General features: G+C 45.7%; 1 protein-coding gene across 4 annotated transcripts; it reads right to left on the bottom strand.

Moving 5' to 3' along the window:
• Nucleotides 1-30,259: 30,259 nt before the first annotated feature.
• Nucleotides 30,260-70,041, bottom strand: LOC120981084 (solute carrier family 66 member 2-like). Of its 4 annotated transcripts, XM_040410569.1 has the most exons (6): nt 51,475-51,686; nt 40,660-40,878; nt 39,596-39,729; nt 36,581-36,797; nt 30,681-30,902; nt 30,260-30,640 (listed from the first exon to the last, which is right to left on the bottom strand). In XM_040410569.1, the coding sequence occupies exons 2-5, from the start codon at nt 40,851-40,853 to the stop codon at nt 30,728-30,730; spliced, it is 720 nt and encodes a 239-aa protein (XP_040266503.1). In that variant the 5' UTR covers nt 40,854-40,878; nt 51,475-51,686; the 3' UTR covers nt 30,260-30,640; nt 30,681-30,727. The 4 variants fall into 4 exon arrangements, with proteins under 4 accessions (XP_040266503.1, XP_040266504.1, XP_040266506.1 ...); XM_040410570.1 differs by lacking the exons at nt 30,260-30,640; nt 51,475-51,686 and adding an exon at nt 69,916-70,041 and having other exon boundaries at nt 30,728-30,902; XM_040410572.1 differs by lacking the exons at nt 30,260-30,640; nt 51,475-51,686 and adding an exon at nt 46,935-46,947 and having other exon boundaries at nt 30,728-30,902.
• Between the last annotated feature and the right edge of the window lie 2,048 nt (nt 70,042-72,089).

The following is a 72,089-nucleotide window of genomic DNA, read 5'->3' as shown; positions in this document are numbered from 1 at the left end:
GACAGGCCGTACATGTGGTAAATCCCAGTGACAGGCCGTACATGTGGTAAATCCCAGTGACAGGCCGTACATGTGGTAAATCCCAGTGACAGGCCGTACATGTGGTAAATCCCAGTGACAGGCCGTACATGTGGTAAATCCCAGTGACAGGCCGTACATGTGGTAAATCCCAGTAACAGGCCGTACATGTGGTAAATCCCAGTATCAGGCCGTACATGTGGTAAATCCCAGTAACAGGCCGTACATGTGGTAAATCCCAGTAACAGGCCGTACATGTGGTAAATCCCAGTAACAGGCCGTACATGTGGTAAATCCCAGTAACAGGCCGTACATGTGGTAAATCCCAGTGACAGGCCGTACATGTGGTAAATCCCAGTGACAGGCCGTACATGTGGTAAATCCCAGTGACAGGCCGTACATGTGGTAAATCCCAGTGACAGGCCGTACATGTGGTAAATCCCAGTGACAGGCCGTACATGTGGTAAATCCCAGTGACAGGCCGTACATGTGGTAAATCCCAGTGACAGGCCGTACATGTGGTAAATCCCAGTGACAGGCCGTACATGTGGTAAATCCCAGTGACAGGCCGTACATGTGGTAAATCCCAGTGACAGGCCGTACATGTGGTAAATCCCAGTGACAGGCCGTACATGTGGTAAATCCCAGTAACAGGCCGTACATGTGGTAAATCCCAGTGACAGGCCGTACAATGTGGTAAATCTAGGGTGGCCAGACGTCCGGTTTTAGGCCGGACAGTCCGGTTTTCAGGCTCCCTGTCCTCCGTCCGGCGCAGTGCCTGGACGGACACAGGGATGTCCTCCTTTTCAGTAGCTCACGTCTCAGACAGCAGCACTGTGCTGTCTGAGCGTGAGCTGCAGCAACTGACCGAGGCTTCTCTCACCCCCAGTCAGTCACTAGAGCCGCAGATATGACTCCCTGTGGCTGACTGAGGGGGAGAGAAGCACCCCGGGCTGCCCCGCTCACCTTCCAATGACAAAGTTCTTCCCACTCCTCCCCCGTGTTTTTCCAGCCGATTGTGGGGGCGTGGCTTCACGGATACGGGGGCGTGGCTTCATGCCGTTTGGAGGTGTGGTTTTGATCATTGTGGGTGTGGTTTGGGGCGTTGTGGGTGTGGTTTGGGTCAGTCCGGCTTTCTAGGGTGAAGCCAGTGGCCACCCTAGGTAAATCCCAGTAACAGGCCGTACATGTGGTAAATCCCAGTGACAGGCCGTACATGTGGTAAATCCCAGTAACAGGCTGTACATGTGGTAAATCCCAGTAACAGGCTGTACATGTGGTAAATCCCAGTAACAGGCTGTACATGTGGTAAATCCCAGTAACAGGCTGTACATGTGGTAAATCCCAGTAACAGGCCGTACATGTGGTAAATCCCAGTAACAGGCCGTACATGTGGTAAATCCCAGTAACAGGCCGTACATGTGGTAAATCCCAGTAACAGGCTGTACATGTGGTAAATCCCAGTGACAGGCCGTACATGTGGTAAATCCCAGTAACAGGCCGTACATGTGGTAAATCCCAGTAACAGGCTGTACATGTGGTTATGTCTCAGGCTATAGTAGGAGGTTGTGTACTCACAGGTATTTAGTCCTGAATCTGGTCCTTGTTCTCCAGCTTGTTAATGGTGAGGCTGCCGGAAGCTAATAGATCCTTCACCTTAAATCGAAAGGTCCTTAAAGCCTGGAAAAATGGCTGTTGTCCTTTGTGTCTCTATCTACTTCTTCTCACTTGAACTGACTTACACTAGACACAGCGAGCAGCTGCACTCTCACTCCTTCAACTCCACTACTAGACCTGAACTGAGGTATATAGACTGTGGTGCTATCCCCATCTAGTGGTGGAATGTGTGTAGTGCACCTGACAGCCTGGTAACAGGGATTCTACACAAGAATGAAATACAGCATGATACAACATATGACATAACAAGCTTTTGCAGTGCTCACGTACACTAGTGGGACGCTGCACTTCCACCTCCCGTGCAGTCTCTTTCTCCTCCCGTGCAGTCTCTGACACGGTCTCTTCCTCCTGTGCAGTCTCTGGTCGCAGTCTCTTCCTCCCGTGCAGTCTCTGGTCGCAGTCTCTTCCTCCCGTGCAGTCTCTGGTCGCAGTCTCTTCCTCCCGTGCAGTCTCTGGTCCCTGTCTCTTCCTCCTGTGCAGTCTCTGGTCCCTGTCTCTTCCTCCCATGCAGTCTCTTTCTCCTCCCGTGCAGTCTCTGGTCGCGGTCTCTTCCTCCCGTGCAGTCTCTGGTTGCGGTCTCTTCCTCCCGTGCAGTCTCTGGTAGCGGTCTCTTCCTCCCGTGCAGTCTCTGGTCGCGGTCTCTTCCTCCCGTGCAGTCTCTGGTCACGGTCTCTTCCTCCCGTGCAGTCTCTTGTCGCGGTCTCTTCCTCCCGTGCAGTCTCTGGTCGCGGTCTCTTCCTCCCGTGCAGTCTCTGGTCCCGGTCTCTTCCTCCCGTGCAGTCTCTGGTCTTTGTCTCTTCCTCCCGTGCAGTCTCTGGTCGCGGTCTCTTCCTCCCTTGCAGTCTCTGGTCGCGGTCTCTTCCTCCCTTGCAGTCTCTGGTCGCGGTCTCTTCCTCCCTTGCAGTCTCTGGCCCCTGTCTCTTCCTCCCGTGCAGTCTCTGGTCGCGGTCTCTTCCTCCCGTGCAGTCTCTGGTCACGGTCTCTTCCTCCCTTGCAGTCTCTGGTCGCGGTCTCTTCCTCCCTTGCAGTCTCTGGCCCCTGTCTCTTCCTCCCGTGCAGTCTCTGGTCGCGGTCTCTTCCTCCCGTGCAGTCTCTGGTCGCGGTCTCTTCCTCCCGTGCAGTCTCTGGTCGCGGTCTCTTCCTCCCGTGCAGTCTCTGGTCGCGGTCTCTTCCTCCCGTGCAGTCTCTGGTCGCTGTCTCTTCCTCCCGTGCAGTCTCTGGTCGCGGTCTCTTCCTCCCGTGCAGTCTCTGGTCCCTGTCTCTTCCTCCCGTGCAGTCTCTGGCCCCTGTCTCTCCCTCCCGTGCAGTCTCTGGCCCCTGTCTCTTCCTCCCGTGCAGTCTCTGGCCCCTGTCTCTTCCTCCCGTGCAGTCTCTGGTCGCGGTCTCTTCCTCCCATGCAGTCTCTGGCCCCTGTTGCTTCCTCCCGTGCAATCTCTGGTCCCTGTCTCTTCCTCCCGTGCAGTCTCTGGTCGCGGTCTCTTCCTCCCATGCAGTCTCTGGCCCCTGTCTCTTCCTCCCGTGCAGTCTCTGGTCGCGGTCTCTTCCTCCCATGCAGTCTCTGGTCCCTGTCTCTTCCTCCCGTGCAGTCTCTGGTCGCGGTCTCTTCCTCCCATGCAGTCTCTGGTCGCGGTCTCTTCCTCCCGTGCAGTCTCTGGTCGCGGTCTCTTCCTCCCGTGCAGTCTCTGGTCGCGGTCTCTTCCTCCCGTGCAGTCTCTGGTCGCGGTCTCTTCCTCCCATGCAGTCTCTGGTCCCTGTCTCTTCCTCCCGTGCAGTCTCTGGTCGCGGTCTCTTCCTCCCATGCAGTCTCTGGTCCCTGTCTCTTCCTCCCGTGCAGTCTCTGGTCGCGGTCTCTTCCTCCCGTGCAGTCTCTGGCCCCTGTCTCTTCCTCCCGTGCTGTCTCTGGTCGCGGTCTCTTCCTCCCGTGCAGTCTCTGGTCGCGGTCTCTTCCTCCCGTGCAGTCTCTGGCCCCTGTCTCTTCCTCCCATGCAGTCTCTGGTCGCGGTCTCTTCCTCCCATGCAGTCTCTGGTCGCGGTCTCTTCCTCCCGTGCAGTCTCTGGTCCCTGTCTCTTCCTCCCGTGCAGTCTCTGGTCGCGGTCTCTTCCTCCCATGCAGTCTCTGGCCCCTGTCTCTTCCTCCCATGCAGTCTCTGGTCGAGGTCTCTTCCTCCCGTGCAGTCTCTGGTCGCGGTCTCTTCCTCCCGTGCAGTCTCTGGTCGCGGTCTCTTCCTCCCATGCAGTCTCTGGCCCCTGTCTCTTCCTCCCATGCAGTCTCTGGTCGCGGTCTCTTCCTCCCATGCAGTCTCTGGTCGCGGTCTCTTCCTCCCGTGCAGTCTCTGGTCGCGGTCTCTTCCTCCCGTGCAGTCTCTGGTCGCGGTCTCTTCCTCCCGTGCAGTCTCTGGTCGCGGTCTCTTCCTCCCGTGCAGTCTCTGGTCGCGGTCTCTTCCTCCCATGCAGTCTCTGGTCCCTGTCTCTTCCTCCCATGCAGTCTCTGGTCGCGGTCTCTTCCTCCCATGCAGTCTCTGGTCGCGGTCTCTTCCTCCCGTGCAGTCTCTGGTCGCGGTCTCTTCCTCCCGTGCAGTCTCTGGTCGCGGTCTCTTCCTCCCGTGCAGTCTCTGGTCGCGGTCTCTTCCTCCCATGCAGTCTCTGGTCCCTGTCTCTTCCTCCCGTGCAGTCTCTGGTCGCGGTCTCTTCCCTCCCTCCGTCCCTCTCTAGGACTGCCGGGCAGTGGACGGTGATGTCAGGACGCAGCCGACGTCCATTGAGGAGAAGCGAGATCCCACTGGATTACAGGTGGAGCAGGTTTATTGTGCACCCGGGACATACAGGGGCCACACGCTGGGGCCCACGGATTCCGCCACATGAGTCCCCGGCGCTGATATCTGATTCATCCCTCATTAATATGAAGATTTCTTTTTATAGAATTTGGCAGGAAGGAGGAAAAAACAATTATTCATCAGACGCTGAAATCTGGAATCGCTTCATCGCAAAGAACGAACAGATCCTGAGACGAGCGGCCAAAAAGAAGCGGCGGGGAGAACGGGGGCTGCCACTGATCCGGGGTCTGACGGACCAGTGCTCGCTGTTATCTGGCTGCACGCGCTCTCTGTATATTCGGAGGAGCGCGGCCGCGCAGGAGTTACGTTTCCTTTGTGCTTTCCCAGAGGAAGTGACAAGAAAACAATATCCAGAATCATCACGTCTTACATCATCCCCACCGCATACACAAACTATCACCCCCATCATCCCTGACCCCAGGAGCTCACAATCTAATTTCTCCATCTCCCATGCACATATCGGGGTGTTCCTTGTGACATGTGAGTGGCTAGACCAGGATGAGAATGTTTCTATTCACTGGCAGCAAGCACGTCTATAAGTACTCATGCACACAACCATATGTATTTTGCAGTTTACAAAACACGGATCCGCAAAAAATACGGAACAGACGGTCCCTAATAGAACAGTCCTATCCTTGTCCGTTATGTGGACAATAATAAGACATGTTCCGTTTTCTTTGCAGAATGGACATACTGAAACGGAATGCAAACAAATGGAACGGACACGGAAAGAAAATACGTTTGTGTGCATGAGCCCTAAGGATACCTGCACACAGGGGATCCACGCAAACTGCATACTTGTTGTTTTTGGTTTGGACGTGATCCGTTTTTTGCTGCGAATTTGATGCGGTTTTGCTGCAGATCTCTTCCTGACGCTAGCCTTCGGAAGATGCACAGCTCTTCCATATAATAGCGGGCACTGGCCCTTTAAGACTGATCTCGGTGTACTCCATCCTGACTGAGAACAGAGGCTGAAGACCAGCCCGAGGGCAATAATGACAGGCGCTGCCCCAGCCACCCGGCCCGCAGCGCCCCCTCCAGGCACAGCTGTCAGCGAGAGAAGAAGATGCCTCCGGTGCTTCACACGTGACAGGAATAAATAATCTGCTTAGATACGAAACGAACACAGGACGGACGCGAGAAACCGAAGAGACGCCGACCGTCATCACCCATGTATCTAATCCAGTCCTGTGTGATACAGTCTGCTGAGCTGTGTATCTAATCCAGTCCTGTGTGATACAGTCTGCTGAGCTGTGTATCTAATCCTATCCTGTGTGATACTATCTGCTGAGCTGTGTATCTAATCCTATCCTGTGTGATACAGTCTGCTGAGCTGTGTATCTAATCCTGTCCTGTGTGATACTGTCTGCTGAGCTGTGTATCTAATCCTCTCCTGTGTGATACTGTCTGCTGAGCTGTGTATCTAATCCTATCCTGTGTGATACTGTCTGCTGAGCTGTGTATCTAATCCTGTCCTGTGTGATACTGTCTGCTGAGCTGTGTATCTAATCCTGTCCTGTGTGATACTGTCTGCTGAGCTGTGTATCTAATCCTATCCTGTGTGATACTGTCTGCTGAGCTGTGTATCTAATCCTACCCTGTGTGATAATGTCTGCTGAGCTATGTATCTAAGCCTATACTGTGTGATACCGTCTGCTGAGCTGTGTATCTAACCCTGTCCTGTGTGATACTGTCTGCTGAGCTGTGTATCTAATCCTACCCTGTGTGAAACTGTCTGCTGAGCTATGTATCTAAGCCTATCCTGTGTGATACTGTCTGCTGAGCTGTGTATCTAATCCTATCCTGTGTGATACTGTCTGCTGAGCCGTGTATCTAATCCTATCCTGTGTGATACTGTCTGCTGAGCTTTGTATCTAAGCCTATCCTGTGTGATACTGTCTGCTGAGCTGTGTATCTAAGCCTATCCTGTGTGATACTGTCTGCTGAGCTATGTATCTAATCCTATATGATACTGTCTGCTGATCTGTGTATCTAATCCTATCCTGTGTGATACTGTCTGCTGAGCTGTGTATCTAAGCCTATCCTGTGTGATACTGTCTGCTGAGCTATGTATCTAAGCCTGTCCTGTGTGATACTAACTGCTGAGCTGTGTATCTAATCCTCTCCTGTGTGATACTGTCTGCTGAGCTGTGTATCTAAGCCTATCCTGTGTGATACTGTCTCCTGAGCTGTGTATCTAAGCCTATCCTGTGTGATACAGTCTGCTGAGCTGTGTATCTAATCCTATCCTGTGTGATACTGTCTGCTGAGCTGTGTATCTAATCCTACCCTGTGTGATACTGTCTGCTGAGCTGTGGTATCTAATCCTGTGTGATACTGTCTGCTGAGCTAAGTATCTAATTCTATCCTGTGTGATACTGTCTGCTGAGCTGTGTATCTAAGCCTATCCTGTGTGATACTGCCTGCTGAGCTGTGTATCTAATCCTATCCTGTGTGATACTGTCTGCTGAGCTGTGTATGTAATCCTATCCTGTGTGATACTGCCTGCTGAGCTGTGTATCTAATCCTCTCCTGTGTGATACTGCCTGCTGAGCTGTGTATCTAATCCTATCCTGTGTAATACTGTCTGCTGAGCTGTGTATCTAATCCTCTCCTGTGTGATACTGTCTGCTGAGCTGTGTATCTAATCCTATCCTGTGTGATACTGTCTGCTGTGTATCTAATCCTATCCTGTGTGATACTGTCTGCTGAGCTGTGTATCTAATCCTATCCTGTGTGATACTGTCTGCTGTGTATCTAATCCTATCCTGTGTGATACTGTCTGCTGAGCTGTGTATCTAATCCTATCCTGTGTGATACTGTCTGCTGAGCTGTGTATCTAATCCTCTCCTGTGTGATACTGCCTGCTGAGCTGTGTATCTAATCCTATCCTGTGTGATACTGTCTGCTGAGCTGTGTATCTAATCCTATCCTGTGTGATACTGTCTGCTGAGCTGTGTATCTAATCCTATCCTGTGTGATACTGTCTGCTGAGCTGTGTATCTAATCCTATCCTGTGTGATACTGTCTGCTGAGCTGTGTATCTAATCCTGTCCTGTGTGATACTGTCTGCTGAGCTGTGTATCTAATCCTGTCCTGTGTGATACTGTCTGCTGAGCTGTGTATCTAATCCTATCCTGTGTGATACAGTCTGCTGAGCTATGTATCTAAGCCTATCCTGTGTGATACTGTCTGCTGAGCTGTGTATCTAATCCTGTCCTGTGTGATACTGTCTGCTGAGCTGTGTATCTAATCCTATCCTGTGTGATACTGTCTGCTGAGCTGTGTATCTAATCCTATCCTGTGTGATACTGCCTGCTGAGCTGTGTATCTAATCCTGTCCTGTGTGATACTGTCTGCTGAGCTATGTATCTAAGCCTATCCTGTGTGATACTGTCTGCTGAGCTGTGTATCTAATCCTGTCCTGTGTGATACTGTCTGCTGAGCTGTGTATCTAATCCTCTCCTGTGTGATACTGTCTGCTGAGCTGTGTATCTAATCCTATCCTGTGTGATACTGTCTGCTGAGCTGTGTATCTAATCCTATCCTGTGTGATACTGTCTGCTGAGCTGTGTATCTAAGCCTATCCTGTGTGATACTGCCTGCTGAGCTGTGTATCTAATCCTATCCTGTGTGATACTGTCTGCTGAGCTGTGTATCTAAGCCTATCCTGTGTGATACTGCCTGCTGAGCTGTGTATCTAATCCTGTCCTGTGTGATACTGTCTGCTGAGCTGTGTATCTAATCCTATCCTGTGTGATACTGTCTGCTGAGCTGTGTATCTAATCCTATCCTGTGTGATACTGTCTGCTGAGCTGTGTATCTAATCCTATCCTGTGTGATACTGTCTGCTGAGCTGTGTATCTAATCCTCTCCTGTGTGATACTGCCTGCTGAGCTGTGTATCTAATCCTATCCTGTGTGATACTGTCTGCTGAGCTGTGTATCTAATCCTATCCTGTGTGATACTGTCTGCTGAGCTGTGTATCTAATCCTATCCTGTGTGATACTGTCTGCTGAGCTGTGTATCTAATCCTATCCTGTGTGATACTGTCTGCTGAGCTGTGTATCTAATCCTGTCCTGTGTGATACTGTCTGCTGAGCTGTGTATCTAATCCTGTCCTGTGTGATACTGTCTGCTGAGCTGTGTATCTAATCCTATCCTGTGTGATACAGTCTGCTGAGCTATGTATCTAAGCCTATCCTGTGTGATACTGTCTGCTGAGCTGTGTATCTAATCCTGTCCTGTGTGATACTGTCTGCTGAGCTGTGTATCTAATCCTATCCTGTGTGATACTGTCTGCTGAGCTGTGTATCTAATCCTATCCTGTGTGATACTGCCTGCTGAGCTGTGTATCTAATCCTGTCCTGTGTGATACTGTCTGCTGAGCTGTGTATCTAAGCCTATCCTGTGTGATACTGTCTGCTAAGCTGTGTATCTAATCCTGTCCTGTGTGATACTGTCTGCTGAGCTGTGTATCTAATCCTCTCCTGTGTGATACTGTCTGCTGAGCTGTGTATCTAATCCTATCCTATGTGATACTGCCTGCTGAGCTGTGTATCTAATCCTATCCTGTGTGATACTGTCTTCTGAGCTGTGTATCTAAGCCTATCCTGTGTGATACTGCCTGCTGAGCTGTGTATCTAATCCTGTCCTGTGTGATACTGTCTGCTGAGCTGTGTATCTAAGCCTATCCTGTGTGATACTGTCTGCTGAGCTGTGTATCTAATCCTGTCCTGTGTGATACTGTCTGCTGAGCTGTGTATCTAATCCTGTCCTGTGTGATACTGTCTGCTGAGCTGTGTATCTAATCCTATCCTGTGTGATACTGTCTGCTGAGCTGTGTATCTAATCCTATCCTGTGTGATACTGTCTGCTGAGCTGTGTATCTAATCCTGTCCTGTGTGATACTGTCTGCTGAGCTGTGTATCTAATCCTATCCTGTGTGATACTGTCTGCTGAGCTGTGTATCTAATCCTCTCCTGTGTGATACCGTCTGCTGAGCTGTGTATCTAATCCTATCCTGTGTGATACTGTCTGCTGAGCTGTGTATCTAATCCTCTCCTGTGTGATACTGTCTGCTGAGCTGTGTATCTAATCCTGTCCTGTGTGATACTGTCTGCTGAGCTGTGTATCTAAGCCTATCCTGTGTGATACTGTCTGCTGAGCTGTGTATCTAATCCTATCCTGTGTGATACTGTCTGCTGAGCTGTGTATCTAATCCTATCCTGTGTGATACTGTCTGCTGAGCTGTGTATCTAATCCTATCCTGTGTGATACTGTCTGCTGAGCTGTGTATCTAATCCTCTCCTGTGTGATACTGTCTGCTGAGCTGTGTATCTAATCCTGTCCTGTGTGATACTGTCTGCTGAGCTGTGTATCTAATCCTATCCTGTGTGATACTGCCTGCTGAGCTGTGTATCTAATCCTATCCTGTGTGATACTGCCTGCTGAGCTGTGTATCTAATCCTGTCCTGTGTGATACAGTCTGCAGAGCTGTGTATCTAATCCTACCCTGTGTGATACTGTCTGCTGAGCTGTGTATCTAATCTTATCCTGTGTGATACTGTCTGCTGAGCGGTGTATCTAATCCTGTCCTGTGCGATACTGTCTGCTGAGCTATGTATCTAATCCTATCCTGTGTGATACTGCCTGCTGAGCTGTGTATCTAATCCTACCCTGTGTGATACAGTCTGCAGAGCTGTGTATCTAATCCTATCCTGTGTGATAATGTCTGCTGAGCTGTGTATCTAATCCTATCCTGTGTGATACTGTCTGCTGAGCGGTGTATCTAATCCTATCCTGTGTGATACAGTCTGCTGAGCTGTGTATCTCATCCTATCCTGTGTGATACTGTCTGCTGAGCTGTGTATCTAATCCTATCCTGTGCAATACTGTCTGCTGTGTATCTAATCCTACCGTGTGTGATACTGTCTGCTGAGCTGTGTATCTAATCCTATCCCGTGTGATACTGTCCGCTGAGCTGTGTATCTAATCCTACCCTGTGTGATACAGTCTGCTGAGCTGTGTATCTAATCCTACCCTGTGTGATACTGTCTGCTGAGCTGTGTATCTAATCCTGTCCTGTGTGATACTGTCTGCTGAGCTGTGTATCTAATCCTATCCTGTGTGATACTGTCTGCTGAGCTGTGTATCTAATCCTACCCTGTGTGATACAGTCTGCTGAGCTGTGTATCTAATCCTACCCTGTGTGATACTGTCTGCTGAGCTGTGTATCTAATCCTACCCTGTGTGATACAGTCTGCTGAGCTGTGTATCTAATCCTACCCTGTGTGATACTGTCTGCTGAGCTGTGTATCTAATCCTATCCTGTGTGATACTGTCTGCTGAGCGGTGTATCTAATCCTACCCTGTGTGATACTGTCTGCTGAGCTGTGTATCTAATCCTATCCCGTGTGATACTGTCCGCTGAGCTGTGTATCTAATCCTACCCTGTGTGATACAGTCTGCTGAGCTGTGTATCTAATCCTACCCTGTGTGATACTGTCTGCTGAGCTGTGTATCTAATCCTGTCCTGTGTGATACTGTCTGCTGAGCTGTGTATCTAATCCTATCCTGTGTGATACTGTCTGCTGAGCTGTGTATCTAATCCTATCCTGTGTGATACTGCCTGCTGAGCTGTGTATCTAATCCTACCCTGTGTGATACTGTCTGCTGAGCTGTGTATCTAATCCTGTCCTGTGTGATACTGTCTGCTGAGCTGTGTATCTAATCCTATCCTGTGTGATACTGCTTGCTGGCGCTCTCCTAATGTTGTAAATCATCCCCTGAATTAGGCCTCATTCACACAAGACGCAGGCAGCGCTCCGCGTGGTGTCCATATCCGTACATCCGTTCTGCGGCTCTGCAAAAAAACAATAGAACATGTCGTATTCTTCTCCGTATCACAAACAAGGATAGGACTCGTCCATTGAAGGATAGACCTTCCCTTCCGCTCACTCCCAGTGTACGTGTTTTGCAGATCCACGTTTTGCGGACCACAAACCACGGTTCTGCCGAGCGAGGCTTTATTGTGATCTCTCTCTCATGATTCTTTGCGCCATTTTATTAACCTCACAAGTTATAAAGGATCAGCCCGTGACCTTGCGACCACATCAAGCCCTCAGCTCATTGGTCAGACTGGATCATGTGATCAGTGTCGGTGAGGTTGAGGGTCTGATTACAGAAGCAGTAATAGTGTCCGGACAAATCCTTCACTTTATGTTCTTTACCAATGGTGGCTTAACAGAGTAAGAGGACTGCAGGTAAGTGCACCCTCATATACGGAGCAGGTAACGAATGCAGTCACACCATGACGCAGCAGAACCGCCATCTCACAGCGCAGTGCTCACCAGGTGACATTCAATAAATTAGGCCCATTGGGGCTCATTTAGGATTCTGCTTTTTCTCTTTTTATCCCCAGGAGTCGTGTAATAAACTGCAGAATGTAATAAAGTAACGTATTCTACAATCTGTGGTGATCTATCACCGAGCCGCAGGTGATGGCGGCCATTGTTGTAGGAAGACGGAAGTACTGAGACAGAAATAACTGCAAAACAAAATAGCTGCAGATATCCGGCCTGATACCGATTCTGGGGCAGATCAGAGAAGAACAGAGTGATAATACACCAAAAGATAATACTGCCTCTAAGTAAAAGAATATAACTACTATAATACTGCTCCTATGTACAAGAATATAACTACTATAATACTGCTCCTATGTACAAGAATATAACTACTATAATACTGCTCCTATGTGCAAGAATATAACTACTATAATACTGCTCCTATGTACAAGAATATAACTACTATAATACTGCTTCTATGTACAAGAATATAACTACTATAATACTGCCTCCTATGTACAAGAATATGACTGCTATAATACTGCTCCTATGTACAAGAATATAACTACTATAATACTGCTCCTATGTACAAGAATATAACTACTATAAGACTGCTCCTATGTACAAGAATATAACTACTATAATACTGCCTCCTATATACAAGACTATAACTACTATAATACTGCTCCTATGTACAAGAATATAACTACTATAATACTGCTCCTATGTACAAGAATATAACTACTATAAGACTGCTCCTATGTACAAGAATATAACTACTATAATACTGCTCCTATGTACAAGAATATAACTACTATAATACTGCTCCTATGTACAAGAATATAACTACTATAAGACTGCTCCTATGTACAAGAATATAACTACTATAATACTGCTCCTATGTACAAGAATATAACTACTATAATACTGCTCCTATGTACAAGAATATAACTACTATAATACTGCTCCTATGTAAAAGAATATAACTACTATAATACTGCCTTCTATGTACAAGAATATAACTACTATAATACTGCTCCTATGTACAAGAATATAACTACTATAATACTGCCTCCTATGTACAAGAATATAACTACTATAATACTGCTCCTATGTACAAGAATATAACTACTATAATATAACTACTATAATACTGCTCCTATGTACAAGAATATATCTACTATAATACTGCTCCTATGTACAGGGATATAACTACTATAATACTGCTCCTATGTACAAGAATATAACTACTATAATACTGTCTCCTATATACAAGACTATAACTACTATAATACTGCTCCTATGTACAATAATATAACTACTATAATACTGCTCCTATGTACAATAATAAAACTACTATAATACTGCTCCTATGTACAATAATATAACTACTATAATACTGCTCCTATGTACAAGAATATAACTACTATAATACTGCCTTCTATGTACAAGAATATAACTACTATAATACTGCCTCCTATGTACAAGAATATAACTACTATATTACTGCCTTCTATGTACAAGAATATAACTACTATAATACTGCTCCTATGTACAAGAATATAATTACTATAATACTGCTCCTATGTAAAAGAATATAACTACTATAATACTGCCTTCTATGTACAAGAATATAACTACTATAATACTGCTCCTATGTACAAGAATATAACTACTATAATACTGCCTCCTATGTACAAGAATATAACTACTATAATACTGCTCCTATGTACAAGAATATAACTACTATAATACTGCTCCTATGTACAGGGATATAACTACTATAATACTGCTCCTATGTACAAGAATATAACTACTATAATACTGCCTTCTATGTACAAGAATATAACTACTATAATACTGCCTCCTATGTACAAGAATATAACTACTATAATACTGCCTCCTATGTACAAGAATATAACTACTATAACACTGCCTTCTATGTACAAGAATATAACTACTATAATACTGCTCCTATGTACAAGAATATAACTACTATAATACTGCCTTCTATGTACAAGAATATAACTACTATAATACTGCCTCCTATGTACAAGAATATAACTACTATAATACTGCTCCTATGTACAGGAATATAACTGCTATAATACTGCTCCTATGTATAAGAATATAGCTACTATAATACTGCCTCCTATGTACAAGAATATAACTACTATAATACTGCTCCTATGTACAAGAATATAACTACTATAATACTGCTCCTGTGTACAAGAATATAACTACTATAATACTGCTCCTATGTACAAGAATATAACTACTATAATACTGCTCCTGTGTACAAGAATATAACTACTATAATACTGCTCCTGTGTACAAGAATATAACTACTATAATACTGCCTCCTATGTACAAGAATATAACTACTATAATACTGCCTCCTATGTACAAGAATATAACTACTATAATACTGCTCCTATGTACAGGAATATAACTACTATAATACTGCTCCTCTGTACAAGAATATAACTACTATAATACTGCTCCTCTGTACAAGAATATAACTACTATAATACTGCTCCTCTGTACAGGAATATAACTACTATAATACTGCCTCCTATGTACAAGAATATAACTACTATAATACTGCTCCTGTGGACAAGAATATAACTACTATAATACTGCTCCTGTGGACAAGAATATAACTACTATAATACTGCTCCTGTGGACAAGAATATAACTACTATAATACTGCTCCTATGTACAAGAATATAACTACTATAATCTAACTACTATAATACTGCTCCTATGTACAAGAATATATCTACTATAATACTGCTCCTATGTACAGGGATATAACTACTATAATACTGCTCCTATGTACAAGAATATAACTACTATAATACTGTCTCCTATATACAAGACTATAACTACTATAATACTGCTCCTATGTACAATACTATAACTACTATAATACTGCTCCTATGTACAATAATAAAACTACTATAATACTGCTCCTATGTACAATAATATAACTACTATAATACTGCTCCTATGTACAAGAATATAACTACTATAATACTGCCTTCTATGTACAAGAATATAACTACTATAATACTGCCTCCTATGTACAAGAATATAACTACTATATTACTGCCTTCTATGTACAAGAATATAACTACTATAATACTGCTCCTATGTACAAGAATATAATTACTATAATACTGCTCCTATGTAAAAGAATATAACTACTATAATACTGCCTTCTATGTACAAGAATATAACTACTATAATACTGCTCCTATGTACAAGAATATAACTACTATAATACTGCCTCCTATGTACAAGAATATAACTACTATAATACTGCTCCTATGTACAAGAATATAACTACTATAATATAACTACTATAATACTGCTCCTATGTACAAGAATATATCTACTATAATACTGCTCCTATGTACAGGGATATAACTACTATAATACTGCTCCTATGTACAAGAATATAACTACTATAATACTGTCTCCTATATACAAGACTATAACTACTATAATACTGCTCCTATGTACAATAATATAACTACTATAATACTGCTCCTATGTACAATAATAAAACTACTATAATACTGCTCCTATGTACAATAATATAACTACTATAATACTGCTCCTATGTACAAGAATATAACTACTATAATACTGCCTTCTATGTACAAGAATATAACTACTATAATACTGCCTCCTATGTACAAGAATATAACTACTATAATACTGCCTCCTATGTACAAGAATATAACTACTATAACACTGCCTTCTATGTACAAGAATATAACTACTATAATACTGCTCCTATGTACAAGAATATAACTACTATAATACTGCCTTCTATGTACAAGAATATAACTACTATAATACTGCCTCCTATGTACAAGAATATAACTACTATAATACTGCTCCTATGTACAGGAATATAACTGCTATAATACTGCTCCTATGTATAAGAATATAACTACTATAATACTGCCTCCTATGTACAAGAATATAACTACTATAATACTGCTCCTATGTACAAGAATATAACTACTATAATACTGCCTCCTATGTACAAGAATATAACTACTATAATACTGCTCCTATGTACAAGAATATAACTACTATAATATAACTACTATAATACTGCTCCTATGTACAAGAATATATCTACTATAATACTGCTCCTATGTACAGGGATATAACTACTATAATACTGCTCCTATGTACAAGAATATAACTACTATAATACTGTCTCCTATATACAAGACTATAACTACTATAATACTGCTCCTATGTACAATAATATAACTACTATAATACTGCTCCTATGTACAATAATAAAACTACTATAATACTGCTCCTATGTACAATAATATAACTACTATAATACTGCTCCTATGTACAAGAATATAACTACTATAATACTGCCTTCTATGTACAAGAATATAACTACTATAATACTGCCTCCTATGTACAAGAATATAACTACTATAATACTGCCTCCTATGTACAAGAATATAACTACTATAACACTGCCTTCTATGTACAAGAATATAACTACTATAATACTGCTCCTATGTACAAGAATATAACTACTATAATACTGCCTTCTATGTACAAGAATATAACTACTATAATACTGCCTCCTATGTACAAGAATATAACTACTATAACACTGCCTTCTATGTACAAGAATATAACTACTATAATACTGCTCCTATGTACAAGAATATAACTACTATAATACTGCCTTCTATGTACAAGAATATAACTACTATAATACTGCCTCCTATGTACAAGAATATAACTACTATAATACTGCTCCTATGTACAGGAATATAACTGCTATAATACTGCTCCTATGTATAAGAATATAACTACTATAATACTGCCTCCTATGTACAAGAATATAACTACTATAATACTGCTCCTATGTACAAGAATATAACTACTATAATACTTCTCCTATGTACAAGAATATAACTACTATAATACTGCTCCTGTGTACAAGAATATAACTACTATAATACTGCTCCTGTGTACAAGAATATAACTACTATAATACTGCCTCCTATGTACAAGAATATAACTACTATAATACTGCCTCCTATGTACAAGAATATAACTACTATAATACTGCTCCTATGTACAGGAATATAACTACTATAATACTGCTCCTCTGTACAAGAATATAACTACTATAATACTGCTCCTCTGTACAAGAATATAACTACTATAATACTGCTCCTCTGTACAGGAATATAACTACTATAATACTGCCTCCTATGTACAAGAATATAACTACTATAATACTGCTCCTGTGGACAAGAATATAACTACTATAATACTGCTTCTATGTACAAGGATATAACTACTATAATACTGCTATGTACAAGAATATAACTACTATAATACTGCTATGTACAAGAATATAACTACTATAATACTGCTCCTGTGCACAAGAATATAACTACTATAATACTGCTCCTATGTACAAGGATATAACTACTATAATACTGCTATGTACAAAAATATAACTGCTATAATACTGCTCCTATGTACAAGAATATAACTACTATAATACTGCCTCCTATGTACAAGAATATAACTACTATAATACTTCCCCTATGTACAAGAATATAACTACTATAATACTTCCCCTATGTACAAGAATATAACTACTATAATACTGCCTCCTATGTACAAGAAAATAACTACTATAATACTGCTCCTATGTACAAGAATATAACTACTATAATACTGCTCCTATGTACAAGAATATAACTACTATAATACTGCTCCTATGTACAAGAATATAACTACTATAATAATGCCTCCTATGTACAAGAATATAACTACTATAATACTGCTCCTATGTACAAGAATATAACTACTATAATACTGCTCCTATGTACAAGAATATAACTACTATAATAATGCCTCCTATGTACAAGAATATAACTACTATAATACTGCTCCTATGTACAAGAATATAACTACTATAATACTGCTCCTATGTACAAGAATATAACTACTATAATACTGCTCCTATGTACAAGAATATAACTACTATAATACTGCTCCTATGTACAAGAATATAACTACTATAATACTGCCTCCTATGTACAGGAATATAACTACTATAATACTGCTCCTATGTACAAGAATAAAACTACTATAATACTGCTCCTATGTACAAGAATATAACTACTATATCACTGCTCCTATGTACAAGAATATAACTACTATAATACTGCTCCTATGTACAAGAATATAACTACTATAATACTGCTCTTATTTACTAGAATATAACTACTATAATACTGCTCCTATGTACAAGAATATAACTACTATAATACTGCCTCCTATGTACAAGAATATAACTACTATAATACTTCCCCTATGTACAAGAATATAACTACTATAATACTGCTCCTATATATAAGAATATAACTACTATAATACTGCTCCTATGTACAAGAATATAACTACTATAATACTGCTCCTATGTACAAGAATATAACTGCTATAAAACTGCTCCTATGTACAAGAATATAACTACTATAATACTGCCTCCTATGTACAAGAATATAACTACTATAATACTGCCTCCTATGTACAAGAATATAACTACTATAATACTGCTCCTATGTACTAGAATATAACTACTATAATACTGCTCCTATGTACAAGAATATAACTACTATAATACTGCTCCTATGTACAAGAATATAACTACTATAATACTGCTCCTATGTACAAGAATATAACTACTATAATACTGCTCCTATGTACTAGAATATAACTACTATAATACTGCTCCTATGTACAAGAATATAACTACTATAATACTGCTCCTATGTACAAGAATATAACTACTATAATACTGCCTCCTATGTACAAGAATATAACTACTATAATACTTCCCCTATGTACAAGAATATAACTACTATAATACTGCTCCTATATATAAGAATATAACTACTATAATACTGCTCCTATGTACAAGAATATAACTACTATAATACTGCTCCTATGTACAAGAATATAACTGCTATAAAACTGCTCCTATGTACAAGAATATAACTACTATAATACTGCCTCCTATGTACAAGAATATAACTACTATAATACTGCCTCCTATGTACAAGAATATAACTACTATAATACTGCTCCTATGTACTAGAATATAACTACTATAATACTGCTCCTATGTACAAGAATATAACTACTATAATACTGCTCCTATGTACAAGAATATAACTACTATAATACTGCTCCTATGTACAAGAATATAACTACTATAATACTGCTCCTATGTACTAGAATATAACTACTATAATACTGCTCCTATGTACAAGAATATAACTACTATAATACTGCTCCTATGTACAAGAATATAACTACTATAATACTGCCTCCTATGTACAAGAATATAACTACTATAATACTGCCTCCTATGTACAAGAATATAACTACTATAATACTGCCTCCTATGTACAAGAATATAACTACTATAATACTGCTCTTATGTACAAGAATATAACTACTATAATACTTCTCATATGTACAAGAATATAACTACTATAATACTGCTCCTATGTACAAGAATATAACTACTATAATACTGCCTCCTATGTACAAGAATATAACTACTATAATACTGCCTCCTATGTATAAGAATATAACTACTATAATACTGCTCCTATGTACAAGAATATAACTACTATAACACTGCTCCTATGTACAAGAATATAACTACTATAATACTGCTCCTATGTACAAGAATATAACTACTATAATACTGCTCCTATATACAAGAATATAACTACTATAATACTGCTCCTATGTACAAGAATATAACTACTATAATACTGCCTCCTATGTACAAGAATATAACTACTATAATACTGCTCCTATGTACAAGAATATAACTACTATAATACTGCTCCTATGTACAAGAATATAATTACTATAATACTGCCTCCTATGTACAAGAATATAACTACTATAATACTGCCTCCTATGTACAAGAATATAACTACTATAATACGGATCTCTGCCGCCTGTAATTATCTTCACATCATCATATAATATGCAGATCTCTGTGCTCATGCATATTGAAGGCGGCTCATTTGGTGCTAAGTGGTGTCACTGGCTGCAGCCAGGGCTGATACATGGAAGAGTCCAATGGGCGGAGATTGAAGAGGGAAACAAGTCCTTGACCAATCACAGACACTAAAGCTTTAATTACCTCCTCCTACTGATGCTCAGTCACCTCCAGAGCTTCGCTCACAGTTCTGCTGGTTTCAGATGTCACTGCTGCCTCCTGTTGGGGCACATGTAGCGTCTCGAGGCACAACCTCCTCTTACATGGAATGTACCATATAAACTCTCCTCAGGGGGCACAAACTCATATTACATGGACTGTACCATACAGACTCTCCTCAGAGGAGGCGCAACCTCCTGATAAATGGACTGTACCATACAAACTCTCCTCCGGGGAGGCACAACCTCCTGATAAATGGACTTTACCATACAGACTCTCCTCCGGGGAGGCACAACCTCCTGATAAATGGACTGTACCATATAGACTCCTCAGGGGAGGCGCAACCTCCTGATAAATGGACTATACCATACAGACTCTCCTCCGGGGAGGCACAACCTCCTGATAAATGGACTTTACCATACAGACTCTCCTCCGGGGAGGCACAACCTCCTGATAAATGGACTGTACCATACAGACTCTCCTCAGGGGAGGCACAACCTCCTGATAAATGGACTGTACCATACAGACTCTCCTCAGGGGAGGCACAACCTCCTGATAAATGGACTGTACCATACAGACTCTCCTCAGGGGAGGCACAACCTCCTAATAAATGGACTGTACCATACAGACTCTCCTCAGGGGAGGCACAACCTCCTGATAAATGGACTGTACCATACAGACTCTCCTCAGGGGAGGCACAACCTCCTGATAAATGGACTGTACTATACAGACTCTCCTCAGGGGAGGCACAACCTCCTGATAAATGGACTGTACCATATAGACTCTCCTCAGGGGATTCAGACTGCTTAGACTCCGTCAGGATGAGGAGAGAGTGGTGCCATGCTCGGACAGCGCTCTGCCGTCTGATCCCACCATCCAGTGCGGCTGTACATTCTCTTACCTGCAGAGCTAGCAATCTATCCCTGTACAACCTGCACTGTGGGGTCTGGGACTCAACCATCCCACCGTCACCTGACTGTCATTATTATTCACAGATTAACATTCCACAGTTTCACATTTAACGCTCTGGATATTTTTCATTTAATTTTTGGCAAATTTTCGGATTTCTCAGAACCATCTGGAAACAGGAGAACAAGAGAAATGTGAGTCACAGAAGAAGAAGAAGAAGAAGCATCTGTGACCGAGAGGAGGATTCCTTGCAACACACAGCAACCCAATATCTATCTCATATCTATATCTATCTATCTATCTATCATCTATCTATCTCCTATCTATCAGGACTAAATACATTTTAGCATTGCCAAAGCAATTGGGAAATAATTGGGTAGGGTTGGGGGATGGGGACATGTCCAGGGTGGGGTATAGGAGTCCATGGTATATCAGGCTCCTCTCAGTCTATGGCAGGCAGTAATATATTGTGCTGCTGTGGCCGCTGTGTTCTCCTCTCCCCCCAGCAGTATGGAGAGTCTCTCTTCCTCCTTCTCCATGGAGGTGAAGTCTGGGCAGAGATCAGACAGTCTCCTGAAGTCAGTCTCCTTCACTGCTGAGTATTTGGGGCACCGCAGCAGGACGCGGGCCTCATCATCCACGGCCTCCTGGTCGCACTGCTGGCACAGTCTGCTCTCCCTGGGCATGTACCTCTGTCGGTGACGCCCGGATTCGATGAGCAGGCTGTGGGCGCTCAGTCTGTACCGGCTCAGGATCTGTCAGTCTCTCAGATTGGGGAGTTTCTCCAGATATGGGGCCAGTTTGTACTCCCTCTGCAGGCTCTGGTATACTGTCAGCTTCTGGGATGTTCTTATGTCGTTCCTCCAGACGCTGATATACTCTTCTTTGCTCTTGTGTATAGTCCTCTGGATTTCCCCCCTTTGCCAGGCTGTACTGGTTGGTGGCTTGGGCAGGCTGTACTGGTTGGTGGCTTGGGCAGGCTGTACTGGTTGGTGGCTTGGGCAGGCTGTACTGGTTGGTGGCTTGGGCAGGCTGGGTTTGGGGGACTTGTTGCAGGGTGCTTTGTTTTTCTGGGGCTTCTTGGTGTAGCAAGGCTTTGTGATGGTAGGAGCTGGGACTGCTGCTATGCAGATGGACTCTGAATGATAGCGCCCTCTTCTGGACAGTAAAGTAAAGTGGGAATCTACCCAGTTCTGCTCGACAGGCGCTGTTTGAGGTGCTTCCCCTGTGGACCTAGAGAAGGTGTTTGCAGAGTTCTAGGTGGAATAGTTCTGTTGGCCCAGAGTCCCACTGGGTCTGGGTATGTGTCTGGGACCCAGACTTCGCTGCCATACAGGAGGATCGGGGCGATGATGGTGTCACGGATTTTAGGCCAGCCGGTCACTGGTGCCTTAAGGTGATACAGACGTCTTCTAATGGCTTAGAAGGTTTTGCTCGCCTTCTCTTTCAGTATCTCTGGTTTTCTTGAAACTCCCTGATTGGCTGATTTCTAGGCCCAGGTCGGTGCAGCTGTCGGTTTCTGAAAGGAAGGGCGGACGCCCGGCGGCTTTCTGGTTTCTCTTCAGGACACCATGATGTTGGATTTCTTTGGATTGATCGGCAGTGTCCACGTGTTACTGAACTTCTCCAGGATCTTCAGGTTATCTTGGAGACCTTTCTCAGTTGGTGATAGAAGCAGAAGATCATCTGCATAAAGGAGAAATTTCACCTCAGTGTCATGGAGGGTGAGACCAGGTGCTGAGGAGGACTCCAGAGCCGCCGCCAGCTCATTGATGTACAGTTGCAAGAAAAAGTATGTGAACCCTTTGGAATGATATGGATTTCTGCACAAATTGGTCATAAAATGTGATCTGATCTTCATCTAAGTCACAACAATAGACAATCACAGCTGCTTAAACTAATAACACAAAGAATTAAATGTTACCATGTTTTTATTGAACACACCATGTAAACATTCACAGTGCAGGTGGAAAAAGTATGTGAACCCTTGGATTTAATAACTGGTTGAACCTCTTTTGGCAGCAATAACTTCCACCAAACGTTTCCTGTAGTTGCAGATCAGACACAACGGTCAGGAGTAATTCTTCACCATTCCTCTTTACAGAACTGTTTCAGTTCAGCAATATTCTTGGGATGTCTGGTGTGAATCGCTTTCTTGAGGTCATGCCACAGCATCTCAATCGGGTTGAGGTCAGGACTCTGACTGGGCCACTCCAGAAGGCGGATTTTCCTCTGTTTAAGCCATTCTGTTGTTGATTTACTTCTATGCTTTGGGTCGTTGTCCTGTTGCAGCACCCATCTTCTGTTGAGCTTCAGCTGGTGGACAGATGCAGTTCTCCTGCAAAATGTCTTGATAAACTTGGGAATTCATCTTTCCTTCGATGATAGCAATCCGTCCAGGCCCTGACGCAGCAAAGCAGCCCCAAACCATGATGCCCCCACCACCATACTTCACAGTTGGGATGAGGTTTTGAGGTTGGTGTGCTGTGCCTCTTTTTCTCCACACATAGTGTTGTGTGTTTCTTCCAAACAACTCAACTTTGGTTTCATCTGTCCACAGAATATTTTGCCAGTACTGCTGTGGAACATCCAGGTGCTCTTGTGCAAACTGTAAACGTGCAGCAATGTTTTTTTTTTGGACAGCAGTGGCTTCCTCTGTGGTGTCCTCCCATGAAATCCATTCTTGTTTAGTGTTTTACGTATTGTAGATTCGCTAACCGGGATGTTAGCATATGCCAGAGACTTCTGTAAGTCTTTAGCTGACACGCTAGGATTCTTATTCACCTCATTGAGCAGTCTGCGCTGTGCTCTTGCAGTCATCTTTACAGGACGGCCACTCCTAGGGAGAGTAGCAGCAGTGCTGAACGTCCTCCATTTATAGACAATTTGTCTTACCGTGGACTGATGAACAGCAAGGCTTTTGGAGATACTTTTATAACCCTTTCCAGCTTTATGCAAGTCAACAATTCTTAATCGTAGGTCTTCTGAGAGCTCTTTTGTGCGAGGCATCATTCACATCAGGCAATGCTTCTTGTGAAAAGCAAACCCAGAACTGGTGTGTGTTTTTTATAGGGCAGGGCAGCTGTAACCAACACCTCCAATCTCATCTCATTCATTGGACTCCAGTTGGCTGACACCTCACTCCAATTAGCTCTTGGCGATGTCATTAGTCTAGGGGTTCACATACTTTTTCCACCTGCACTGTGAATGTTTACATGGTGTGTTCAATAAAAACATGATAACATTTAACTCTTTGTGTGTTATTAGTTTAAGCAGACTGTGATTGTCTATTGTTGTGACTTAGATGAAGATCAGATCACATTTTATGACCAATTTGTGCAGAAATCCATATCATTTTGAAGGGTTCACATACTTTTTTCTTGCAACTGGTAGATGTTAAACAGGGTTGGACTGAGGCTGCAGCCCTGTCTGACTCCTCGGCTCTGCCGGAAATAAGCCGTTCTCCTCCCATTTACCTTCACGCTGCATCTGTTCTCAGAGTAGGAACTTCTAATGACATCATATGTTTTTCCTCCTATTCCGTTTTCAAAAAGTTTCAGGAATAGGCCCGGGTGCCAGACTGAGTCAAAGGCCTTCTTAAAGTCCACAAAGCAGGCATAGATCTTTCCATGCTTTGTATTGCGGACGTGGCTCTTGGTGACGCTCTGCAGAGTGTAGATCTGGCCCGTGGTGCGGTGGTTTGGCATGACGCCTGCTTGGCTTCTGCTGAGGATGTTGTGCTGGGTGAGGAAGCTGAGGATCCTCTTATTCAGGATACTGCTGAGGAGTTTTCCCAGGTTGCTGCTGACACATATCCCTCTATAGTTGGCCGGGTCGTACCTGTCTCCGCTCTTGTGTTAGGGGGTGATGATGCCCTGGTTCCAGCTCTGGGGGAAGTAGCCGGCACTCGGCACAACATTGTAGAGTTTTACTAATGCGGCCTGGATACCTGGCGGGCTGTATTTGTTCATTTCTGGAAGAATCCCATTTGGGCCGCTGGTTTTTTTACTCTTTATCATTGAGATCCTCTCTGTTATCTCCTGCAGCGTGATCGGTGTGTCTAGAGGGTTTTGGAAATCTTTGATTTTTTTCCTCCATATCCTTCAGCTTTTTCGTGATTTCTTTTTGTTCTTGGCTTTGGTCCTCCCTCGAGATGGCTTTGTAAAGATCCTTGAAGTACTGGAGCCAGATGTTGTCATTTTGGATGTGGAGGTTGGTGTTCTTGGTGGTTTTGTCCATCTGCTTCTATAGTTCCCAGAAGCAGTTGTCCTGGAGAGCATCTTGGAGTTGGAGGAGCTTGGTTGAGATGTTGCTTTTTTTTTCTGAGGGTATTTTTGTATTGCCTTTGTATGCTGTTGTAGGCTTCCCTCAGACTGGAGTTGTTCAGGACTTGGTGTTTCCTATTTGAGGCCATTCTTAGCGCCTTCCTTATATCTTTACACTCCCGGTCGAACCAACTGTTGGGTTGTTGCTTTTTGGCCTTTTGTGGTATCTTTTGAGGTCAGGCTATTCCGCAATGGTGCAAAGTATATTATTAAAGTCCCTTACCGCGAGATTTACTCCTTCTGGATTCAGCTCATACACTTTCCTCTGGACGTTATGGAGCATCTCCTGGATCTCTGCGCTGTTTATGGTCTCCATATACTTTGGGGCTGACATCTTGGAACATTTAAAATATGGAGGTAGGCTAAAGAGGCCGGTCTGCTGAGATGTTTGTGCGGGAGGTTTACTTGTGGATTTTATGTATAGGAGCAGTTGGTTGTGGTCTGACAGGTGTGTCTGTGGGGTGACTATGAAGCCACCAACATTTTTGGGGTCCATATCTGTGATGGCATAGTCTACCACACTGTTGCCTACATGGGAGTTTAGGGTATGTCTACCAAGAGAGTTTCCCTTGGTGCAGCCGTTGAGAATATGAAGTCTGAGGCTTCCACATCAGTTCTGTGTGCACTGAGCTGTCACAGTGTCTGCTCCGAATATATGGACATTTCCGTCAGTTGTCAGGTAGTCTCTTTCCCTCTCTGTTCTTGCATTGAGGTCTCCAAAGATGAGAACATTGCTCGGGCCTGGAAATGGGCGGCTTCCCTCTGTAGGATCTCAAAGCTGTCGGGATTGAAGTATGGAGACTCTGGTGGGGCTATGTCTGCTGCACAGAGGTAGACGTCCGCCCGAGAGGTGAGGATGGAGCGGGCTATCCTTACCCAGATGTGGCTGTCTCCTCTCTTTGCTGGTTTGATCTGCTCATGGAGCTCCTCTTTATACCAGACTAATCTTCCTCCTGAGCTCCGGCCCAGCTTGACGCTTTTGTTTTTCAGAGCAGGGACAGAGATCTCCCTGTATCCGGTGGGCACCAGAGATTCATTCTCTGCCCTAGTCCATGTTTCCAGGAGGATCTGTATGTCAATGATTTTCAGTCTTTGGGTAAAGTCTGGATTGTGCGTCTTACATCCGAAGGCTGAAGCGTTCAGGCCCTGAATGTTCCAGCTGCCGATAATAAGAGATGTCATTGTGATGAGCCGCCCTGCGTAGGACAAGCTGGATTCTTGACTGGTGGCATAACTATCTATCTATCTACAGGGCCTTGGAAAAGTATTTGTCCCCTTACAGATTTCTTTTGTTTTTGCACATTTGTCACACTTCAGATTATCAAGCAAATATGAATATCAAAGATAACCAGAGTAAGTGCAAAAAGGTTTTAAATGATGACCTGGATCCAACCCAACCTGGCCCTGTGAAAAAATAATTGCCTCCCATGAATTAACAACTGTGATTAACCACAGTTTTTGGAAAGCTGAGTTCAATTTCACCAGCCGCACCCAGGCCTGATTACTGCCAAGACGTCATGCCCCGATCTGAAGAACTTCAAGAGGAGGAAGAAAGTCACGGCCATTTCTGAGGCTTTGGGACTCCAGCGAACCCTGGTGAGAAATGTTATCCACAAATGGAGAAAACATGGATCAGTAGTGACCCTTCCCAGGAGAGGCCGGCCGACCAGAATTACTACAAGAGCGCATCGAAGACTCGTCCAGGAGGTCATGGAAGATCCCAGAACAACATCTAAAGCGCAGAAGGCCTCACTCGCCCCAGTGAGGTCAGTGTTCATGATACAACAATAAGAAAGAGACTGGGCAGAAATGGCGTCCATGGGAGAGTTCCAAGGTGAAAACCACTGCTGACCAAAAAGAACACAAAGGCCCGGCTCACATTTGCCAAAAAAACATCTTGATAATCCCCAAGCCTTCTGGGAAAATATTCTGTGGACTGACGGGACAAATGGGGAACTTTTTGGAAGGTGTGCGTCCCATTACATCTGGTGTAAAACTAACACAGCATTTCAGAAAAAAATACCGACAGTCAAACATGGTGGTGGCGGCAGTGTGATGGCTGCTTTGCTGCTTCAGGACCTGGACGACTTGCTGGAATTGACGGAACCATGAATTCTGCTCTGAAGGAGAAAGTCCGGACATCAGTTTGTGACCTTAAAGGGGTTGTCCCAGGACTAATGTAAAAAATTTAAATGAGACATCATGTAGTACATGACAGTCTCTTTCTAAGAAAGCTAGAACCAGCCCTGTATCTCACATGGATCCAGAGATCTCTCCATTCAAGGGGAGTGTCCTTTCTGCTGCAGCTAAGGAGACATGTCCATGCTCTCTCCCTATCACAGCTCAGGACGCAGCTGAAGGATGAATCTGAGCATGTGCAGCCTTCTCAATGAGCCGGCCAAAGAAATTAGGGGGGGAAACAGCAGGTGGCGCTATATAGTTTATTTATTGATTAACTCAGTGGCTTAGGGCTCTTTCACACCTGCGTTGTTGTCTTCCGGCATAGAGTTCCGTCGTCGGGGCTCTATGCCGGAAGAATCCTGATCAGGATTATCCTAATGCATTCTGAATGGAGAGAAATCCGTTCAGGATGCATCAGGATGTCTTCAGTTCCGGAACGGAACGTTTTTTGGCCGGAGAAAATACCGCAGCATGCTGCGCTTTTTGCTCCGGCCAAAAATCCGGAACACTTGCCGCAAGGCCGGATCCGGAATTAATGCCCATTGAAAGGCATTGATCCGGATCCGGCCTTAAGCTAAACGTCGTTTCGGCGCATTGCCGCATCCGACATTTAGCTTTTTCAGAGTGGTTACCATGGCTGCCGGGACGCTAAAGTCCTGGCAGCCATGGTAAAGTGTAGTGGGGAGCGGGGGAGCAGTGTACTTACCGTCCGTGCGGCTCCCCGGGCGCTCCAGAGTGACGTCAGGGCGCCCCAAGCGCATGGATCATGTGATCACATGGATCACGTCATCCATGCGCATGGGGCGCTCTGACGTCATTCTGGAGCGCCCGGGGAGCCGCACGGACTGTAAGTATACCGCTCCCCCGCTCCCCACTACTACTATGGCAACCAGGACTTTAATAGCGTCCTGGGTGCCATAGTAACACTGAAAGCATTTGGAAGACGGTTCCGTCTTCAAATGCTTTCAGTACACTTGCGTTTTTCCGGATCCGGAGTGTAATTCCGGCAAGTGGAGTACACGCCGGATCCGGACAACGCAAGTGTGAAAGAGGCCTTAGTGACATTTTTAATTACATGCAATTACAAAAGTATTCAGATCCAGGAGCTGGTTTGAAAATATTTAATATTTTTCGTGGGACAACCTGTTTAAGCTCAAGCGCACTTGGGTTCTGCAGCAGGACAATGATCTGAAGCACGCCAGCAAGTCCACCTCTGAATGGCTGAACAAAAACAAAATGAAGGTTTTGGAGTGGCCTAGTCAATCTGATTGAGATGCTGTGGCATGATCTTAAGCAGACCATTCATGGTTGGAAACCCTCCAATGTGGCTGCATTAAAACAATTCTGCAAAGAAGAGTGCACCAAGAGCAGAGAGGCTGGATGTTATACACCTGTGGTAATGGTAGACTGCACGGCTAGAGGATGGATGTTATATACTGTGGTAATGGTAGACTGCACGGCTAGAGGCTGGATGTTATACACTGTGGTAATGGTAGACTGCACGGCTAGAGGATGGATGTTATACACTGTGGTAAAGGTAGACTGCATGGCTAGAGGCTGGATGTTATACACTGTGGTAATGGTAGACTGCATGGCTAGAGGCTGGATGTTATACACTGTGGTAATGGTAGACTGCACGGCTAGAGGCTGGATGTTATACACTGTGGTAAAGGTAGACTGCACGGCTAGAGGCTGGATGTTATACACTGTGGTAATGGTAGACTGCACGGCTAGAGGCTGGATGTTATACACCTGTGGTAATGGTAGACTGCATGGCTAGAGGCTGGATGTTATACACTGTGGTAATGGTAGACTGCACGGCTAGAGGCTGGATGTTATACAATGTAGTAATGGCAGACTGCACGGCTAGAGGATGGATGTTATACACTGTGGTAATGGTAGACTGCACGGCTAGAGGCTGGATGTTATACACCTGTGGTAATGGTAGACTGTATGGCTAGAGGATGGATGTTATACACTGTGATAATGGTAGACTGTATGGCTAGAGAATGGATGATATACACTGTGGTAATGGTAGACTGCACGGCTAGAGGATGGATGTTATACACTGTGGTAATGGTAGACTGCACGGCTAGAGGATGGATGTTATACACTGTGGTAATGGTAGACTGTATGGCTAGAGGCTGGATGTTATACACTGTGGTAATGGTAGACTGCACGGCTAGAGGCTGGATGTTATACACTGTGGTAATGGTAGACTGTATGGCTAGAGGATGGATGTTATACACTGTGGTAATGGTAGACTGTATGGCTAGAGGATGGATGATATACAATGTGGTAATGGTAGACTGCACGGCTAGAGGCTGGATGTTATACACTGTGGTAATGGTAGACTGCACGGCTAGAGGCTGGATGTTATACACTGTGGTAATGGCAGACTGCACGGCTAGAGGCTGGATGTTATACACTGTGGTAATAATAGACTGTATAGATAGAGGCGGGATGTTATACACTGTGGTAATGGTAGACTGCACGGCTAGAGGCGGGATGTTATACACTGTGGTAATGGTACTCTGCACGGCTAGAGGCTGGATGTTATACACTGTGGTAATGGCACTGAATGACACACCTGAAGTCAATGATGAAGTGGGGCGGATAGTGAACTCCATGTCGTATATGTACCATATATATTATGTAACAGACGCGACGCCCTCCTATAGAGATACGATGTGTAAATCTTTATTCAGCAGCTGCACATTATATATATACTGCAGAGCGGCGTGCGGCGACCTTTCTTTTTATCTTCGGTTATAATATATTTTACATTCATAGATCGGCACGTGATGATCCCCTGAAGTGACTGCAGTGACGGAGTCCAGTTCGCTCCTGTGGGGTAGGCAGTGGCTCTGCAGAGAGCGCCCCCTGCTGAATACAGCCCTGTCAAGTCTGAGACCCTGCCAGAGGGAGTTCAGGGATCACCAGGGTTAGTGTGTGATGGGGGAGGGGTCCGTTAGGTAGTTATTAGGGGCCCAGTTATCCTTTTCCTCTGGGGCCCCTGTTCCGACCTGTTATAACCTCCAGATCCCGAGGAGTCCCATCATTGTAGATAAGTTGTCTGGGCGCTCGGTATATCTATCACACATTATTTCTTTTTGGGCTCCGGCCTCCGTCCCTGTGGCCCCAAGCCAGATACCCTGCCGTCTGGTGATTGTCAGCTCCTCAGCCAAACTTGATGTGAGTCTGTGGATTGTAGAACCAGACCTGGAGGAGGATGAGCGCGTCCAGGCAGATCTGCAGGGCCCCGCACAGCCAGAACTGAGCGGGCGTGGCCTTGATGATGAAGTACAAGGTCTTGAAGCAGTCGCCCGCAGTCCACAGCACGACCATCTGGACACTGGTGAGACAAGACACAGGAGGCATGAGGCATGCGGCTCGCCCAGAGCGCTAATAAGGGAGGCACGGACCATTTCACCCTCTAAGTGCCCATCCACCGCCCGAGCCCGACACCTAATACACCAATTTATTGCCTGTCAGAGCCAAGGCTGTCCATGTGCGGGCCCCAGGGCCACAGCTCAGCGGCAGCTATGGAGGACGAGGGAAGGAAAATCTGAGAAATCCTCAACCCCTCGAAGGCTGCAATACCGGGGACGTCACCACGGATTCATCTCCCCATCCATGGCCACCAGCACTGCAGAAGTCTGTTACCTGCAAGGGTTCTGAAGAACTGTTCATCCTGAGCCTCCTGTTTCATGAATGAAAAGCAAGAACTGCACTGATGACTACACTCACAGATAGGAGGGATTAGTACCTGTGCTCATCCTGGGCTTCTGGCTTCATGAACAGAGTGATCTCTCACTGTGCATGAAGGGTGCACCCCAGATCTCTCACTGTGCATGACGGGTGCACCCCAGATCTCTCACTGTGCATGACGGGTGCACCCCAGATCTCTCACTGTGCATGACGGGTGCACCCCAGATCTCTCACTGTGCATGACGGGTGCACCCAGGATAACTCAGTGTGCATGACGGGTGCACCCCAGATCTCTCACTGTGCATGACGGGTGCACCCCAGATCTCTCAGTGTGCATGAAGGGTGCACCCCAGATCTCTCACTGTGCATGACGGGTGCACCCTAGATCTCTCACTGTGCATGACGGGTGCACCCCAGATCTCTCACTGTGCATGACGGGTGCACCCCAGATCTCTCACTGTGCATGACGGGTGCACCCCAGATCTCTCACTGTGCATGACGGGTGCACCCCAGATCTCTCACTGTGCATGACGGGTGCACCCCAGATCTCTCACTGTGCATGACGGGTGCAACCCCAGATCTCTCACTGTGCATGACGGGTGCACCCCAGATCTCTCACTGTGCATGACGGGTGCACCCCAGATCTCTCACTGTGCATGACGGGTGCAACCCCAGATCTCTCACTGTGCATGAAGGGTGCACCCCAGATCTCTCACTGTGCATGACGGGTGCACCCCAGATCTCTCACTGTGCATGAAGGGTGCACCCTAGATCTCTCACTGTGCATGACGGGTGCACCCCAGATCTCTCACTGTGCATGACGGGTGCACCCCAGATCTCTCACTGTGCATGACGGGTGCACCCCAGATCTCTCACTGTGCATGACGGGTGCACCCCAGATCTCTCACTGTGCATGAAGGGTGCACCCTAGATCTCTCACTGTGCATGACGGGTGCACCCCAGATCTCTCACTGTGCATGAAGGGTGCACCCCAGATCTCTCACTGTGCATGAAGGGTGCACCCCAGATCTCTCACTGTGCATGACGGGTGCACCCCAGATCTCTCACTGTGCATGACGGGTGCACCCCAGATCTCTCACTGTGCATGAAGGGTGCACCCCAGATACTGCATTGTCCATGATGGGTTCATCCCAGTACATAAAGCATCCATCCTCATCACTGTAGGTGCCTCCCTATTAATGGGCCCTCACCCTCCGTGTCCCAGAACTAATCCAACCTGTCTCCTGTCACTTGTAGTGCAGCTTCATTTATTATCCCAGCTCGTCATATATCACATGTATACTGGGGAAGGGTCCATTATATATGACTTATCACAATACCTTATACGTAATCTGTCCTCCTGCTGTGGCCCCAGACAATGACTATGATCACAGGGGCCCAAGTTATATGAACATGGGGGCCTCTACTGGCCGACTGCAGTAAGGACAGGAAGCATCCCTTCACTTCACATTTCAAAAGAGTCATCAGACGATAATACATCTCAGTGATGTCACTGCTGATCTCTAGTGATAGGATAGGCAGCATTCTCAGTGATGTCACCGCTGATCTCTAGTGATGGATAGGCGGCATTCTCAGTGATGTCACCACTGATCTCTAGTGAATGGATAGGCTGCATTCTCAGTGATGTCACTGCTGATCTCTAGTGATAGGATAGGCGGCATTCTCAGTGATGTCACCGCTGATCTCTAGTGATGGATAGGCGGCATTCTCAGTGATGTCACTGCTGATCTCTAGTGATGGATAGGCGGCATTCTCAGTGATGTCCCCGCTGATCTCTAGTGATGGATAGGTGCCATTCTCAGTGATGTCACCGCTGATCTCTAGTGATGGATAGGCGGCATTCTCAGTGATGTCACCGCTGATCTCTAGTGATGGATAGGCTGCATTCTCAGTGATGTCACCGCTGATCTCTAGTGAATGGATAGGCTGCATTCTCAGTGATGTCACCGCTGATCTCTAGTGATGGATAGGCGGCATTCTCAGTGATGTCACCGCTGATCTCTAGTGAATGGATAGGTGGCATTCTCAGTGATGTCACCGCTGATCTCTAGTGAATGGATAGGCTGCATTCTCAGTGATGTCACCGCTGATCTCTAGTGATGGATAGGCGGCATTCTCAGTGATGTCACCGCTGATCTCTAGTGAATGGATAGGTGGCATTCTCAGTGATGTCACCGCTGATCTCTAGTGAATGGATAGGCTGCATTCTCAGTGATGTCACCGCTGATCTCTAGTGATGGATAGGCGGCATTCTCAGTGATGTCACCGCTGATCTCTAGTGAATGGATAGGCTGCATTCTCAGTGATGTCACCGCTGATCTCTAGTGAATGGATAAGCTGCATTCTCAGTGATGTCACCGCTGATCTCTAGTGAATGGATAGGCGGCATTCTCAGTGATGTCACTGCTGATCTCTAGTGATGGATAGGCGGCATTCTCAGTGATGTCCCCGCTGATCTCTAGTGATGGATAGGTGCCATTCTCAGTGATGTCACCGCTGATCTCTAGTGATGGATAGGCGGCATTCTCAGTGATGTCACCGCTGATCTCTAGTGATGGATAGGCTGCATTCTCAGTGATGTCACCGCTGATCTCTAGTGATGGATAGGCTGCATTCTCAGTGATGTCACCGCTGATCTCTAGTGAATGGATAGGCTGCATTCTCAGTGATGTCACCGCTGATCTCTAGTGATGGATAGGCGGCATTCTCAGTGATGTCACTGCTGATCTCTAGTGAATGGATAGGCTGCATTCTCAGTGATGTCACCGCTGATCTCTAGTGAATGGATAGGCGGCATTCTCAGTGATGTCACTGCTGATCTCTAGTGATAGGATAGGCGGTATTCTCAGTGATGTCACCGCTGATCTCTAGTGAATGGATAGGCGGCATTCTCAGTGATGTCACAGCTGATCTCTAGTGAATGGATAGGCGGCATTCTCAGTGATGTCACCGCTGATCTCTAGTGATGGATAGGCTGCATTCTCAGTGATATCACCGCTGATCTCTAGTGATGGATAGGCTGCATTCTCAGTGATGTCACCGCTGATCTCTAGTGAATGGATAGGCTGCATTCTCAGTGATGTCACCGCTGATCTCTAGTGAATGGATAGGCGGCATTCTCAGTGATGTCATGGCTTCATAAATGTATTTGAGGTTAAAGGAGGTTTCCGAGTCTCGCCTTTGACACGGTGCCTCCTCCAGGCAGAGTCACAAATCATTGAGAGGTGCGTGGAGCCCGCTGTGCAGAACGGCGTCGGAGCGTGCCGGCCGCATTTACTGCGGATTCAGATTTGCCATTTCTCATTCTCTGCCTGCTGAATGTGTCACTGGAGATCCGCCTGCAGCCGGCGCGGGATAAACGCCGCCATCCGCCTGCGCTTCCTGCACAATAGACGGCGGCTGATGTATGACTTCATGCACTCGCCTGCCTAATAGCCCCCAATGGGGGGTCCCTGAGAAAAGAGCCATTTACTGAGGACACATTGTCATTATATCAGTGGGGGCGGGGCTGTGACAACCTCTCAGACAGGATATACAGGCAGGTTGTCAGCAGTAATAGATGAATAGATGTTCCTGTAGTATAAGCAGGGGTGCTCCTAGCCTTTCTGCGCCCCGACTCCCCAATGCCAATGTCTTAACCTAACCCCCTCCCTTCAGCTCATGGCCCTTCAGTTGCCCCCCTCTTGCCCCTACCTGGTGCTCCCAGGAGTATAAGGGGTGTGGATCTCATGTCTGATCACATGTCATTATATCAGTGATGTCATCAGCAGGGGGCGGGGCTGTGACTACCTCTCAGACAGGATATACAGGCAGGTTGTCAGCAGTAATAGAAGTTCCTGTAGTATAAGGGGTGTGGATCTCATGTCTGATCACATGTCATTATATCAGTGATGTCATCAGCAGGGGGCGGGGCTGTGACTACCTGTCAGACAGGATATACAGGCAGGTTGTCAGCAGTAATAGATGTTCCTGTAGTATAAGGTGTGTGATCTCATGTATGATCACATGTTATTATATCAGTGATGTCATCAGCAGGGGGCGGGGCTGTGACTACCTCTCAGACAGGATATACAGGCAGGTTGTCAGCAGTAATAGATGTTCCTGTAGTATAAGGTGTGTGATCTCATGTCTGATCACAGGTCATTATATCAGTGATGTCATCAGCAGGGGGCGGGGCTGTGACTACCTCTCAGACAGGATATACAGGCAGGTTGTCAGCAGTAATAGATGTTCCTGTAGTATAAGGTGTGGATCTCATGTCTGATCACATGTCATTATATCAGTGATGTCATCAGCAGGGGGCGGGGCTGTGACTACCTCTCAGACAGGATATACAGGCAGGTTGTCAGCAGTAATAGAAGTTCCTGTAGTATAAGGTGTGTGATCTCATGTCTGATCACATGTCATTATATCAGTGATGTCATCAGCAGGGGGCGGGGCTGTGACTACCTCTCAGACAGGATATACAGGCAGGTTGTCAGCAGTAATAGATGTTCCTGTAGTATAAGGGGTGTGGATCTCATGTCTGATCACATGTTATTATATCAGTGATGTCATCAGCAGGAGGCGGGGCTGTGACTACCTCTCAGACAGGATATACAGGCAGGTTGTCAGCAGTAATAGATGTTCCTGTAGTATAAGATGTATGGATCTCATGTCTGATCACATGTCATTATATCAGTGATGTCATCAGCAGGGGGCGGGGCTGTGACTACCTCTCAGACAGGATATACAGGCAGGTTGTCAGCAGTAATAGATGTTCCTGTAGTATAAGGTGTGTGATCTCATGTCTGATCACATGTCAGTATATCAGTGATGTCATCAGCAGGGGGCGGGGCTGTGACAACCTCTCAGACAGGATATACAGGCAGGTTGTCAGCAGTAATAGAAGTTCCTGTAGTATAAGGTGTGTGATCTCATGTCTGATCACATGTCATTATATCAGTGATGTCATCAGCAGGGGGCGGGGCTGTGACAACCTCTCAGACAGGATATACAGGCAGGTTGTCAGCAGTAATAGATGTTCCTGTAGTATTAGGTGTGTGATCTCATGTCTGATCACATGTCATTATATCAGTGATGTCATCAGCAGGGGGCGGGGCTGTGACTACCTGTCAGACAGGGTATACAGGCAGGTTGTCAGCAGTAACAGACAAGGGCTTTGGGTTCTTCGGATGGAGAACCCACTTTCTGACTATTGGTGTACCATAGATCGTCAGGCAGTGGCTCCCCCTAGTGGCCACAAGAGGGAGACTGTGCTGCCGTGTCCATGGTGGAGTGCTCAGACAGGAGGCTTCTTACCTCATGCCTCGCGTGGACTTGTTCCTGAGGTTCTGCAGCAGCTGAGGGAGTCCTAACGTTGCCTCAGTGAGGAGGGCCACTAACCCCAGGGCCTCCACAAAGATGGGGACATCCAGGAGGCAGTACGTGAGGAGGGCACCAAGGACGGTCAGCGACAGGCAGAACTGCAGGTAATCCTCAAAGCGGCTCCACTCCCAGAAGTCCGCCAGCTTGAAGTCTGCAAAGAAAAGCGTGAGAGTCAGATATGGACGGCCCCTCCCCCGCCGAGCAGTGAGACACCAAACAGGAGCTTCAGCCATGGGGCCCCAGAGAATAACATCCGGGGCCACGCTCTCTGTCTGTCTGATATAAGTATACATGAAATGACCTGGACATCAGAGTGTGTTGTAACTGCTCTTCAGTCGCAGCGAGGAGAAGAATCGCACTTATACATCGGAGCAGTATTATAGTAGTTATATTCCTGTACATAGGAGCAGTATTATAGTAGTTATATTCCTGTACATAGGAGCAGTATTATAGTAGTTATATTCTTGTACATAGGAGCAGTATTATAGTAGTTATATTCTTGTACATAGGAGGCAGTATTATAGTAGTTATATTCTTGTACATAGGAGCAGTATTATAGTAGTTATATTCTTGTACATAGGAGGCAGTATTATAGTAGTTATATTCTTGTACATAGGAGGCAGTATTATAGTAGTTATATCCATGTACATAGGAGGCAGTATTATAGTAGTTATATTCTTGTACATAGGAGGCAGTATTATAGTAGTTATATTACTGTACATAGGAGGCAGTATTATAGTAGTTATATTCTTGTACATAGGAGGCGGTATTATAGTAGTTATATTCTTGTACATAGGAGGCAGTATTATAGTAGTTATATTCTTGTACATAGGAGCAGTATTAAAGTAGTTATATTCCTGTACATAGGAGCAGTATTATAGTAGTTATATTCCTGTACATAGGAGCAGTATTATAGTAGTTATATTCTTGTACATATGAGCAGTATTGTAGTAGTTATATTCTTTTACATAGGAGCAGTATTATAGTAGTTATATTCTTGTACATAGGAGGCAGTATTATTGTAGTTATATTCTTGTACATAGGAGGCAGTATTATAGTAGTTATATCCATGTACATAGGAGGCAGTATTATAGTAGTTATATTCCTGTACATAGGAGCAGTATTATAGTAGTTATATTCTTGTACATAGGAGCAGTATTATAGTAGTTATATTCTTGTACATAGGAGCAGTATTATAGTAGTTATATCCTTGTACATAGGAGCAGTATTATAGTAGTTATATTCTTGTACATAGGAGGAAGTATTATAGTAGTTATATTCTTGTACATAGGAGCAGTATTATAGTAGTTATATTCTTGTACATAGGAGCAGTATTATAGTAGTTATATTCTTGTACATAGGAGCAGTATTATAGTAGTTATATTCTTGTACATAGGAGCAGTATTATAGCAGTTATATTCCTGTACATAGGAGGCAGTATTATAGTAGTTATATTCTTCTACATAGGAGCAGTATTATAGTAGTTATATTCTAGTACATAGGAGCAGTATTATAGTAGTTATATTCTTGTACATAGGAGCCGTATTATTGTAGTTATATTCTTGTACATAGGAGCAGTATTATAGTAGGTATATTCTTGTACATAGGAGGCAGTATTATAGTAGTTATATTCTTGTACATAGGAGCAGTATTATAGTAGTTATATTCTTGTACATAGGAGCAGTATTATAGTAGTTATATCCTTGCACATAGGAGCAGTATTATAGTCGTTATATTCTTGTACATAGGAGCAGTATTATAGTAGTTATATTCTTGTACATAGGAGCAGTATTATAGTAGTTATATTCTTGTACATAGGAGCAGTATTATAGTAGTTATATTCTTGTACATAGGGGAAGTATTATAGTAGTTATATCCTTGCACATAGGAGCAGTATTATAGTCGTTATATTCTTGTACATAGGAGCAGTATTATAGTAGTTATATTCTTGTACATAGGAGCAGTATTATAGTAGTTATATCCTTGCACATAGGAGCAGTATTATAGTAGTTATATCCTTGTACATAGGAGCAGTATTATAGTAGTTATATCCTTGTACATACTGTAGTTATATTATAGTTCCGCTCTTCTTGCTCTGACAAGTTGCAGATGCCGCCATTTCTGTCCCTTGCTGTGTAGTTGGAGCAGTAATTATAGGATACCTGGACCGGTGTAGTAATGTACTTGAAATATGAAAGCTTTAAGAAAGCTGACAGCACTTTGCTGCTCTCCAGTGAATACGATTACACCAGAAGATTTATGGAGGAGGTAAATACTTCCAGTATCTATTTCTCATCAGAGTAACCTGAGCAGAAGATGAATTATTGTGTCATAACGTGCGTGTACGGCGAGCAGTAACTCCTGTAACCGGTTATTTCATCAAATTAGGAAATCACTTAGTATGGCTTTAAATGTCATCAGACCTTCCTGGTTTATGAACAGAATTTCCAGACACACAGTGAGGACTGACATTTAGGCAGAGTGGTGGGGGGAATTGGAGATGTGAGGAGAGCCTAACTGAATATTGCTCTTGGGCGCCGCTGATCACCTTCCCACACATATGCATTACATACATGCTGATTATTCGGAGGATTCTGCGCAGTAATCCGGCCTTATTATAAGGATCCCGTCAGCTCTGCCGGATACATGTGGGGACGTCAGCGATGGGAGAGTCCCCTCATATCAGAATGTTATAATTTAACTATTATAGACGGATGTAGATCAGACCCTAGACTGCCTCGTGACTACAGTCCTCCAGTGCCCGGCGTCCTCTTCTATAATGGGCATTTACTACTCTCCCAGTACAACTCCTGACCAGTGAACTACAACTCTTAGCATGCACGCTTGCTTAGCTGTTCTCGGAACTTCCATGGAAGTACATAGAGCTTGCTGGGAGTTGTAGTTTTGCAACAGCTGCAGTGTCATCCGCAGCCTAGGACATACACTTACCGATGAAGGCGCGATACTTGGTTGACACGCGGTTCACGGTCTGCACAGCGCAGCAGAGATGCAGCATCCATAACATGGTGACGATCATCAAGAGGCTCTGCAGGAGGAGAGGGAACTCAAAGAACTTCCCAAACCTGTAAGAGACAAGAGCACGTGATCACAAGGGACCGCCATCGTATCGCCACAGCCCGAGCAATACGACCCACTGCCCTTACATGTGTGATGGATACCAGTCAGAAGGTCAGAGGTCTCCACCACTCTGACTGGTGCGGCCCAATTCCAGCCCCAGAGCTTCTTCAAGGGCAGGTTTAGTGGCTGTAAGTGATCTAAATCTTATGACCTCTTTAAAACATGGATCATGGTGACTTCTTACTGTATGGGGGATGGGGGGGACTAATGCCGCCTGCTGATCTTTGGGGCATGTTTAAATGAAGAAGATAATTAGTACCAAAGGAGTTTTCATCTGGATACATTATTGATACAAGGAGTGACATGTTATTGTAACATTAATGATACATTGTAGCGGCTCTGTGACCTTGGCCTCGTTACACTAGGTTGAGACGTTATCTGCAGCTCGTTCGAGCCCCGGAGATCAGACGCGCTCATTAATAGTCGCCCATTAATTCTGCGCACATTTCATGGGCTAACGTGAAAGCTGAATGAAAGCGGACAATTACTGGGATGAGATTTAATTGCAGCCCTAAAACAAGGAGAATTCATCTAAGCTGATTATTAATGGAAAATCCCCCCGAGTCGTCCGGTCTCAGAACGACAAGGCAGACAGGACTGTGGGGCTCAGTCTGCGGTAATTAGAGGAGCAGTGACACCGGCGCAGAGTCAAAGCAATCCCGACCCCTCCGGGGTCAGCACTGTCGTGGGGACAGTTCTATTGTGGCTGAATACAAGAGTAATCCGTCCCCCCCCCCCCTCGGACTCCTTATACACAAGGAGTCTGGGATGGATTGCAAGTGTCATGTGACCTTTTTAGTTCATCCTATTGGTTCAAGGGCCACAAAGAGCTGACCGACCCCCAGAGCAGAAATCAACAGCAGCTCTGCTCTCACCAAAAAAATATCCGGAGGATATTGGCAACCAGCAGAACAAAGCAGACCCAGGTGGAGAACCCCTCCGCATTAGACGTCCTCTTAATCTCCTGATACTGGGGGATGTATGGGAACACACCGCCAAACACCATGACAGAGGACGACACCCAGGACAGGACCGGCCACGTTTCCACAGAATCCTCCGAAAAATCCATCTGTGCCGCCAATCACAATGTCAACCTGAAAATACAAAATGCTGGATGATAACGAAGAAAGTACAAAGATTCCATAGGAAATGTCCATAGCAGTACAGATAAGTAATGTACACAGTGACTGCACCAGCAGAATAGTGAGTGCAGCTCTGGAGTATAATACAGGATGTAACTCAGGATCAGTACAGGATAAGTAATGTATGTACACAGTGACTGCACCAGCAGAATAGTGAGTGCAGCTCTGGAGTATAATGCAGGATGTAACTCAGGATCAGTCCAGGATAAGTAATGTATGTACACAGTGACTGCACCAGCAGAATAGTGAGTGCAGCTCTGGAGGATAATACAGGATATAACTCAGGATCAGTCCAGGATAAGTAATGTATGTACACAGTGACTGCACCAGCAGAATAGTGAGTGCAGCTCTGGGGTATAATACAGGATGTAACTCAGGATCAGTACAGGATAAGTAATGTATGTACACAGTGACTGCACCAGCAGAATAGAGAGTGTAGCTCTGGAGTATAATACAGGATGTAACTCAGGATCAGTACAGGATAAGTAATGTATGTACACAGTGACTGCACCAGCAGAATAGTGAGTGCAGCTCTGGAGTATAATACAGGGTGTAACTCAGGATCAGTACAGGATAAGTAATGTATGTACACAGTGACTGCACCAGCAGAATAGTGAGTGCTGCTCTGGAGTATAATACAGGATGTAACTCAGGATCAGTCCAGGATAAGTAATGTATGTACACAGTGACTGCACCAGCAGAATAGTGAGTGCAGCTCTGGGGTATAATACAGGATGTAACTCAGGATCAGTAGAGGATAAGTAATGTATGTACACAGTGACTGCACCAGCAGAATAGTGAGTGCAGCTCTGGAGTATAATACAGGATGTAACTCGGGATCAGTACAGGATAAGTAATGTATGTACACAGTGACTGCACCAGCAGAATAGTGAGTGCAGCTCTGGAGTATAATACAGGGTGTAACTCAGGATCAGTACAGGATAAGTAATGTATGTACACAGTGACTGCACCAGCAGAATAGTGAGTGCAGCTCTGGAGTATAATACAGGATGTAACTTAGGATCAGTACAGGATAAGTAATGTATGTACACAGTGACTGCACCAGCAGAATAGTGAGTGCAGCTCTGGAGTATAATACAGGATGTAACTTAGGATCAGTACAGGATAAGTAATGTATGTACACAGTGACTGCAGCAGCAGAATAGTGAGTGCTGCTCTAGGGTATAATACAGGATGTAACTCGGGATTAGTACAGGATAAGTAATGTATGTACACAGTGACTGCACCAGCAGAATAGTGAGTGCAGCTCTGGAGTATAATACAGGGTGTAACTCAGGATCAGTACAGGATAAGTAATGTATGTACACAGGGACTGCACCAGCAGAATAGTGAGTGCAGCTCTGGAGTATAATGCAGGATGTAACTCAGGATCAGTCCAGGATAAGTAATGTATGTACACAGTGACTGCACCAGCAGAATAGTGAGTGCAGCTCTGGAGTATAATACAGGATGTAACTTAGGATCAGTACAGGATAAGTAATGTATGTACACAGTGACTGCACCAGCAGAATAGTGAGTGCAGCTCTGGAGTATAATACAGGATGTAACTTAGGATCAGTACAGGATAAGTAATGTATGTACACAGTGACTGCAGCAGCAGAATAGTGAGTGCTGCTCTAGGGTATAATACAGGATGTAACTCGGGATTAGTACAGGATAAGTAATGTATGTACACAGTGACTGCACCAGCAGAATAGTGAGTGCAGCTCTGGAGTATAATACAGGATGTAACTCAGGATTAGTACAGGATAAGTAATGTATGTACACAGTGACTGCAGCAGCAGAATAGTGAGTGCAGCACTGGAGTATAATACAGGGTGTAACTCAGGATCAGTACAGGATAAGTAATGTATGTACACAGGGACTCCACCAGCAGAATAGTGAGTACAGCTCTGGAGTATAATACAGGATGTAACTCAGGATCAGTACAGGATAAGTAATTTATGTACACAGTGATTGCACCAGCAGAAAAGTGAGTGCAGCTCTGGAGTATAATACAGGATGTAACTCAGGATCAGTACAGGATAAGTAACGTATGTACACAGTGACTGCACCAGCAGAATAGTGAGTGCAGCTCTGGAGTATAATTCAGGATGTAACTCAGGATCAGTACAGGATAAGTAATGTATGTACACAGTGACTGCACCAGCAGAATAGTGAGTGCAGCTCTGGAGTATAATACAGGATGTAACTCAGGATCAGTACAGGATCAGTGATGTATGTACACAGTGATTGCACCAGCATAATAGTGAGTGCAGCTCTGGAGTATAATACAGGATGTAACTCAGGACCAGTACAGGATAAGCAATGTATGTACACAGTGACTCCACCAGCAGAATAGTGAGTGCAGCTCTGGAGTATAATACAGGATGTAACTCAGGATCAGTACAGTATCAGTGATGTATGTAACCATGTTGGTGGTGCTGTCGTTGTGTCTCCACTGACTTGGTAAATAATCCATCAAACGTGTGAACTCACAATCCAGGATTGGGTTTTTCCATTCACCTTTCAGGCAGTGCATCCAATCACATCAAACTCAAATCAGTCAAATGTGAACACGGCCAGTCTGTATGTGATGTAGGGCATCTTCCAGAGCAGAATTACCAGCTATCACATGAACTCAGCTGCTCTCTGTACCTACTGCTAATGTAACGAATCCGGAGCTGTGAATATAAGGGCGGCCATGGGGAGGTGCCTCTCATGCACTGGGCTTTCTAAATGTCAATCATAGAGTAATGGTTGCTATACAATGCGCTCCATAGCAACCTGATATCATATCCATCGGATGCTCCTGCCAGTGCAGGACATATGGATATGCTGGAGGTGATCTCGTATACAGAAGAAGGAGCGAGGCTCAGTGAGGCGCGAGGCTCCCAGTACGAGCAGTCAGACAGGATATACCTTCAGGACAGTAAATATTTAGCAGGAGCAGAAAGTCAATATTGGGCTCACTGTCCTGGAGTCATATAGAGTAAGCGCCATCGCCATGCAGGGGGGCTGCATACCGTCATATGACCAGGATATCAGCATCACATAAAGCCACCCCCCCCCCCCGACATCACCGTAATGTCCCATGTGCCTCATGTAGTGACCCTATATATATACCATGATGAGCTTCCCAGTCCCACACACAGTCTCCACTAAATTGACTTGCTGATGTTCTCCTCCTCCGGGTGTGAGCTTGGCAGGGGGCTGACAGGGCGTAGTACCCCTTCATCAGACTGGGAGATGGCTCATCCGTTTATCTCACATCTGTGCCAGTAGCTGTGCCCTCTGATGATGTCGCACCCACACCAATGATGTCACCCATCCTGAAAGACCACACCCTCAATTCCTATATTATGAGACAATTGTCACCTGTTGAGAAAATCAGGAACCAGCTGAACTCGCCATAATTATCTCTCGTATGGGAACTCCGCCTGCGGATAGAGGGTGCGCTCCCCGTGACATTGGGGAGCTGTTATAACAGGGTGTGTCTGCAATGGGCGGCCTCCCCCCAGGGCCCTCTATATATTGCGTTCCAGGTGTAGGAAATGTCGAGTGGTATGTTGCGGCCTAAAATGTCTCTTATTGTGTGTCACGGTGCTCCTACCTCGACATGGCTGGACCCCAGGCTTTGGCTCCGAAGCAATAAATAGGGGGAATAATTGAGGGATTTGAAAGAATAACTTGAGCCCAGACCTTGAGATGAAATTCAATGACAGCTTTACTTGAATAAACGTTTCTCCAAACAGTTTCAGGCTTTGTCTTGGTTCCAGCAGGCTTTAGCATTAAACTGGCAGGCAAACTCAACTCTGCTAAATCTCTGTTTCTCTCACTCTGTTGTACTGACAGGCTGGCTGTATAACTCAGCTTCTTCTGTAGGCTGCACTTATTCTCTGTAGTCTGCCTCTAGGTTATTCCAGGGAACTTTCCCCCTGGCTCCTGAGGCTTTAAGCTGTGGCCTCCATGGCCAGCAGAGCTTAAGGTGCTTTGGCTGGCATGGGCACGTACAGCAGAGACGTGCCCCTGCACACCCTTCCCCTGTCTAGGGAAGACCTAAACTAGAACTAACTGGTCCCCACCCTTCCTGCAGGAAGTAGGACTAGCCCACTTCTCTCCAGAGGGGGGTTAGAATGGAATGGAAAGCTCCATTCTACCTAAGTACAGCTCTGTTGTGTTTGCTGCCACCTGCTGGTGAACCAGGCACATTACATGAACATAACAGTTGCAAACAGATTAGGAATGCACAGTGTGGAGGACCTGGACAACAATACATAAGATGACGTTTTGTCAGACCATTAGAGATAGTAGCAGGGTGCAGTAGTGGCAACACCACTCTGGGGTGTTACGTGTCCAGCTCTGGACATCAGTGTATGTATAGGATGAACCTACATGAATTCACAATGTTACAGTTACTGGAAACAGTCAGCAAGCTTGTGGACAGGCCTAACTGAGCTGCTGGAGTGCAGGAAGCTTTTTGTACATCAGATGACATTAAAGTACCTGGATAATAGCAGGGATTGCTGGGAGATTTCAGCTCTGGAGCTTCAGGATAGTGAGTGCAGCTGTAGGTGTCAGGACGCCTGATCGGAGGCCACTGAGATTGTATGGGGAGCAGCAGATGACACGCACACAGAGACAAAACAAGCTGTGACAGGAGGGAAGGGACGCGGCTTCCTGAGGGCGATCACACGAGCAGCCGAATATCAGCCGACACCCAGCACCGGAGCTGACAGTGCCAGACTGGGGCCACACTCACTATAGTACCCTGTATACATACTGCAAACTGGGGGCCACACTCACTATAGTACCCTGTATACATACTGCAGACTGGGGGCCACACTCACTATAGTACCCTGTATACATACTGCAGACTGGGGGCCACACTCACTATAGTACCCTGTATACATACTGCAGACTAGGGGCCACACTCACTATAGTACCCTGTATACATACTGCAGACTAGGGGCCACACTCACTATAGTACCCTGTATACATAATGGCCACTGGGGGCCACACTCACTATAGTACCCTGTATACATAATGCAGACTGGGGGCCACACTCACTATAGTACCCTGTATACATACTGCAGACTAGGGGCCACACTCACTATAGTACCCTGTATACATACTGCAGACTGGGGGCCACACTCACTATAGTACCCTGTATACATACTGCAGACTAGGGGCCACACTCACTATAGTACCCTGTATACATACTGCAGACTAAGGGTCACACTCACTATAGTACCCTGTATACATACTGCAGACTGGGGGCCACACTCACTATAGTACCCTGTATACATACTGCAGACTGGGGGCCGCACTCACTATAGTACCCTGTATACATACTGCAGACTGGGGGCCACACTCACTATAGTACCCTGCATACAGACTCCAGACTGGGGGCCACACTCACTATAGTACCCTGTATACATACTGCAGACTGGGGGCCACACTCACTATAGTACCCTGTATACAGACTCCAGACTGGGGGCCACACTCACTATAGTACCTGTATACATACTGCAGACTGGGGGTCGCACTCACTATAGTACCCTGTATACATACTGCAGACTGGGGGCCACACTCACTATAGTACCGTGTATACAGACTCCAGACTGGGGGCCACACTCACTATAGTACCCTGTATACAGACTCCAGACTGGGGGCCACACTCACTATAGTACCGTGTATACAGACTCCAGACTGGGGGCCACACTCACTATAGTACCCTGTATACAGACTCCAGACTGGGGGCCACACTCACTATAGTACCCTGTATACAGACTCCAGACTGGGGGCCACACTCACTATAGCACCCTGTATACAGATACTTGATGCATGCAGGACTGAGAAGAAACCTCTTCATGAAACATTCACAGGAAGCGCGGCAGTGAGATAACCGCGAGCACAGACCGTCCCTGAAGAGGAAGTACTGCGTACAGACAGCACAGCGCCTGACGTGACCACACATCCCAAGGCCGGAGTGACAGCGGGCAAACAGTCCTGCAGACGATCCTTCCTGTGTTCAGTGTGTACTTCAATCTATTGCCCCCTGTTATCAGCCATTTCAGGGGAGAGGATGACTGTAGGACAGGAGAATACAGTCTATTGCCCCCTGGTATCAGACATTTCAGGGGAGAGGATGACTGTAGGACAGGAGAATACAGTCTATTGCCCCCTGTTATCAGCCATTTCAGGGGAAAGGATGACTGTAGGACAGGAGAATACAATCTATTGCCCCCTGTTATCAGCCATTTCAGGGGAGAAGATGACTGTAGGACAGGAGAATACAGTCTATTGCCCCCTGTTATCAGCTATTTCAGGGGGGAGGATGACTGTAGGACAGGAGAATACAGTCTATTGCCCCCTGTTATCAGCCATTTCAGGGGAGAAGATGACTGTAGGACAGGAGAATACAGTCTATTGCTCCCTGTTATCAGCCATTTCAGGGGAGAGGATGACTGTAGGACAGGAGAATACAGTCTATTGCCCCCTGTTATCTGCCATTTCAGGGGAGAGGATGACTGTAGGACAGGAGAATACAGTCTATTGCTCCCTGTTATCAGCCATTTCAGGGGAGAAGATGACTGTAGGACAGGAGAATACAGTCTATTGCCTCCTGTTATCAGACATTTCAGGGGAGAGGATGACTGTAGGACAGGAGAATACAGTCTATTGCCCCCTGTTATCAGCCATTTCAGAGGAGAGGATGACTGTAGGACAGGAGATTACAGTCTATTGCCTCCTGTTATCAGCCATTTCAGAGGAGAGGATGACTGTAGGACAGGAGAATACAGTCTATTGCTCCCTGTTATCAGACATTTCAGGGGAGAGGATGACTGTAGGACAGGAGAATACAGTCTATTGCCCCCTGTTATCAGCCATTTCAGGGGAGAGGATGACTGTAGGACAGGAGAATACAGTCTATTGCCCCCTGTTATCAGCCATTTCAGGGGAGAGGATGACTGTAGGACAGGAGAATACAGTCTATTGCCCCCTGTTATCAGCCATTTCAGGGGAGAGGATGACTGTAGGACAGGAGAATACAATCTATTGCCCCCTGTTATCAGACATTTCAGGGGGGAGGATGACTGTAGGACAGGAGAATACAGTGTATTGCTCCCTGTTATCAGCCATTTCAGGGGAGAGGATGACTGTAGGACAGGAGAATACAATCTATTGCTCCCTGTTATCAGCCATTTCAGGGGAGAGGATGACTGTAGGACAGGAGAATACAGTCTATTGCTCCCTGTTATCAGACATTTCAGGGGAGAGGATGACTGTAGGACAAGAGAATACAGTCTATTGCCCCCTGTTATCAGCCATTTCAGGGGAGAGGGTGACTGTAGGACAGGAGAATACAATCTATTGCTCCCTGTTATCAGCCATTTCAGGGGAGAGGATGACTGTAGGACAGGAGAATACAGTCTATTGCTCCCTGTTATCAGCCATTTCAGGGGAGAGGATGACTGTAGGACAGGAGAATACAGTCTATTGCTCCCTGTTATCGGCCATTTCAGGGGAGAGGATGACTGTAGGACAGGAGTATACAGTCTATTGCCCCCTGTTATCAGCCATTTCAGGGGAGAGGATGACTGTAGGACAGGAGAATACAATCTATTGCTCCCTGTTATCGGCCATTTCAGGGGAGAGGATGACTGTAGGACAGGAGAATACAGTCTATTGCTCCCTGTTATCGGCCATTTCAGGGGAGAGGATGACTGTAGGACAGGAGAATACAGTCTATTGCCCCCTGTTATCAGCCATTTCAGGGGAGAGGATGACTGTAGGACAGGAGAATACAGTCTATTGCTCCCTGTTATCAGCCATTTCAGGGGAGAGGATGACTGTAGGACAGGAGAATACGATCTATTGCTCCCTGTTATCAGCCATTTCAGTGGAGAGGATGACTGTAGGACAGGAGAATACAGTCTATTGCTCCCTGTTATCAGCCATTTCAGGGGAGAGGATGACTGTAGGACAGGAGAATACAGTCTATTGCCCCCTGTTATCAGCCATTTCAGGGGAGAGGATGACTGTAGGACAGGAGAATACAGTCTATTGCCCCCTGTTATCAGCCATTTCAGGGGAGAGGATGACTGTAGGACAGGAGAATACAGTGTATTGCTCCCTGTTATCAGCCATTTCAGGGGAGAGGATGACTGTAGGACAGGAGAATACAGTCTATTGCCCCCTGTTATCAGACATTTCAGGGGGGAGGATGACTGTAGGACAGGAGAATACAGTGTATTGCTCCCTGTTATCAGCCATTTCAGGGGAGAGGATGACTGTAGGACAGGAGAATACAGTCTATTGCCCCCTGTTATCAGACATTTCAGGGGAGAGGATGACTGTAGGACAGGAGAATACAGTCTATTGCCCCCTGTTATTAGCCATTTCAGGGGAGAAGATGACTGTAGGACAGGAGAATACAGTCTATTGCCCCCTGTTATCAGCTATTTCAGGGGGGAGGATGACTGTAGGACAGGAGAATACAGTCTATTGCCCCCTGTTATCAGCCATTTCAGGGGGGAGGATGACTGTAGGACAGGAGAATACAATCTATTGCCTCCTGTTATCAGACATTTCAGGGGGGAGGATGACGGTAGGACAGGAGAATACAGTCTATTGCTCCCTGTTATCAGCCATTTCAGTGGAGAGGATGACTGTAGGACAGGAGAATACAGTCTATTGCTCCCTGTTATCAGCCATTTCAGGGGAGAGGATGACTGTAGGACAGGAGAATACAGTCTATTGCCCCCTGTTATCAGCCATTTCAGGGGAGAGGATGACTGTAGGACAGGAGAATACAGTCTATTGCCCCCTGTTATCAGCCATTTCAGGGGAGAGGATGACTGTAGGACAGGAGAATACAGTGTATTGCTCCCTGTTATCAGCCATTTCAGGGGAGAGGATGACTGTAGGACAGGAGAATACAGTCTATTGCCCCCTGTTATCAGACATTTCAGGGGGGAGGATGACTGTAGGACAGGAGAATACAGTCTATTGCCTCCTGTTATCAGCCATTTCAGGGGAGAGGATGACTGTAGGACAGCAGAATACAGTCTATTACCCCCCTGTTATCAGCCATTTCAGGGGAGAGGATGACTGTAGGACAGGAGAATACAATCTATTGCCCCCTGTTATCAGCCATTTCAGGGGAGAGGATGACTGTAGGACAGGAGAATACAATCTATTGCCCCCTGTTATCGGCCATTTCAGGGGAGAGGATGACTGTAGGACAGGAGAATACAATCTATTGCTCCCTGTTATCAGCTATTTCAGGGAAGAGGATGACTGTAGGACAGGAGAATACAGTCTATTGCCCCCTGTTATCAGCCATTTCAGGGGAGAAGATGACTGTAGGACAGGAGAATACAGTCTATTGCCCCCTGTTATCAGCCATTTCAGGGGAGAGGATGACTGTCAGACAGTAGAATACAGTCTATTGCCCCCTCTTATCAGCCATTTCAGGGGAGAGGATGACTGTAGGACAGGAGAATACAGTCTATTGCTCCCTGTTATCAGCCATTTCAGGGGAGAGGATGACTGTAGGACAGGAGAATACAGTCTATTGCCCCCTGTTATCAGCCATTTCAGGGGAGAGGATGACTGTCAGACAGTAGAATACAGTCTATTGCCCCCTCTTATCAGCCATTTCAGGGGAGAGGATGACTGTAGGACAGGAGAATACAGTCTATTGCTCCCTGTTATCAGACATTTCAGGGGAGAGGATGACTGTAGGACAGGAGAATACAATCTATTGCTCCCTGTTATCAGCCATTTCAGGGCAGAGGATGACTGTAGGACAGGAGAATACAGTCTATTGCTCCCTGTTATCAGCCATGTCAGGGGAGAGGGTGACTGTAGGACAGGAGAATACAATCTATTGCCGCCTGTTATCAGCCATTTCAGGGGAGAGGATGACTGTAGGACAGGAGAATACAGTCTATTGCTCCCTGTTATCAGCCATTTCAGGGGGGAGGATGACTGTAGGACAGGAGAATACAGTCTATTGCCCCCTGTTATCAGCCATTTCAGGGGAGAGGATGACTGTAGGACAGGAGAATACAGTCTATTGCCCCCTGTTATCAGCCATTTCAGAGGAGAGGATGACTGTAGGACAGGAGAATACAGTCTATTGCCCCCTGTTATCAGCCATTTCAGGGGAGAGGATGACTGTAGGACAGGAGAATACAGTCTATTGCTCCCTGGTATCAGCCATTTCAGGGGAGAGGATGACTGTAGGACAGGAGAATACAAACTATTGCCTGCGAGCCCACACTATCACCACTTTTTGTCACATATCTCCAGTGCTGTATATGTGAGTGCTATCAGCCGCTCCTTGTATTACGCTCCAGCACTGTTATAAGCTCCAGACTGTAAAGCTTATTGCTATCTCCTATTACTGTTGATGGGATCTCGGCTGCTGACATCATAGTCCTCTCAGCTGCGCAGGGTCCTATATTGTGCATCCTCTATAAGCACTCTGCTTGCTGTCAGTGGCATGTGGGGACAGGATATTTGGGGGTTACTCACCGCGGAGCTGCCTCCTTCAGGGCGCCGGGGTGTAGATGTCGGACAGGTCTGAGCTGGAGACGAGGAGGAGGAGGAGGCTGTACTGAATATGTAAACAGCTGGAGAGAACTTCCTGCACTGGATGAATTAGCGCTCTGTACCACCCTGACTGCAGCCGGAGGACACCGCCAGGACCCCTGCCTGCTCCCCGGGGTGCAGCAAGGACCCGCAGTCAGCAGGAGTCACTGGCGGCGGTGCAGCCAGAACGCAGCACTAACTGCTGTCACTTGCAGGGTACGGCACACCGGGTGCATCTTCAGAATCCGTGGCAAAATCCACAGATTTCACTCTATGCATTGTACAAGGTCCACTCTGCTGCCATTTTGTAAAATCTCATCCACTTTGCTGGTACTGCAATACTGTAGGATTTTCCACCCATAAAACACACTACTGATGACATCATCATCATGCTGGACAGTGTGACGTCATCATATAGCACTTGTGTCGCTGTCGGTTCCCCGGGACAGTAAGGTGACAGCACCCCCATGATATCATGGAGCGAGACTGGCACAGGAAGTGACAGCGACTCTGAGCGGCTTCTGATTGGCTGCTGTCATGTGAGCTCCTGGCGGAGGAGTGGAGGGCACATGGCGCAGATAAGAAGCTGCTAAATATGGCGGCAATGAGCCCGGCACTTGTTATGGCTGGCACAGGTTGTTGGTACTAAGGAGAGGCTATTCTGTGGGCACTGTTGTGCATTGGCATAGTAGGTACTGCCTGGCCCTATAGTGGGCATCACTGTCACTGATGTCACATGCTCTGGGCACTCACTAGGGTGGCCACTTGCAGAACCCCAAAAAGCAGGACACCACACCCCGAAAAAGGAGGACCTCGTACCGGGGACAGTGGCGCACAGTAGTTCAATACTACACGATACAGATACTATTATTAACAGACAGTAAACATTCATCTATATTACATTATATTATATTACAGTGTCAGCTAAATAAAACAAGGAATCAGTAAGAAATGTTGTACTCCCTAAACCTAGCGTCTACTCCCTGAGGCTGCAATGACAGTGGATATACAAAGTCTACACACCCCTGTATGTGTCCTCTATATATACAGTGGATATAAAAAGTCTACACACCCCTGTATGTGTCCTCTATATATACAGTGGATATACAAAGTCTACACGCCCCTGTATGTGTCCTCTATATACACAGTGGATATACAAAGTCTACACACCCCTGTATGTGTCCTCTATATATACAGTGGATATAAAAAGTCTACACACCCCTGTATGTGTCCTCTATATATACAGTGGATATACAAAGTCTACACGCCCCTGTATGTGTCCTCTATATATACAGTGGATATAAAAAGTCTACACGCCCCTGTATGTGTCCTCTATATATACAGTGGATATAAAAAGTCTACACGCCCCTGTATGTGTCCTCTATATATACAGTGGATATAAAAAGTCTACACGCCCCTGTATGTGTCCTCTATATACACAGTGGATATAAAAAGTCTACACACCCCTGTATGTGTCCTCTATATACACAGTGGATATAAAAAGTCTACACGCCCCTGTATGTGTCCTCTATATATACAGTGGATATAAAAAGTCTACACACCCCTGTATGTGTCCTCTATATATACAGTGGATATAAAAAGTCTACACACCCCTGTATGTGTCCTCTATATATACAGTGGATATAAAAAGTCTACACACCCCTGTATGTGTCCTCTATATATACAGTGGATATACAAAGTCTACACGCCCCTGTATGTGTCCTCTATATACACAGTGGATATAAAAAGTCTACACACCCCTGTATGTGTCCTCTATATATACAGTGGATATAAAAAGTCTACACACCCCTGTATGTGTACTCTATATATACAGTGGATATAAAAAGTCTACACGCCCCTGTATGTGTCCTCTATATATACAGTGGATATAAAAAGTCTACACACCCCTGTATGTGTCCTCTATATATACAGTGGATATAAAAAGTCTACACACCCCTGTATGTGTCCTCTATATATACAGTGGATATAAAAAGTCTACACGCCCCTGTATGTGTACTCTATATATACAGTGGATATAAAAAGTCTACACGCCCCTGTATGTGTCCTCTATATATACAGTGGATATAAAAAGTCTACACGCCCCTGTATGTGTACTCTATATATACAGTGAATATACAAAGTCTACACGCCCCTGTATGTGTCCTCTATATATACAGTGGATATAAAAAGTCTACACGCCCCTGTATGTGTCCTCTATATATACAGTGGATATAAAAAGTCTACACACCCCTGTATGTGTCCTCTATATACACAGTGGATATAAAAAGTCTACACACCCCTGTATGTGTCCTCTATATACACAGTGGATATAAAAAGTCTACACACCCCTGTATGTGTCCTCTATATACACAGTGGATATAAAAAGTCTACACGCCCCTGTATGTGTCCTCTATATATACAGTGGATATAAAAAGTCTACACACCCCTGTATGTGTACTCTATATATACAGTGGATATAAAAAGTCTACACACCCCTGTATGTGTCCTCTATATATACAGTGGATATAAAAAGTCTACACACCCCTGTATGTGTACTCTATATATACAGTGAATATACAAAGTCTACACGCCCCTGTATGTGTCCTCTATATACACAGTGGATATAAAAAGTCTACACACCCCTGTATGTGTACTCTATATATACAGTGAATATACAAAGTCTACACGCCCCTGTATGTGTCCTCTATATATACAGTGGATATAAAAAGTCTACACACCCCTGTATGTGTACTCTATATATACAGTGGATATACAAAGTCTACACACCCCTGTATGTGTCCTCTATATATACAGTGGATATAAAAAGTCTACACACCCCTGTATGTGTCCTCTATATACACAGTGGATATAAAAAGTCTACACACCCCTGTATGTGTACTCTATATATACAGTGGATATAAAAAGTCTACACACCCCTGTATGTGTCCTCTATATACACAGTGGATATAAAAAGTCTACACACCCCTGTATGTGTCCTCTATATATACAGTGGATAGAAAAAGTCTACACACCCCTGTATGTGTCCTCTATATATACAGTGGATATAAAAAGTCTACACACCCCTGTATGTGTACTCTATATATACAGTGGATATACAAAGTCTACACGCCCCTGTATGTGTCCTCTATATATACAGTGGATATAAAAAGTCTACACACCCCTGTATGTGTCCTCTATATATACAGTGGATATAAAAAGTCTACACACCCCTGTATGTGTCCTCTATATACACAGTGGATATAAAAAGTCTACACACCCCTGTATGTGTCCTCTATATACACAGTGGATATAAAAAGTCTACACGCCCCTGTTACAATGTCAGGTTTCTGTGATGTAAAAAAATGAGACAAAGATAAATAATTACAGAACTTTTTCCCCCTTTAATGTGACCTATAAACTGCACACCTCAACTGAAAACAAACTGAAATCTTTTAGGTGGAGGAAAGAAAACAAAAAACTAAAGTGTGCGCCCCCTTACACTAATACTTTGTTGAAGCCCCTTTTGATGTTATTCCAGCACTCAGTCTTTTTGGGGACGAGTCTATCAGCATGGGCACATTTTGACTCTTCTTTGCAGAAACCCTCCAAATCTGTCAGATTGCGAGGGCATCTCCTGGGCACAGCCCTCTTCAGATCACCCCACAGATTGTGAGGGCATCTCCTGGGCACAGCCCTCTTCAGATCACCCCACAGATTGCGAGGGCATCTCCTGGGCACGGCCCTCTTCAGATCACCCCATTGACTGCGAGGGCATCTCCTGGGCACAGCCCTCTTAAAATCACCCCACAGATTGCAAGGGCATCTCCTGGGCACGGCCCTCTTCAGATCACCCCACAGATTGCAAGGGCATCTCCTGGGCACGACCCTCTTCAGATCACCCCACAGATTGCGAGGGCATCTCCTGGGCACAGCCCTCTTCAGATCACCCCACAGATTGCAAGGGCATCTCCTGGGCACGGCCCTCTTCAGATCACCCCACAGATTGCGAGGGCATCTCCTGGGCAGTGTTCCCTCTAAGCTGCGCGGGTGGGCGGCCGCGCAGCAATTATTGTGGCCCCGCTCACAATTTTATAACGCCCGCTCACTCAGCTGTGCCGGCCCCCAGCTGATTTCCCTGTCTGTTTTGCAGGCTGACGCCGCCCGCCGCACGGTCAGTTCATTTACAATACCTGACTGTGGGCTGCCGGTGGGCGGTGGCTAGTATTCAAATAGGGGGGCGGAGTCCCGGACCCGGTGGAGGCAGAGAGGGAGTGCGTGCTGTGCGGCGCAGGCTATGTTGACGTCACGTCGCATCTGATCTGAGTACCCTGCGCGCCTGGCCGTCTGCTAGCTGGTGAGGTGAGGGCATATAAAAAAAGAAGTATGTACCCCCCCTGTCCCACAGTGCTACGAATCCTCTGTTGTCCCCTGTATTACCCTGATACCCCTCAGTTATATAATATATCTGAGGGGTATCAGGGTAAATTATACAGGGGGTAATATAACTAGGGGTATCAGGGTACATGAGGGGTAATATAACTGAGGAGGGCTAGACTACTATCAGACATTATACAGGGGTAATATAACTTATCTTACCCCTCACCCCTGTATTATGTCCCTGATAGCCCTCCTCACTTATATTACCCCTGTATAATGTACCCTGATAGATACCCCTTAGTTATATTACCCCTGTATAATGTACCCTGATAGATACCCCTTAGTTATATTACCCCTGTATAATGTACCCTGATAGATACCCCTTAGTTATATTACCCCTGTATAATGTACCCTGATACCCCTCAGTTATATAATCTAACTGAGGGGTATCAGGTTAAATTATACATGGCGGGGTAATATAACTAAGGGGTATCAGTGTACATTATTATACAGGGGTAATATAACTTATCTTACCCCTCACCCCTGTATTATGTCCCTGATAGCCCTCCTCACTTATATTACCCCTGTATAATGTACCCTGATAGATACCCCTTAGTTATATTACCCCTGTATAATGTACCCTGATAGATACCCCTTAGTTATATTACCCCTGTATAATGTACCCTGATAGATACCCCTTAGTTATATTACCCCTGTATAATGTACCCTGATACCCCTCAGTTATATAATCTAACTGAGGGGTATCAGGTTAAATTATACATGGCGGGGTAATATAACTAAGGGGTATCAGTGTACATTATTATACAGGGGTAATATAACTAAGGGGTATCAGTGTACATTATTATACAGGGGTAATATAACTAAGGGGTATCAGGGGACATTATTATACAGGGGTAATATAACTTAGGAGGGCTATCAGGGGACATTATACAGAGGTAATATAACTTATATTACCCCATTATAATGTACCCTGATACCCCTTAGTTATATTACCCCCTGTATAATTTACCTGATACCCCTCAGTTATATTACCCCTGTATAATGTCCCCCATAACAGTGTGTCCTCCACAGGTCCCCCATAACAGTGTGTCCTCCACAGGTCCCCCATAACAGTGTGTCCTCCACAGGTCCCCCATAACAGTGTGTCCTCCACAGGTCCCCCATAACAGTGTGTCCTCCACAGGTCCCCCATAACAGTGTTTCCTCCACAGGTCCCCCATAACAGTGTGTCCTCCACAGGTCCCCCATAACAGTGTGTCCTCCACAGGTCCCCCATAACAGTGTGTCCTCCACAGGTCCCCCATAACAGTGTGTCCTCCACAGGTCCCCCATAACAGTGTGTCATCCACAGGTCCCCTATAACAGTGTGTCCTCCACAGATCCCCATAACAATACCCAAAGGAAAAAAACTATTTTAAAAACCTGCTGTTTCTCTAGATGGCCTTATGTTTATGGTAGTGGTAATAGAGTCTCAAGGGTCTATAAAAGCAGCTACACTATTTTTACAGACCTTTGAGACTCTATTAACACTACTATCAACATAAGGTCATCTAGAGGAAAAGCAGGTTTTTAAAATTCTTTTTTCCCCCCCTTTAGGTGTTAGAGCAATCTAATGAAAGTTATGTTTTAACACCTAAAGAGATGAAAAAATAAATAAAAACCTACGGTTTCTCTAGATGACCTTATCTTGATAGTAGTGTTAATAGAGTTTCAATGGTTTGTAAAAATAGTTGCTTTTATAGACCCTTGAGACTATTACCACTACTATCAACATAATGTCATCTAGAGAAACAGCAGCTTTTTTAAATTATTTTTTTCCTTATTAAAGCAATCAAATGAAAGTTATGTTTTAACATAAGGGTCAGAAACTGGGTTTTGTTTAGCCTCTTGGTTATTAGTTTTTCTATGTAAGTTCTCTGGATCAAAGATTTTTTTTCCCTGTATGGTTTATATATGGAGAGCAATGTCCAGTGATAACAGAGAGGACTATACTGTATATTGTACGGGATGGTGCAGGGGTTTGTATGCTCTTTGAAGTGACAATTATCTTAGGTTTTCCTATCGCCCACCTTTGATGGCGCTGTGCCCAGCTCTGAGCCGATCCCGCTCAGCAGCTGCGAAGGCTTAGAGGGAACACTGCTCCTGGGCATGGCCCTCTTCAGATCACCCCACAGATTGCGAGGGCATCTCCTGGGCACGACCCTCTTCAGATCACCCCACAGATTGCGAGGGCATCTCCTGGGCACGACCCTCTTCAGATCACCCCACAGATTGACAATCGGATTCAGGTCTGGGCTCTGGCTGGGCCATTCCACAACGTTCATCTTCTTCTGGTGAAGCCATCCCTTGGTATGCTTTGGGTCGTTGTCATGCTGAGAGATGAAGTTCCTCTCCAAACGCAAAAACACAAATGCAATCGCACTCTGCAACCAGCACGCTGCCCTGCCTCCATGCTGGATGTTGAATGAGGCATTGGTGTACATTTTGGCCAAAGCGTAATAAGCCACTCACCACGTAAAGGTCGCCTCTATGAGTGGTCCCTAACACTAGTACCTACCTCTTCATGTTCAGCTTTCTAGCAGAAGCCTGAAGGTTTTAGGCCAATATTGACCGGTATTTGGACCTGTTCAGAATTCCCTCAGGCTTAACTAAGGCCCCAGTTCCAGCTGAAGAAGAACAGCCCCTTGGCACGATGCTGCCACCGCCAGGCTTCACTGTGGGGATGGGGTTCTTCTGGTGATGGGCAGGGTTGTTTTTGGGCCAAACATATCTTTATCGGCAAAAAGTCCCACCTTGGTTTCATCAGACCAGAACACCTTTTCCCACATGCTTTTGGGAGACTTCAGATGTGTTTTTGCAGAATGTCGCCTGGCTTGGATGTTTTTCTTGGTAAGGACAGGCTTTCGTCTTGCCGCTGTGCCCCATAGCCCAGACATATGAAGAATACGGGAGATGGTTGTCACATGGACCACACAGCCAGTACTTGCCAGATGTTTCTGCAGCTCCTGTAATGTTGCTGTCGGCCTCTTGGTCGCCTCCCAGACCAGTTTTCTTCTTGTCTTCTCATCAGTTTTGGAGGGACGTCCAGTTCTTGGTGATGTCACTGTTGGGCCATATTTCCTCCACTTGATGATGACGGTCTCCACTGTGTTCCATGGTAGATCTAATGCCTTGGACATTCTCTTGTCCCTTTCTCCTGACTGATACCGTCTAACAATGAGACCCCTCTGATGCTTTGGAAGTTCTCTGTGGACCGTGGCTTCTGCTGTGGGATGTGACCAAGAACATTTCAGGAAAGACCAACTAGAGCAGCTGAGCTTTATCTGGGGTTAATCAGAGGCTCTTTACATGATGGCCGATGTATGCTGACTGCGATCTAACAGGATTCTGAATGTGATTGCTTCATTCTGGACACAGTTTTTTTTTGTTTTCTTCCCTCCACCTAAAAGATTTCAGTTTGTTTTCCATTGAGTTGTACAGTTTATAGGTCACATTAAAGGAGGAAAAAGTTCTGAAATGATTTATCTTTGTCTCAATTTTTTAAAGCACAGAAACCTGACATTTTAACAGGGGCGTGTAGACTTTTATATCCACTGTATGTGAGAGAGAGGAGCTGAGGCTGTATATAATTATATATGTACAGCTGGTATAACCTGGGTATCTCCTGTATATAATTATATATGTACAGCTGGTATAACCTGGGTATCTCCTGTATATAATTATATATGTACAGCTGGTATAACCTGGGTATCTCCTGTATATAATTATATATGTACCGCTGGTATAACCTGGGCATCTCCTGTATATAATTATATGTGTACCGCTGGTATAACCTGGGCATCTCCTGTATATAATTATATATGTACAGCTGGTATAACCTGGGTATCTCCTGTATATAATTATATATGTACAGCTGGTATAACCTGGGCATCTCCTGTATATAATTATATATGTACAGCTGGTATAACCTGGGCATCTCCTGTATATAATTCTATATGTACAGCTGGTATAACCTGGGCATCTCCTGTATATAATTATATATGTACAGCTGGTATAACCTGGGCATCTCCTGTATATAGTTATATATGTACAGCTGGTATAACCTGGGCATCTCCTGTATATAATTATATATGTACAGCTGGTATAACCTGGGCATCTCCTGTATATAATTATATATGTACAGCTGGTATAACCTGGGTATCTCCTGTATATAATTATATATGCACAGCTGGTATAACCTGGGCATCTCCTGTATATAATTATATATGCACAGCTGGTATAACCTGGGCATCTCCTGTATATAATTATATATGTACAGCTGGTATAACCTGGGCATCTCCTGTATATAATTATATATGTACAGCTGGTATAACCTGGGCATCTCCTGTATATAGTTATATATGTACAGCTGGTATAACCTGGGCATCTCCTGTATATAATTATATATGTACAGCTGGTATAACCTGGGTATCTCCTGTATATAATTATATATGCACAGCTGGTATAACCTGGGTATCTCCTGTATATAATTATATATGCACAGCTGGTATAACCTGGGCATCTCCTGTATATAGTTATATATGTACAGCTGGTATAACCTGGGCATCTCCTGTATATAGTTATATATGTACAGCTGGTATAACCTGGGCATCTCCTGTATATAATTATATATGTACAGCTGGTATAACCTGGGCATCTCCTGTATTTAATTATATATGTACAGCTGGTATAACCTGGGCATGTCCTGTATATAATTATATATGCACAGCTGGTATAACCTGGGCATCTCCTGTATATAGTTATATATGTACAGCTGGTATAACCTGGGTATCTCCTGTATATAATTATATATGTACAGCTGGTATAACCTGGGCATCTCCTGTATATAATTATATATGTACAGCTGGTATAACCTGGGCATCTCCTGTATATAATTATATATGTACAGCTGGTATAACCTGGGCATCTCCTGTATATAATTATATATGTACAGCTGGTATAACCTGGGCATCTCCTGTATATAATTATATATGTACAGCTGGTATAACCTGGGCATCTCCTGTATATAGTTATATATGTACAGCTGGTATAACCTGGGCATCTCCTGTATATAATTATATATGTACAGCTGGTATAACCTGGGCATCTCCTGTATATAATTCTATATGTACAGCTGGTATAACCTGGGTATCTCCTGTATATAATTATATATGTACAGCTGGTATAACCTGGGCATCTCCTGTATATAATTATATATGTACAGCTGGTATAACCTGGACATCTCCTGTATATAATTATATATGTACAGCTGGTATAACCTGGGCATCTCCTGTATATAATTATATATGTACAGCTGGTATAACCTGGGCATCTCCTGTATATAATTATATATGTACAGCTGGTATAACCTGGGCATCTCCTGTATATAATTATATATGTACAGCTGGTATAACCTGGGCATCTCCTGTATATAATTATATATGTACAGCTGGTATAACCTGGGCATCTCCTGTATATAATTATATATGTACAGCTGGTATAACCTGGGCATCTCCTGTATATAATTATATATGTACAGCTGGTATAACCTGGGCATCTCCTGTATATAAGTATATATGTACAGCTGGTATACCTTCTACATCTTCTGGTATTTAATATTATATACCTGAAGATGTATAATAAATAACTTATACCAGCTGATATATAGGCCAGAATGGGAAATGGTGGTAACTAGTAGTAATTAGACAGTACCTGGGCTGGGCACAGAGGGCTGGCTGGCTCAGGATAAGGGTCCATTCACACGTCCGCAATTTTTTTCCAGATCCGTTCTGGATTTTGCAGACCCATTCATTTTCAATGGGGCCGGAATGGATGCTATGTGCTGTCCGCATCCGCATTTCCGGATCCGCACTTCCGGGTCCACAATTCCGTTCCCGAAAAAATAGAACATGTCCTATTCTTGTCCATTTTCTATTATAGTGCCGGCGATGTGCGGTCCGTGAAATGCGGAACGCACATTGACGGTGTCCATGTTTTGCAGATCCACAATTGCGGACCGCAAAACACCTACGGACGTGTGAATGGACCCTAAATTGAAAAAGCCACTGAATCAACTTTGAAGTGGCTGGCAGTCGCAGACAGCGGCAAACGGGCAACTGGCAAGCAAGACAGACAAGTGCAAGCGTGCTGGCTGCGGCTGGGCTCATACTGGGCTGGATGGATCCGATCAGATTCTGATGGACGGCTGCCTGGGGGCTGATGGCTGCTGCTGGGCCTGGCTGTCTCTGGCATTTTCTGGGCACCTAACTTGCCTAAAGAAGGTAAGGCACCTGGATGTCAAGCAGGACCCTATGGCTGGCATGTATATTATAGGGGCAGCTGTGGCTGGACTGGGTCATGCGGGCACCTGTGTTGGCATGTATATTACAAGGATTCTACAGTCAGATAAAGCGGGCACCTGTGAGTCTGTGACTGGCTCGTACATTACAGGGGCATCTGTGGTCAGATAAAGCGGGCACCTGCAGCTGGAATGTATATCACAGGGGCATCAATGACTTGCTTTCAGGAGGTTTTGCACCTATTTCCATACATATAGGCTTGGCCCGGGCCATAGACACTACTTACCAGAGGAGCTTGCACTCCATGGCAGTCAGTGGACACTGCACTGTCTGTCATGTGTGATTTCCATTGTGTGGGGGGAATAAACTACAGTACGTGATAAAATGTATTTTATTGTAAATCTGACAGGAAACAATAGTTTTAAAAGGGTAAAGTTTGAAGAAACCATTGGTGCCCGATAATTCACCCCTCCTAAACTTGGGAAGTAATTTCTGTTGGGAAGGGTGGTGACCCCGACCAGGGCTAAGGGGCTTTTGGTGGGTGCTGTGGAGCCCACACATCAGAAAGGTATTTCATATCCTGTGTGGCCCCTCCATCCAGAGTAATCATATAGAGACCCCACCCATGTAATGAGTGGGGGGCGCAGGCAGACAGATGGGGGCATCACAGATCTGTGTCTGCAGCGGCCGCATCTTCTCCCGGTCCGGGATTAAAGGATTACTCTCTGTGAAATACAATTCATCCTCCTGTATAGTTTCCATCCGTCTGAATAAATCACAGTGAGAGTGCTCATTACCCGCAGCGACATATGGCGAGGGGCGACAGTGGAGCGTCACACCCCTCCCCCCCAGTATTAAACCGCTCCTCCGCCATTGTATGACCAGAACCTGCTCCCGATCACACAGGTGGGCAGCACGGTGAGGGGCACTTGCAGCGCTGGGGTCCTGGGTTCGAATCTGACCAAGGACAACATCTGCATGGAGTTTGTATGTTCTCCCCGTGTTTGCCTGGGTTTCCTCCGGTTTCCTCCCACACTCCGAAGACATCCTGATGGGGTCCTTAGATTGTGAGCTCCTGGGGACAGCGACGCTAATGTCTGTAATAGGCCAGCGCTATATAAGTGCATAACATAAATAGGTGAAGGCTCCGTGACAATGTATCAGCATGTGACAGACCCTCAGCTGTGTGACGGATTAGGATTAGGCCTCACTGACATCAAGCAGAGATCTTGAAAATGGATACAAATTGAAGACTATAGGAGGAAGTTGCAGACTTTTCATTCTACGAGGTCGACGTTTGATTGGCAGGACCCTTTAATGGAATAGTCATTTTGAACTCTTCCATTGTTGCAGCATTTGATACATTTCCTTGTCAGATATCTGGATGGCAGTGAGGGCATGTTCACACCCAGCGGGTTTGGTGCAGAAAATCGCATCCATACATTTGAACGAGGCTGTTCCTGCAGCATGCGCATGGGTTTCTGCTAGCCCAGGGGTCAGCAACCTCCGGCAAACTACATCTCCCATCATGCACACTTGCTTGGCTGTTCTCTGAGCTCCCCCAGAAGTGAAAGGAGCATGCTGGGAGTTGTAGTTTCACAACAGCTGGAGTGCGGAAGGTTGCTGACCCCTGTGCTAGCCCATTTCAGATGAATGGGACAGTTGCAGTCAGTTCTTCAACCAGCCTGCCACATGTGAACGTGCTCCAGACCGCGGCTCCTCCGCCGCCATGCGGTTATTATCCCGCCACTTCTGGTGTGGATTGTGCAGAACACACTGCTGCCATCTAGTGTCCACTATGTGTATAGCAGGGAGCGAATCACACCACAGGCACATGCTCACCAGACCCAGAGTGCCACAAGGTGTGGGGGCCACAATCCAGAGGGTAGCCGGCTGTGTAATGGACTGAAAACCTGTCCTGACCTAGTCCTACTCACACAGCGGAGGCTTTGCTACAATGTGTCAGTGGAGACAATCCCCCTGAAGACAACACTGTCCAGATTACGTAATTCCATCAGTGCGCCATCGCTCTCCTCAGTGGCCCCCAGAACAAGGGCCCTGTTTGCATGTGTAAGTTATGGAGCCCCTGTATCTGCGTCACATCGGGTGCTCCGGATCACTGACATGAACAGGGCACCCCGTTGGGCATGTGTGCGGTGGCTCCATTCCTTTCTATAGATAGCTGAGCGCTGTACTCCATTCATTGCAGGGGTACGGTGCCCCTATTCTAGTGATCAGTGGGGGTCCCAGCGGTAGGACCCCTACCGATCTAATAGTTCTCCTCCATAACTTAGGCCTCTTTCACACTGGCGTGTGCGGCCCGCAATACACGAGCACAGTGCGTGGGGCAGACGCAGCGGATGAGCGGACCCATTCACCTGAATGGGTCCGCGATCCGGCCGTTCCACAGAAAGATAGGACATGTTCTATCTTTTTGCGGAACAGAAGTATGGGACGAAACCCCATGGAATGTCACCCGTGTATTGAGGGTCCGCAATACGGCAAAGGAGCGCACACGCCAGTGTGAAAGAGGCCTTAATCTAACCGGAATACCCCTTTAAGGCCAGTTTCCTGCAGGAAGCACACTCCGCGTGGGAGCGTCCTTTCCCGCCCTGGACTCTGCTATCATAGCGAGACCCCACAGCATTATAATAATTTATAATGCTGTGTGTCCCTGCCCGACAGGTATTGCACTGACAGATCACAGGGACACACAGCATTATAAATCCCTTCACGCTGTCAGGTCTGGTGACAAGAGCAGAGTCCAGGGTGGGAAGTGACGCTCCCACGCGGAATGTATTTCCCGCAGACAACTGGCTCGCCGCTGGGTATGATGAATTATTACTGTCCAGTCTGAGGGGATGGCGTATCTTCAGGTCCGCAGCCCTGCGGCCGCCCAGTCTACGGGCAACGTGTGGGTGATGGGCATTCTGGATGTCAGGCTGCTGAGGATCATACTGCCAGAGTCGCCCCGCAGCAGCCGGAGCCGTCCGTGGGCGTGATTGCATTTAATGGTTGATTTAATTGGGTACGGGCAGCAGAGATGTGTAATGCACAATATGGCGGACGGGATGGACAAACCTTTAAAAATGTGAAAAAGATAAATACCGGATCCATTTTTCCGGATGACAACCGGAAAGACGGATCCGGTATTGCAATGCATTTGTCAGACGGATCCGCATCTGGATCTGTCTGACAAATGCATCCGTTTGCGTCCGGATTGCCGGATCTGCCGCAAGTGTGAAAGTACCCTTACACGATAAATCTATCTGCAGCCTCAATGCCGCTAGTTTCCTGTTGACCGTCACATTCCACTGCTGCCCCCTGCTGGTTCAGTATCTGTAATGCGCATGCTTCGCTGTGAAGCACTCCGGCAAAGCTTTTTTTTGCACATATAATGGTAACTCCCCAGCAATATTCCATCCCAGCTCAGCTACATCCGTACATTTTGAACCCTTTCATTAAAGGCTGCTGTGTCATGTGATCACCAGCCTGACTACCAGTCCAGAGATTGCTCTCCTGTGTAGGCGAGTTGTCAGTCCCCCTGTGTGTCTGACTTCCTGTAAACTACAGCTAGATCTAAATCCCTCCTGGCAGCTCTCAGACACCATCCCTCCCCTCAAGCTCGACCCTCTTTGTTCCTTTATGATGTCCTGCCATTCATAAACAGCAGCTGAAGATGCCAGACCTGCCTTATCTAGGAGACCGGGAGTGCAGTGATGTAATAGGCGAGTCCATACAATGATTAGCTGCAGCGTTATAAACCTCCCCTGACTCACACTGCACTATGTGTGTGTACTGTGTGCATAACCTCCAGTGTATCCCCAGACTCACACTGCCTGTGTGTACTATGTGTGTGTACTGTGTGCATAACCTCCAGTGTATCCCCAGACTCACACTGCCTGTATGTACTATGTGTGTGTACCGTGTGCATAACCTCCAGTGTATCCCCAGACACACACTGCCTGTATGTACTATGTGTGTGTACCGTGTGCATAACCTCCAGTGTATCCCCAGACACACACTGCCTGTATGTACTATGTGTGTGTACTGTGTGCATAACCTCCAGTGTATCCCCTGACTCACACTGCCTGTATGTACTATGTGTGTGTACTGTGTGCATAATCCCCAGTGTATCCTAGGAGACGCAGCTTCACACTGCTCTCCCTGGACTCACACTGTCTGTATGCACTATGTGTGTGTACTGTGTGCATAACCTCCAGTGTATCCCCAGACTCACACTGCCTGTATGTACTATGTGTGTGTACTGTGTGCATAACATCCAGTGTATCCCCAGACTCACACTGCCTGTATGTACTATGTATGTGTACTGTGTGCATAACCTCGAGTGTATCCCCAGACTTACACTGCCTGTATGTACTATGTGTGTGTACTGTGTGCATAACCTCCAGTGTATCCCCAGACTCACACTGCCTCTATGTACTATGTGTGTGTACTGTGTGCATAACCTCGAGTGTATCCCCAGACTCACACTGCCTGTATGTACTATGTGTGTGTACTGTGTGCATAACCTCCAGTGTATCCCCAGACACACACTGCCTGTATGTACTATGTGTGTGTACTGTGTGCATAACCTCCAGTGTATCCCCAGACACACACTGCCTGTATGTACTATGTGTGTGTACTGTGTGCATAATCCCCAGTGTATCCTAGGAGACGCAACTTCACACTGCTCTCCCTGGACTCACACTGTCTGTATGCACTATGTGTGTGTACTGTGTGCATAACCTCCAGTGTATCCCCAGACTCACACTGCCTGTATGTACTATGTGTGTGTACTGTGTGCATAACCTCCAGTGTATCCTAGGAGACGCAGCTTCACACTGCTCTCCCTGGGCTCACACTGCCTGTATGTACTCTCATTATATACTAACATAAACCCCCTTGGGGGCAAAGGGAGATAAAACGTAACTTTTACTTGTAATGAGATAAAATAAATGCACTGCACTAGATAGACATACAAACACAAAATTCTATTCAGTTAGCATACTATACAGCCCCCTAAATTGTAGCAAGACCATGAGGCATTACAAGGCCCATTAAACACAGTAGAGAAAAATTTAATAATCTCACCAATCTTGAAACGCCTTGATGTGCTTTAATAGATTCAAATCGGACATGTAGCTGGCCAGCAGAGACCTGTCCTAGGTTGCTATTATAGCTTATATGTAGGGTTGTTTCGGGTATTGAATTTTCGATACCCAATCGATACTTTTAGCCCGGTATCGATGCGATACCAGGATTTGCCTTTTATCGATACTAGGCTGTGCTACTGCACAGCCCAATATCAGAGACCATGGATCGCGCTGCTCTCAGAACGGCGCTAGAGGAATTACAGAGTTAGGGTCCATTCACACGTCCGTTGTTTCTTTCCTGATCTGTTCCGTTTTTTGCGGAACAGATCTGGACCAGTTCTGTACCCATTCATTTTCAATGGGTCCTGAAAAAAAATCAGACATTGAGCTGTCCGATTTTTTTCAGGACCCATTGAAAATGAATGGGTACAGAACTGGTCCAGATCTGTTCCGCAAAAAACGGAACAGATCAGGAAAGAAACAACGGACGTGTGAATGGACCCTAAGGCCTCATGCACATGACCGTATTTTGTTTCCGTGTCCGATTCGTTTTTTTGCGGATAGGATGCGGACCCATTCATTTCAATGGGTCCGCAAAAACCACGGACAGCACACCGTGTGCTGTCCGCATCAGTATGTCCGTTCCGTTGCTCCGCAAAAAAAAATTGTGCATATCCTATTTTTTTCTAGTTTGCGGACAAGGATAGGCATCATTACAATGGATCCGCAAAAAAACGGATCCACAAAAAAAAAAAACGGTTGCCATACGCAACGTCATCCGTTTTTTTTTGCGGACTACAAAACACATACGGTCGTGTGCATGTAGCCTTACAGACAGTCTGGTTAGACTAAAAGTCAGAGATATCAAAATTCTTCTAATGCCGCAGCGCAAAAGGCACTTCACAGCGCTGCGCCTGCCAGAGGACACATATTTCAATGACTATTGGAGAGTTTCTCGAAGCTCTTGCTTCAGTGGATGTAATGCAGGCAAATAAACAGGTGGCTCATAACCTCTTGTGTAGACAGGACAGCAGGAACAACTAACCCTGGAAGACCCTAATTAAAGGGAGGGAACTAGGAATTCCCTGCCTATCTATACAGAGTACTCGCCCCGAAAGGGGCGACTCCATCCGGTTACCTAACCCTATACCCGGGCAAAATCCCTATTAGACCTTATAGAATGGTTCCCGACATGCCACGTTTCGTTAGATAACTCGTCAGGGAAAACGGACAAAATAGGGTATCCTTTCAAAAATAGATTACAAATGAAATATAAATGGTATAAAGCTGGCAAAATTAGTGATTTAAAAGTATGCAGAAATAAAATGAGAGGGGAAGGAAAAATAACCCACAAACCTCCCGTGGGGTCAATGGACCAAAAGGGAAGGAAAAAATTAATAATATTCTCCTAAACAGTTATGCCCTACAGTGGGTAAGGGCTACCGTGTAGCGATTACATACATGCCCGCCAGTGGGTATAAGCTGTATGTCTATCCCCAGTGTATCCTAGGAGAGGCAGCTTCACACTGCTCTCCCTGGACTCACACTGCCTGTATGTACTCTCATTGTATGCAGTGTGCAGGATCTCCACTGTATCCCGTGAGATGCAGCTTCACACTGCTCTCCCTGGACTCACACTGCCTGTATGTACTCTCATTGTATGCAGTGTGCAGGATCTCCACTGTATCCCGTGAGACGCAGCTTCACACTGCTCTCCCTGGACTCACACTGCCTGTATGTACTCTCATTGTATGCAGTGTGCAGGATCTCCACTGTATCCCGTGAGACGCAGCTTCACACTGCTCTCCCTGGACTCACACTGCCTGTATGTACTCTCATTGTATGCAGTGTGCAGGATCTCCACTGTATCCCGTGAGATGCAGCTTCACACTGCTCTCCCCTGACTTACAATGCCTGTATGTACTATGTGTGTGTACTGTCTGCATAACCTCCAGTGTATCCTATGAGATACAGCTTCACACTTCTCACCCCTGACTCACACTGCGTGTGTGTACTACATGTGCTGTGTGCATAATCACCAGTGTATTCCTATGAGATGCAGCTTCACACTGCTCCCCCATGCCTCTTTCTAGTAAGATCGAGCTGACAGGGAAAAACCTATCACAAGCAGGAAGGAGGGAAGACGGGCTGCAGTTGCATCACATCGGATACATTGGGACAGCAGTTCTATGTCACTGATCTATCACTTGCCACCCTTAGAGCAGAAGACTGCGCAAAGAGAGTATCCATCTACCACAATGCAGGATTTGTTTCTTAGGTCTGTTCCTGGGAAAGCTGGGTGGTGACCGGACACCCAGGGCTGTAAGATTGAACAGCTCGGGCAGATTTGTCATTCTGGAGTCTGGGAAAGCTGGCTGACAACTGACACAGCCCTATTACGCTTCTGCTGGTGTTGTCACCCAACATTCCCAGATTCCTGATTGACAAATCTAATTCTACAAGGTCAAGACCTACATATGACCTGGGTGTCAGTTGTCGGGCCCCTGGATTCTGCCCTTGGCTATGGTTCCAATATTTATGACATCACTCACAGTCGCTGCAGACGTACGACCATCGCCCGGCCTCTCCTCATCTCGTCCCTCTTCTCCACCGTCACTCTGCAAGAAAACAGAAGTGGGTGGGGTCAGTCATAAGGTCGGGGGTCCCTGAATGCCTCACATTCAGAAGAAAACAGTCGTCCTGAACCTCCGAGCAGCTGGATCGGGCAGGAGGAGAGGACGACTCATAGCTAAATATAGTGATGAAGACGGATCAGGACAGGTGACCCCAGGACCAGGCGTTATTACAGGAAACATGATGAAACTTTAATATGGGGAGGGCTGGAGGTCACAGGAGGACGTGAGACGTCCGGGCAGAGCCGAGAGCGGGCAGCGGAGCCACCACCACACGGTCAGGGGGCAGCAGAGCCAAACAACAACCACACGGTCAGGGGGCAGCAGAGCCAAACGACCACCACACGGTCAGGGGGCAGCAGAGCCAAACAATCACCACAAGGTCAGGGGGCAGCGGAGCCAAACAACCACCACAAGGTCAGGGGGCAGCAGAGCCAAACAATCACCACAAGGTCAGGGGGCAGCGGAGCCAAACAATCACCACAAGGTCAGGGGGCAGCGGAGCCAAACAACCACCACACGGTCAGGGGGCAGCGGAGCCAAACAATCACCACAAGGTCAGGGGGCAGCGGAGCCAAACAATCACCACAAGGTCAGGGGGCAGCAGAGCCAAACGACCACCACACGGTCAGGGGGCAGCAGAGCCAAACGACCACCACACGGTCAGGGGGCAGCAGAGCCAAACAACCACCACACGGTCAGGGGGCAGCGGAGCCAAACAACCACCACACGGTCAGGGGGCAGTGTCACAACCACCACACGGTCAGGGGGCAGAGGAGCCAAACAACCACCACACGGTCAGGGGGCAGAGGAGCCAAACAACCACCACAAGGTCAGGGGGCAGCACAGCCAAACAACCACCACACGGTCAGGGGGCAGTGTCACACAACCTCCACACGGTCAGGGGGCAGTGTCACACAACCACCACAAGGTCAGGGGGCAGCACAGCCAAACAACCACCACACGGTCAGGGGGCAGTGTCACACAACCACCACACGGTCAGGGGGCAGTGTCACACAACCTCCACACGGTCAGGGGGCAGTGTCACACAACCACCACAAGGTCAGGGGGCAGCACAGCCAAACAACCACCACACGGTCAGGGGGCAGTGTCACACAACCACCACACGGTCAGGGGGCAGTGTCACACAACCACCACACGGTCAGGGGGCAGTGTCACACAACCACCACACGGTCAGGGGGCAGTGTCACACAACCACCACACGGTCAGGGGGCAGTGTGCTCCTCACAGGTCCCAGCCACAAATCTGCTGTTACCACTCAGGTGCTGACATCTCGCTGCTGCCCCCTGGTGGTGCACCACTCATATCATCCCTGCAAGATGGAAACATAGAAAATAGCAAAAGCCCCAAAAGTGATGAAAATACCCTCATCATCCTCATGATTATCACTAGTTATTACACCGAGAGAGGTGGACACCCCCGGATGTGATCAGCAGCTGCCAGTATACAGATCATTATCCGCAGGAGGCGCCATACTGAGCACGTGATCCAAGAGCATGGACGCCCCTCACAGAGCCGAGACCCCCGCTGTGGCGGCTGCTTTCATTGGGGCACATTTATTAAGCTTGCTTTTTGTAGGAGTGAAAAAAGTCTGGAGTATCTGAAACACCTGACTTTAAATTACCTCAAATTTATGATTAGTGTTGAGCAAACTTGTGTTTGGTGTACAAGGTTTGGGTTCAGATTATCTAAGAATAACTTAGGGTCCGTGGTAGCGGAATCCATGACGGAATTATTAGATAACTCGACCCTTGTATGTAGAACTTGAAAACAGAGGTTCGCTCATCCCTAATGATGATCCCTTAATAAATTAATCATATTTGGTTTAAGTCTGACCTCTAGTGGTTGTTTCCTGTAAGACGGGTACATATTCACTAAGACTTGTCTCATTGGTTTGGGCATGAAAGTAGCAGGAGTGAAGTAGAAATAAGACTGTTATGTTCCTGATTGAGGCATAAATACATGGGAAATAAGGAGCAAAATAAAGACAACACTTAAATTAGACCGGAAAAAAGGATTAGACGAACAAGGCGCAAATGCCTCCTAAACAGGTGCAAAGTCAGTTGGTGAAT

The sequence above is a fragment of the Bufo bufo genome, chromosome 10 (genome assembly GCF_905171765.1).
Source record: "Bufo bufo chromosome 10, aBufBuf1.1, whole genome shotgun sequence".
In the NCBI taxonomy this organism is placed as follows: domain Eukaryota; kingdom Metazoa; phylum Chordata; class Amphibia; order Anura; family Bufonidae; genus Bufo; species Bufo bufo.
This window is presented reverse-complemented; position numbering and strand designations above follow the sequence as displayed.

Excerpts from the sequence above, each read along its gene's own strand:
- LOC120981084 (XM_040410570.1), bottom strand. The coding sequence starts at position 40,853 with ATGGATTTTTCGGAGGATTCTGTGGAAACGTGGCCGGTCCTGTCCTGG. Across the intron at positions 39,730-40,659 it reads ATCCTCCGGATATTTTTTTG|GTTTGGGAAGTTCTTTGAGT; the intron begins GTGAGAGCAGAG and ends TGTCTCTTACAG. Across the intron at positions 30,903-36,580 it reads AAGTCCACGCGAGGCATGAG|TGTCCAGATGGTCGTGCTGT; the intron begins GTAAGAAGCCTC and ends TTGTCTCACCAG.